This window comes from Hemibagrus wyckioides, unplaced genomic scaffold (assembly GCF_019097595.1).
Source record: "Hemibagrus wyckioides isolate EC202008001 unplaced genomic scaffold, SWU_Hwy_1.0 Contig1, whole genome shotgun sequence".
NCBI lineage: Eukaryota > Metazoa > Chordata > Actinopteri > Siluriformes > Bagridae > Hemibagrus > Hemibagrus wyckioides.
This window is the reverse complement of record NW_026690769.1, coordinates 1,124,380-1,196,468: the sequence shown is the minus strand read 5'-3', so window position 1 is coordinate 1,196,468 and position 72,089 is coordinate 1,124,380. Positions and strand designations below refer to the sequence as shown.

At 38.0% G+C, this 72,089-nt stretch overlaps 9 non-coding genes and 1 gene segment (V, D, J or C); 6 read left to right on the top strand and 4 right to left on the bottom strand.

Annotated features, from left to right (window-relative positions):
- Nucleotides 1-8,058: 8,058 nt before the first annotated feature.
- Nucleotides 8,059-9,912, bottom strand: LOC131349628 (T cell receptor alpha variable 18-like). The segment is given in 3 exon segments: nucleotides 8,059-8,088; nucleotides 9,368-9,672; nucleotides 9,846-9,912. Coding segments are annotated over 3 exon segments (402 nt in total).
- A 5,291-nt stretch (nucleotides 9,913-15,203) lies between these two features.
- Nucleotides 15,204-15,275, bottom strand: trnac-gca (transfer RNA cysteine (anticodon GCA)). The gene has a single exon. It is a non-coding gene; the product is annotated as a tRNA-Cys (tRNA).
- Nucleotides 15,276-20,722: 5,447 nt separating this feature from the next.
- Nucleotides 20,723-20,794, bottom strand: trnap-agg (transfer RNA proline (anticodon AGG)). Its single transcript has one exon. It is a non-coding gene; the product is annotated as a tRNA-Pro (tRNA).
- A 17,135-nt stretch (nucleotides 20,795-37,929) lies between these two features.
- Nucleotides 37,930-38,043, top strand: trnal-caa (transfer RNA leucine (anticodon CAA)). Its single transcript has 2 exons — nucleotides 37,930-37,967; nucleotides 37,998-38,043. It is a non-coding gene; the product is annotated as a tRNA-Leu (tRNA).
- A 740-nt stretch (nucleotides 38,044-38,783) lies between these two features.
- On the top strand, nucleotides 38,784-38,856 carry trnav-aac (transfer RNA valine (anticodon AAC)). The gene has a single exon. It is a non-coding gene; the product is annotated as a tRNA-Val (tRNA).
- Nucleotides 38,857-39,517: 661 nt separating this feature from the next.
- Nucleotides 39,518-39,589, bottom strand: trnag-ucc (transfer RNA glycine (anticodon UCC)). The gene has a single exon. It is a non-coding gene; the product is annotated as a tRNA-Gly (tRNA).
- Nucleotides 39,590-39,710: 121 nt separating this feature from the next.
- trnav-cac (transfer RNA valine (anticodon CAC)) lies at nucleotides 39,711-39,783 on the top strand. The gene has a single exon. It is a non-coding gene; the product is annotated as a tRNA-Val (tRNA).
- A 254-nt stretch (nucleotides 39,784-40,037) lies between these two features.
- On the top strand, nucleotides 40,038-40,110 carry trnav-aac (transfer RNA valine (anticodon AAC)). Its single transcript has one exon. It is a non-coding gene; the product is annotated as a tRNA-Val (tRNA).
- A 25,849-nt stretch (nucleotides 40,111-65,959) lies between these two features.
- Nucleotides 65,960-66,041, top strand: trnal-uag (transfer RNA leucine (anticodon UAG)). Its single transcript has one exon. It is a non-coding gene; the product is annotated as a tRNA-Leu (tRNA).
- Nucleotides 66,042-66,656: 615 nt separating this feature from the next.
- Nucleotides 66,657-66,738, top strand: trnan-guu (transfer RNA asparagine (anticodon GUU)). Its single transcript has one exon. It is a non-coding gene; the product is annotated as a tRNA-Asn (tRNA).
- The last annotated feature ends 5,351 nt before the right edge of the window (nucleotides 66,739-72,089 follow it).

Below are 72,089 nucleotides of genomic sequence, written 5' to 3'. Positions count from 1 at the left end.
TGTGGAGAGCAGGTTTCCTGTGTAATGCTTTAACACAAACAGATTAAAGTACACACATAAAATGAAGCAACAAAACTTTAAATCACACACATTGCAGTGTTAAATTTCAGATATACTCCATCACAGCAGAAGTGACAAAGCATGTGAGGTCTAATTCTTATTTCCTGTGAAGCCGAAAACTCATTCCTTAGTTCTGGAGGTTTTTCTCATTACCTTGTTGCTGGTCTGTGTGATTGGTGTTAGATGATATATACAGTTCAAGGTGATAAATGTGGAGCCATGGAGTCTTTAGTGCACTTCTAATTTAATTATAAATTGCACTTAGGAGTAAAGGAATGTCACCAGCAGAACTGCCTTGAGTATAACAAAACTGTGTGAAGGTTTTTGTACAGTGCAGCTGGATTTCCTGTCACTGTGGGCGCCAGAGCACAGTAATATAGTGCAGAGTCTGATACAGCAGCAGAGGAGATGATCAGATCCACTTTCTTATCTTTAAGTGTAGCATTCATTCTTGGGGGACGGTTTTCACTTAGATCTCCAGTTTTGTAAATATAAAGAAGGAACTCAGGTTTAGATTTTGGATATTGCCTGTACCAGTGCAGGTAGAAGTCTGTAGCACTTGTTACATATTCACAGGACAGAGTAACATCATCACCTTCATCTACAACTTTCTGAGTGGAAAGTGGCTTTATTGAATCTGCCATGGAGTCACCTGTTATAGAGAAGAGAACATAAAGTTTTACACAATCAAGCCAGAATTACACACAGAAATCATGCTTTCTATAACACCAGACAATTAATAAACAATACATAATATCTAAACTAACAAAAGGTGTTAACTCACCTAGTGAAAGCCACAGACACATGCATATAACAGTGAACATGATGACTGGTTTTAGCTGAATGAAAAAGATCTTTCTGTACTATATTTCTGTAATATATTACCATGATAAATGTTCAGGAAGCTCCACCCCCCAGCATCACATGACAGTGTCTCCAGTGTTGATGACAGTGAAACATCCTGGCTTTACATTAAGCCTTGTTTGGGAAACTGTGCTGAAACTCTTTACATTGTAAACAAACAAAAACTGACAGCAGGAAAAAATTCTACTTTATGAAAATGTAATAATTAAAATGAGTAAATATTTTTGTTTTTTTAAATATATATATATTTTATAAGTGGTGTTTGGATATTAGGGTACTTGATTGTTGTGATAAAGTATGTTTATTGAATAGGATTACATTTCATGAGGTGGTATTTCATGAGGTGAGGAACAAACCAGCCTCTTTCCATTCTCTTATCTATTATTCTTTATTGACATTTAACTCATTGCTTAATAAAACCGCTGTGTAAAACTAGTTGACTTGATCTCATATCTGCTGATTGGTCATTTAAACATGAAACTGTGTTTATAAAGAAAGGGTGGAGTATTTACCTTATCCTATGATAAGAGAATCTGTCCAGATCCCATTTTATTCAATGCAGCTGTAATATGATATAATAATAATAAAAATATAATACTAATTTACACCAATCAGGCATAACATTATGACCAGTGACAGGTGAAGAGAATGACACTGATGATCTCATCATGGCACCTGTTAGTGGGTTGGATATGTTAATGTGTTAGAAGTTGAACAAGTTAATGTGTTAGAAGCAGGAAAAATGGGCAAGCGTAAGGCCAAATTTTGATGGCTGGACGACTGGATTAGAGCATCTCCAAAACTGCAGCTCTTGTGGGGTGTTCCCGGTCTGCATTGGTCAGTATCTATCAAAAATGGTCCAAGCAAGGAAGAGTGGTAAACCAGCGACAGTGTCATGGGCGGCCAAGGCTTATTGATGCACGTGGGGAGTGAAGGCTGGCCCGTGTGATCCGATCCAACAGATGAGCTGCTGTTACTCAAATTGCTGAAGAAGTTAATACTGATTCTGATAGAAAGGTGTCAGAATACACAGTGCATGATGGGCTTTGTTGGCAGAAAACGGAGGACCAACACAATATTATGCAGCTGGTCATAATGTTATGCCTGATCAGTGCAGTTCACACATTTGTAATGAAATTGTACGTATAGGCCTACTGTACCTATAGGCCTAGTACTGTGTATGTAGGATTAAACAACAGATAGAGTCGATATTATTTTGCAAAGAAGTATTTATAATCACAGAAGTCTACATTCTTGGGGATGTGAGCAGGGTCCTTGTATTTGGGCCACAATAAGATAACTCACTACGCCATCTTCTGGAGAAAAGAGAAAAACTTTAACAAACAAGTCTTTTTTTCTTTAAATTCACAAATTAGAACAACAAATAGTCATTTCTGAACTTCTGTACAGAGCCTCAGCTGCTTTCATTAAATTCAGAATTGGCTCTGTGGACTTTTCTGAAAAACTTTCTATCTAATGTAACTGAGTAAACTAGGGAAATACAGTATCTTTTAAAAAACAATATTTTTCCCAAATCAACAAACTGTTGTTTAGAGAGAAAAGCAGCCATCTAATTATATTTTGTCAGATTTACTTACATTCCAGAAAGATCAGAAACTTCACTGGGTTGGTTTCAGAATCTACTATAACACTGTGATGCAGTGCAGCTGTGATTCGAACTGGGCTGCGTTTCATTATGATGCATGTATGATTGTCTTCATATAGCAGTTGACAACTCAGTTGTCAATTTTGTATCAGATGTCTCCAAATGTAGCTCTGACCACTCATAGTTATTTATATTTATTACATACTGCAATGTAATATTTCACTCATCTACTACACAATTATCACATCCTAATATGAATAAACTACAGCTTTAAACCTTGTGGAACCAAGCCCCAGATCCACCCTGAAAAATCCCCAACCGTGCTATGAGACATTATATAATCACATACAAACACACTCAACCCTGTCCTGCAGCTGCAGCCTAATAAATACTCATTCATTCAGAATTTATTTTTATTAACCACTTTATCCTGGTCACACTTCCACAACTGTCTATATACACCTACATTCATTCATCTTCAGTAACTGCTTTATCCTGGTCACACTTCCACAACTGTCTATATACACCTACATTCATTCATCTTCAGTAACTGCTTTATCCTGGTCACACTTCCACAACTGTCTATATACACCTACATTCATTCATCTTCAGTAACTGCTTTATCCTGGTCACATGTCCACAACTGCCTATATACACCTACATTCATTCATCTTCAGTAACTGCTTTATCCTGGTCACACTTCCACAACTGTCTATATACACCTACATTCATTCATCTTCAGTAACTGCTTTATCCTGGTCACACTTCCACAACTGTCTATATACACCTACATTCATTCATCTTCAGTAACTGCTTTATCCTGGTCACACTTCCACAACTGTCTATATACACCTACATTCATTCATCTTCAGTAACTGCTTTATCCTGGTCAGGGTTGCAGTGGATCTGGAGCTTCTCCCAGCAACACTAGTCATAAAGCAGGAATACACCCTGGATGGGACACCAGTCCAACACAGGACACTAAGCAAAGACACATTCACACACTCATTCAGACTTGTGTCACCAGTCCACCTAAATATATGTTTGAAAGTTTAAATGACAATTCTAATAAAAAAAAATTGCTCATAAACCCTTGATCACATAACTATGGTTTAGATTATAGACATGACCCTTATATATCAAAGCTGTGTGCAGTCAAATCTTGTCATGAAACATAAACATTTTTTATCTGTATGATCAAACTCACATCTGTTTGTATGAACCTATACCTACATGCATAATAAACACATGTACAAATGAAAGAGTTAATAAATTAATAAACAAATAAAAATTGATTACAGTGTGTTATTGGTTGTTTATTAATTTAATTACACATTGCATGCACCAGTAGCAACTAAAACATGTAGATTTGTGAATTAAAGTGTAGTTGTGTTAATCCCTCATTCTTCTTCTTCTTTCAGCTTTTCCCTTCAGGGGTCTCCACAGCAAATCATCTCTCTCCACCTATCCCTATCTTCTGCATCCTCAACACTTACACCCACTAGCTTCATATACTCATTTATTACATCCATATACCTCCTCTTTGGTCTTCCTCTTTGCCTCCTTCCTGACAGCTCCATGTCCAACATTCTCCTACCAATATACTCACTGTCCCTCCTCTGGACATGTCCAAACCATCTTAATCTGGCCTCCCTAACTTTGTCCCCCAAATGTTCAACATGAGCTGTCCCTCTGATGTACTCGTTCCTGATCCTGTCCAACCGTGTCCCTCCCAAAGAGAACCTCAACATCTTCAGCTCTGCTACCTCCAGCTCTGACTCCTGTCTCTTCCTCAGTGACACTGTCTCCAAAACATACACCATGGCCGGTCTCACCAATGTCCTGTACACCTTCCCCTTGATTCTTGCTGTGATATTTTTCTATTACACAGAACTCTCAACACCTTTCTCCACCCATTCCAACCTGCCTGCTCTCGCTTCTTTACCTCTTTCCCACACTCTCCATTACTCTGGACTGTTGACCACAAGTGTTTAAACTCCTGTACCTTCTTCACGTCTTCACCCTGTAATCTTACTGTTCCCCTTCCCTCCCTGTCATTCACACACATGTACTCAGTCTTACTATGACTGACTTTCATTCCTCTTCTCTCCAGCGCAAACCTCCACCTCTCCAGGTTTTCCTCCACCTGCTCCCTGCTCTCACTAAAGATCACAATGTCATCTGCAAACATCATTGTCCAAGGAGACTCCTGTCTGACCTCCTTTGACAACTGGTCCATCACCATAGCAAACAGGAAGGGGCTCAGAGCCGATCCCTGATGCAGTCCCACTTTGAAGTCCTCTGTCTGACCTACAGCACACCTCACCACTGTCCTGCTCCTCTCATACATGTCCTGCACCACTCTGACATACTTCTCTGCTACTCCTGACTTCCTCATACAGTACCACAGCTCTTCTCTTGGCACCCTGTCATACGCTTTCTCCAAGTCTACAAACACACAGTACAACTCTCTCTGACCATCCCTATACTTCTCCATCAACATTCTCAGAGCAAAAATTGCATCTGTTGTGCTCTTTCTGGGCATGAAGCCATACTGCTGCTCACATATTTCCACTACCTTCCTTAACCTAGCTTCCACTACTCTTTCCCATAGCTTCATTGTATGGCTCATCAACTTTATCCCCCTATAGTCGCTGCAACTCTGCACATCACTCTTATTCTTAAAGATCGGCACTAATACACTTCTTCCCCATTCCTCAAGCATCTTCTCACTCTCTAAAACCCTGTTAAACAAACTAGATAAAAATTCCACTGCTGCCTCTCCTAGACACTTCCAGACCTCCACCGGGATGTCGTCAGGACCAACTGCCTTCCCACTTTTCATCCATTTCAAAGCCTTCCTGACTTCATCTTTTCTAATCTTATCTACTTTCTGTTCCACAGAGTTCACCTTTTCTACTCTATTTTCCCTCTCATTTTCCTTATTCAAAGCTCTTCAAAGTACTCCTTCCATCTCCTTTGTACACTCTCCTCACTTGCGAGCACCTTTCCATCTCTGTCCTTAATAACTCTAACTTGCTAACCACTCTCTCACCCTGTCTGACACTCTCTTCACCTCCAGAACATTCCTCACAAACTCCTTCAGGACCACACCTACCCCATTTCTCTTACTATCCACACCATAATAAAACAGCTTGAATCCTGCTCCTATACTACGAGCCTTGCTACCCTTCCACCTGGTCTCCTGTACACACAGTATATCCACCTTCCTTCTCTCCATCATATCAGCCAGCTCTCTACCTTTCCCTGTCATAGTACCAACATTCAGAGCTCCTATTCTCAGTCCTACACTCTTACATGCCCTTCCTGATGCAACCCTCTCTATTCATCCGGGCTTGGGACTAGCACATAAGTCACTGGACTTTGACCCCATGGCTAGATCAAGATAATATTTGAAACCAAAATACTATAATACAATTTTTCTTAGTCTTTTTTTATCTTTCCCAAACTGAACACTATGTAAAACAGTAGAAAAAAGCAGTACACTAATGAATGAGTTCTAGTCAACCTTGAATGAGGAACCTGTCCTAAGCACATAGTAAACAAATACTGACAGCATGTCATTTTCAATAATAAAAACAATCAACCTATTATAAATTGGACAGTAAATAGCTAAATATATACCTGCCATAAATAAGACAGTATCACTGAGGTGATACATGGATTTTTCTTTGTGATTTGACTCAATTGTTTTTTTTAATATAATTAATATAGCCATCTGCTTAATAAAGCCACTATGAAAACATTAGTTTACCTGACGGATCCAGGTACAGCCTGAGGCTTGCCGAATCGTCCACAGAAATTCATCAGCAACACTTTTCTGTTCACAGAGCAGCATTGGTGAACCCCTTATTATTAACAGTAGTGCAGATTTATTATCAGATATAATTAGGATCATCTGTTTCATGGGGTAAAAACAAAAATCTCACTAAACTAAAAAATAAATTTCCTAAACAGACTTTATACAGTTTCTGCAGATGCAGTGTCTCAAAGGGTAATAGACACATTCCCAATACCCACAGCAATTAAGTGCTGAAGTATTTTAATCAATGTCAAAAGCACACTGGGAAATCACACTAGGGGACATTCTTATTATTCGAGAAGTCTTATCTGTTCAGCAAGGCCTTGTGATTTATTGAGCTTGCTGTCAGCTCTTGACTGATCACAAATAACATGTAACACCAACACTAACAGACAGAAGGAGCACACAGCTGCCTGAGAAAGCTGACTGGCTAATATCAGTCCTGGATCAAGTGCTATTTTATAAACTGCTAAATAATGAAGAGTGAAGTCTTCAGGTCACTAGTGTTACATTAAAACTCAGTATCTTAAATTATTTAAATATGTATTGTTATTTAACTTTGGGTTACCTTCTTATTATTACATCAGGGGAATAACAGCATGAACCTTAGCAGAAATAATTCTTTTTGATTAAAGATTAACATTTATTTTTGAATTAGAACTAAGACAGAAAAGTGTATTTGAATGAAACAGGTAAACATCTCCCCCTGCTGAGGAAAAACATGCAGCTTGACTTTTTGTACAGTCTGTTTGAGTTTTGTGTCACTGTGGGCTCCATGGTGCAGTAGTACAGTGCAGAGTCTGATACTGCAGCAGGAAAGATCTCCAGATCTACTTTGTTCTCCGTTTTAAGAACTTTGGTGGATATTCGTGGGTCGTGTGCAGCTTTAGTGACACCATCTGAGTATTTAGAAGTCAGCAGAAGAAACTCTGGTTCTGACTGAGGTTTTTGTCGATACCAGTGGAGAGAGTTAGCTGAATCATCATATGTGCAGGTCAGTGTGATGTTGCTGCCTTCACTTGAAGATATGATGGTTTGTTCTGGTGTAATGCTGCTGTCAACAGCACCTGCTGTAAAACATTACAACAACATAAACATTTCTACTTTCATTACTTAAGGGTGTTAATTTCTTTAAGCTGAATTATGTTTAGGTATCAGGTCAAATTTCCAGCATTCACCTAAAGTTTGTGTATAATATAAATGACTTACCAATGTTTTTAACAACTATGAAAATAAAGAAGAGTAACATGACTGTTGTGTCTCTCTTGCAGTAGGTATAAATGGCAGGATCTCTGTGAAACTTTCTAAACTGTATCTTACCACATCTAGCTCCACCCACTTTTACTTACTCATAGTCATGTCAGTTCTGGTATCATACTGATCGAAACAAGCAATGACAAATAGAATTTATTGAATGTTGTTTACATCTTTTAAGGCTGATTTTTACTAAATATAGTGACACTGACCCTATCACCATCACCTTGATCCTGGTCAGGTGTTTACTGAAGATTAATGAATGAACTCTTTGTGGATTTTAGTTATGTAATGATACACATATTAATGCAAATTGTAATTCGTCATATTAACATATCTGTGTCACAGCCTGGGACTTATGTTCTGTTGGTTAAATGTCCCATCATCTAAATAGGTCAATAGGTCAGCTCTAATCCACATGAAGCCTCTCACCAAAATGCATATAAGATGCTCAGTCATTTGAATTGATGTGCTCCCTGTGCTAAAAAGAGAAATGAAGTAAATGAAATATGAAAACATCTTGGAACTAATATGAAGTGTTACATCCTGTGAGGTTGTGTTGTATATTCTGTCTTATATGTGTTTAGTCCTTCAGGTTGGTCCCCTCTGTACTCTAGCCCTCCTTACTGCTTCAGCTCCAGCAGTTAACACTTCTGCCAAGGCTGGGATGGAAGCCAGTAACCCCAACTTCAATGCTCACTTGGTGTGTTGTGCTTGCGTGTGTGTAGAGATTCAGTGTTGTGTTTTACTGTTCTGATTTTGACCTTTGCCTGCCTTGACTACAAGTTTGATCTGCTTCTTGTTAATCGTTGCTGCCTTGTGTATATAATCTTTCTTTGCACATGTAAATATTGAGACATTGTATGTATTCACTGGCACGAGGGCTATGACTGTCATTTTTGTTGGAGATGTTCATTTCTTTCTTTTTTCTTTTTGTTTAGGTTAGATAGCTAATCTCAGTTTGTTTCTGTTTTGTTATTTTTGGTCTTTTGGTCTGTGTTGTGACTCATTCCTGTTAACTCTGGGGCATCACATACATGTTCTGTTCTACCTCCTATATATATAACCCTGTGCTATTTCTCACACTTCATGTCCCAACTTGGTCATAAGAACTAATATTAAGATGAACATACCTAGAAGAAGCATTAACAGTAAAAGATTAAAGAGCAGCATGATAGAGATGGTAATCTGCTGAAAGATAAAGCTGAAGGAGTTTACTGTGATAGCCTGTGGAGCTCCACACTTCCTGCAGCTGACACTGTTGATCAGAATATGTCTCACCAGGGGGCAGAGTGATGCCAGGGTTTATTAGATGTAATGTTTTAGTTGTAATTACTGCATCACACTGAGCCACTGACAATGTTATTTTAACTTAGAAAATATTTTTCTTCACTAGATTATACTACACCTCTTGATTTAGACACTTCTGAATGTTGTGAATTGTTGACAACAAATCTTAGTTAGTTTTTATACATGTAAATGAATATAATTTATATATAATTTAAATGAATCATGGGAAAAACTGGCCAGCAAAGTACAATGAATATAAAACAGTACACACCAGCAACAAGTGACACAGTGCCTCTTTATTTTATTCTCTTTCTTCAGCTGCATATGTTACCACAAATGTCTTTTGTGTCTGTGGTTAACTGATAAGTTGGTAAAGGAAGTATTTTTGATATTTAACGTTGAACTTCAAATGAATTATTTCATAGGTTTTTGTACAGTCTCTCAGTGACTCTGTATCACTGTGCTACTACTCTAAGAGCACAGTGATAGAGTGCAGAATCTGAGATCTGCAGATGTTTGATAGTAAGTTCAGTAGAGTCTCGGGAAGTTTCTGCATTGAATCGAGAGCCAGAGGGGTTGTACTCTTCATAATCTCTTGACCTCGCTCCTTTAAGCAGTAAAAACTGTGGTGCGCTGTTAGGATATTGTTTGTACCAGTAAAGCCGAATGCTATTACTGCTTGATTGATATGAACATCTCAGAGTAACACTGTCTGTTTCCTTCATAACAATATTGGCATCTTCATCTTTCGACCAAATTTTATCTGTGAAACTGCCTGTTATACAGGAGAATATTAATAAAGATATAATACAGATATCAAAACATTTTAAAAATATTTTTGTGTAATACCCAGCATACCCCCAAAAATAATGTAAAACATTACATTAATTCTATAGATCATGAATTTAGTTAATTCCAATAGTAAACTGATGAATTGATGAAAATTACCTGTAACTAGAGTGAGAATCAGTGGTATGTATCTCACTATGTACAGTAAGTTGTATAGTTGATCCATTTCTGAACACAGCTCTGTGAGGATTCTGTATAATAGTGCTGTATGTGCTGAACTTTACACGTCTCTAGAAGGACACACCCAGGAAGTGATGCAGTTGGAGCATAACTTTATACAGATCATCACAACACTGGTGAACTGAGTCACCAACACAATACAACATTATTCCACTATAGCTGAATAATCACAGTTATTTTTGTTCTTTTCTCACTCATTTGCAGTCAGATAATACAATGTGAATGTACACAACAGCCATGACTGAATACATTTTCTCTATTACACACAATTCTTTTCCACACAAGTGCTCATATATTCTGTAGTATGCTTCCTCAGAGCTTCTCTTATTAAACTGTTTAAACACATAAATACATTTCAGATGTATTGGTCTGTATCTTGTTTACACATGAATATACACATACGATATGAATCACTTAAAAACATTCAAATGGAAATTAGTATGTCATGTTAATATGGACTTATTGATATTAATAACAGCTGTTATAACAGGGTGGATAAGTAGCATTGTTTTGTCAGTTCAGAGCTCTCTTATATAAATGACAGATTTATATCTACATTCACTGTTGCAAAGAAACATTTAATTTAATATGAAAATAAAGTAATGAATAATATAAATGACCTACTAACATCAGTTATAGCTATGTATGTATAATCATGTATAAGTACATACAAACCCTCTCTACCCCATAAACAATATAAGAAGCTGCTTAGTGTCCTCCAACTGCAGCCTAAAAAATGTTGGCTGATGAAAATATGTTGTCAATAAAGCACGAGTACTAGTATTATAATCAGGTCAAATATGATCATAAAACAAACAGAAAGCAAATTCCACTGAGAGTTTTCTTTTTCATCCATTTCATCTGTTTATACAATCATACTCAATCATGACTCAGTGATTTGTAAAAGGACATTGCCTTGGCTCACATGCAGCAAAGTAACATGCAGTTGTGTTTACATGCATAATGACTGTCTGAATAGATAAATAAACATTTGTTACAATAAATCATATAAACTGTAAAGAAACTACATCCCTTTATATATTCATATGTATACATGTATATACACTTGACATGGTTCATTATTTTCTAGACATCCACACAGATGTTCTGTATTAATTGTTTTATATTAGATCTAATATTTACAGTAGTGTGTGATGGATTTATAATTCCCAATGTATTTCTATCTGAAATGCTGCACAGTTTGTTTTTGTGCATATTAATGTTTTTGTATTTTTTATATAAAAACAATAACATTACTAAATGAAAAGCAATAATTTATTCATTAGTAACTTTAGTTATTTTTTAATAAACCAAAAAGTAAAAACAAAAAGGAAACAATTGTTGAAAACAGCCATGAATCTCAACATTTAAACTGTATTGGATTTAAAAAATCTATCAATTCACATGATGTACTTTCTGTCATATCAGGGGATTAAATAAAGAAAACTGAATTGAATTGAACTTTCTCCCACTGAACACTGTGCACAAGAGCAGAAAACAAATGATGCACTGATAAATAAGGCAGTTCTAGTGACTGGTCTGTTGTGGTTATACCATCTGTAGAGATAATGTTATGTGGAGAGCAGGTTTCCTGTGTAAAGCTTTAATACAAACAAATGAAAGTATACATGGCATATAAAATGAAGCGACAAAACAATGCAGTGTTAAATTACACAGATATACTCCATCACAACAGAAGTGACAAAGCATGTGAGTCTAATTCTTATATCCTGCAAAGCCTAAAACTCAGTCCTTAGTTCTGGAGATTTCCTCATTGTTACTGAGCCATCAGTAGTCTTTTCATTGCAATATATACTGAAGATGGCATGTACCAACATGACATTGAAATTCAGCCTGGTTCGCCTGTGAAACAGCAACTGCGTCGAATGGCATTTGAAAAACAGCAAAGTGCCGATGAGCAGATCCAACAGAGTCTAGATGCTGGTTTAGCCTCCCAAAGTAATAGCTGCTGGGCTTCACCCATTGTAATGGAACGAAAGAAAGATCAAACGTACCGACTATGTGTAGATTACAGGGCACTAAACGAGCGCACTGTAAAAGACGCCTATCCGCTCCCAAGAATCCAAGACACACTAGCCACACTGTCCACGGCAAAATGGTTTAGCACATTGGACCTTGCTTCCGGGTACTGGCAAGTGGAGTTGACCCCACAGGTGAGACAGGCAGCTGCGTTCTACAGCAGGAAGGAGCTGTTTGAGTGAAACATCATGCCGTTTGGCCTTTGCAATGCTCCTGCGACGTTCCAGCGATTAATGGACCGTGTCTTTGCTGGAAGGCAGTGGGAAATCTGCCTGGTATACCTAGACGACATCATCGTCCTGGGCAGGAATGTAAAGGAAATGCTCCAGCGGCTGGCACAGGTGTTCAAAAGTCTGCGCCAAGCGAACCTGAAGCTGAAACCCGCCAAATGTTGTCTCTTCTGCTGCCAGGTAGTCTACCTTGGCCACGTCATCTCAGAGCATGGTATAGCCGCCGACCCAGAGAAGGTGCAGAAAATTTGAGAATGGCCACAGCCCGTGAGTGTTCACGAAGTTCGACAATTTGTGGGTCTCGCATCCTCCTACAGGCGGTTTGTCAAAGATTTTGCTGCAGTTGCAAAGCCCCTTAACAACCTGTTGAGGAAACATGCCCGATTTCACTGGACCCCTGAGAGCCAACAGGCATTTGATGAGTTAAAGAAGCTGCTCACTACCACCCCAATCCTTGGCTACCCTATGGACAGTGGTGATCTTGTTCTGGACACAGCTGCTAGCAATTTCGGAATCAGAGCTGTGCTTTCTCAATTACAGCAAGGGGAAGAACGTGTACTAGCATATGGGAGTCGGAGTCTGACGCCAACTGAGCAGAATTACTGCACCACATGTAGAGAACTTTTAGCTGTGGTGGAGTTCACAGCACATTTTCATCAGTACCTGCTGGGCAGATCCTTCACTGTACACACAGACCATAGTAGCTTACACTGGCTCCTGAGGATGAGAGAACCAGAGGGACAATTGGCCAGATGGCTCGAGAAGCTTGGGTAGTATGACTTCAAAGTTGTTCATCGCCCGGGGCACTGTCACGAAAATGCTGATGTGCTTTCTCTGAGGGCATGCCGTTCAACTTGCCCATGTAACCTTAAGAATCCCACCTTGAGTAGCCCTCAGCTCTGTCACCAAGCGGTCCAGTGTGACCTTGATGGCAAACCTATACATGATGAACCTGCAGCCGTTACCCCAGAGTCTTGTCCAGTGGGGGTAGTACAACCTGCCATTACTGCCAGTACCCTTCCATTCTCTGGGTGGACTACCGACGAACTGCGTTCTGCTCAGACAGCCAATCCGGAAATTACTCCCATCAAGAGGTGGATGGAGGAAGGCAATGAATGACCTTCCTGGGAGAATGTGTCCCCCTATGGCCCAGCAACAAAAGCCTACTGAAGCCAGTGGCAAAGACTGTACCTGAATGAGGGCCCTGAGTTTTGTCCCCAGATAATCCTGCCACGAGTTTTCTGAGAAGATGTAATGCACCAGATGCACGAGGAGCCAGTGGGTGGACATTTCGGTGTGGAGCGAACACCGTCTTGGTTGCGGACCAGATATCGTTGGTACCAAATGCGAGATAGATGTTTCACTTTGGTGTCGCACATGCACATGGGTCTGCTGTTATGAAGCACCACTTACACTCCATAGTGACCAAGGCACCAATTTTGAATCGGAGGTCTTCCAGAGCATGTTTGAGTTGCTAGACATTGACAAAACCCGCACAACACCTTTCTGACCTCAGTCAGATGGACAGGTTGAGCGATTTAACCCTCTGGGGTCGACGGCATTGTCAACGATGCCAATCACTTTTTTTCACTTTGAAAGTGTTTTTGTAAATGAAATTATATTGTAGCAACCCAGAAAAAAACATGCACACAAACGGTAGACGGTTGTCTTTCCAAAAAGGTTATTGCCAAATAAATGTTTGTTATTAAATTAATGTTAAAAATAAAAAGCAAAAGTATGTCAAATTCTTGTCTCCACACTCACCGGAGCCCCGCCCCCGCACTTAGCGCTCCATTCACATGCAGGATTTATGTAAACGACTCTATTCAGATGGAAGTAAATGCTAATTGCTGTGTTGTTTGTGGGGAGTGATGTGCTAATGCATGCCCGTGTCTAACAGGAAAAAAGGGCTTGAATGAAGAAACAAACCAAAAAAAATCTTCCACTCTTTGTGATCTGAGTATATAATGACTGAAATAAAGCTGTCAGAAAGTCAGAAAGCGTGCACCGATGTGAACAGCTTTATTTCAGTCATAAACCGTGGCAACTTTTGCTAAGCAGACAAAATGTAAAATCAATAATAGTACCACAGAAAAACAACCTAACAATAGCACAAATATATACTCACTAAATAAACGCTAAATAAAAGTGAAAGCGCGTGCTGATGTGAGCAGCTGTATTCCAGTCATCATATACTCAGATCACCCCAAAAAAAATAGCACGATATGAACAGCTTTATTTCAGTCATAAACAGTGGAAACTTTTGCTAAGGAGACAAAATTTAAAACAAATAATATAATAGTACCCCAGAAAAACAACATAGTTACCTGTGAATGGCTTCAATGTGGTTGTGAATATGCCTTTTAGCAAACGTTCTAAAAGCATTGCATTTCAATGAAAATTTCAGAAACCATGCTTTATTTTTTGTTTCTCTCAACAAAACCTGGCCTCAGTGTACCCTGTTTTTGTAGGAGGAATCTGAATGTATAGGTGCGAACAGCTGAGACATCAATAGGAGTCCTGGGGAAACCTGGTGTCACCTGAGCCAGGTGTCAATAGGTCTTACATATTCATGAATAGTCATTGATTATTCAGGGAAACAGAGGCTCTGTTGAAAAAAGTTAGGCACATCAGTCACTTTACTCCAAATAAAAGGTCTTTCTGAGTGTTATAATTTAGCTGTTTTTCTATGGGCCCACACCCAAGACTTTCATGAACTCAGTCCTGTGTTCAAAACAATCTGCAAGGTTTGTTTATTCTCCATTTTCACTGTTTTTTTCTGCTAGAGTTCAAAATTCTATTTTCGTGTATGTGTACTTTGACATATGCTTAAAAGTCACACATGAATCTAACATACTTACATCAGCCATATTATGAAAGCCCAGTTTGTGCTCTATGTAAAGTTGAAATGTATTAGATACTACATTGGTAAAGCTTTGAAATTTACAAAAATTTAAGAAGAGCCCCGATTCACTGCAGGTTAAAGGTACTGCAAAGCAAGCCCAGCAGGGGGTACCTGGATTTGAACCAGAGACCTCTTGATCTGCAGTCAAATGCTCTACCACTGAGCTATACCCCCACAGGTAAATGCTAGCAACTGACAACAGATGTGTTCTAAATGGATGTCATTTTAATATTGGTCCAAGGGTTCATAGATTAAAAGTTTCTAGGAAAAGGATTATCTACACATGACATCATTTGTAGGCTGGGTCATTTCCAGACGACTTTTAATGTTGTAAACTGTTAACCAGTTAAGGATACCTGAATCAGTGGAGTCAGGCAGGGGTATGCGGATTCGTCCAGGGGACCTTCTGATCGGTAACACAAATCAATCACCCCTTCAATCGTTTGAAGTTTTTCAATCAAGCCAAAGCCTATTTGATCATCTTTGCTATCCAAGAGCATCCCTTCAAGGCCACAATTTACCCATCTTTGTAACCTCACCACGTTGTGTAATCTATTCCACGGATAAGTTAGGGTGTCGGAGGACGAAGGTAGGTCTTACCCTGGATTACATTGTTGTCGTTGTTAATACTTTTATTTAGTGAGTCCCTGCAAGAGCTGGTATAATGATCAAGGGAATTTTTTAAATGTGGAGACAGTCCATGTAGATGGTGGAGGTGTTTGGAATATGTTCTTGGCCATCAATGGCACAAATCAATCGTCTCTTGAAAACCAAACCCTATTTGAGCATATTTGCTGACCATCAGCATCCCTTCATGGTCACAATTTACCCATCTTCGTGAATTCCCCATTTTTTAATCCATTCTAAGAATAAGTGAGTTTGTCGGAGAGTGATGGAAAGGCCTACCCTGGATTACGATGGTGTTGGAAAGAACGCCTTCATTGAGTAGTGCGGAACAATGTGCTCAGAAGTGTGTGCGCACTCGCGGTTCATCTAGTTTGGAAAGCAGAGAAATAAAAGCTTATTTGCTATTTATTTTAGAGTTCATGTAAGTTATTCCATCCGGGAGTAAATTCTGAGGGAAGTTAAATGGCATGCATCGGCTAACTTTGTCCGTCTCATCCTTTTTTTCGAACACTGAACTAACGAACTGCTACCCTGCCACTGTGAGTTATCAGAGCAGAGGAAGTAACACAGGGTTCTTAAAAGTGTCCTACTACTGGGGTAAATATTACATTGTATTGTATATTATGTTATATTATATTATATATTTATTGTTTATTGTATATTTATTGTAAAATCAGTGTGACATTAAAGGATAAAGATCGTCCTACCGTGAGGGGCTGAGTGTTGTCAGAAGGAGCTCTTTCTCCCTGCAGGACGCGGTAACCATAGTAACCAGTGATTTCCGGATTGGACCTAAGATTTCCAGCCCAGCTACAGCTTAAAACCCGTCCATTTAAAAATGAAATAAAATAAAATAGCAGCCCCAAATGCATACTGTGATAACTAATACATTAACAAACAGAAAACCCAAAACAAATGGGTAAGTGCAAAGGGCACTATTTAGACACACACACACACACACACACACACACTGACAGACCCGCAGCACAGGCGATCTCACCCAGTGTCCAGCTCTTCAAGTCCTGCAGAAATCCGCGGAAGTTTTGATAATTTTATGATCATTCCTAAATATCATACAACATTACATTAGTAATATTGACTGTCAGATACTGAGTCAGGAAGTGGTTATGCCCAAGGCATAAGCGAACTAAGCGGCTGCTTAGGGCCCCGTAGCCACCAGGGGGCCCCCAAGAGTACATGAAATGACATCTATTTTTTTTGATATCTGTCAATGGACAATGGTTATTATACAAAATGACAATAATAAGTTATAATTAGTCATATTGGTGGCACAGAGGGGCCCCCGAAATAAAATGTTAGGATATTGTTTGTACAATTAAAGCCAAACACAATGACTGCTTGACTCATAAGAAAGTGTCTGTTTCCTTACTGACAATGTTATCATCTTCATCCTACGGACCGATTTTATCAGAGTAACATCATCACCTTCATCTACAACTTTATGAGGGAAAAGGGGCTTTATTGAATCTGCCATGGAGAAGAAAATGTAATGTATTTAAATTATTCTATTATTGTATTTATTCAATTTTATACAAATTTACTAACAATTAAAATGAGTAAATATTTTAGTTTTTATATTTTATAAGTAGTGTCTTGACTTGTGGCATTTATTTGTTTGTTGTGATAAAGCATGTTTATTAGAGTTCATATTATTCTGCAAAGAAGTATTTATAACAGAGTCTACATCTTTGGAGGATGTGAGCAGAGTCCTAGCACCTGACCCACAATAAGATAACTCACTACACCATCTTGTGGAGAAATAAGAAAGACTTGGTTTTTAAGGTAATTGAAGGTAATTTATTTATTAATGACATTAATAAATAAACTTCTGAACTATAATTAATATTATATAATGTATATATTTAGTATTTTTTGCATTTCTTTGTATAGCCTTCCCATACAGAGTTCCATAGAGTTCCTGGACTAAATCGCTGTTCCAGTTCACTTCAAATATTTTTCCATCTGATTTTATTCAGTAGGGTTAATTAAGTGTAGTGACCAAAGAACAAAACTGGAGCTATGATTGCACTGGTGTTAATTACAATCATACAGGTCTCACAAACAGAATATTGTCTATAGAGAAAAAGAGCTGCAGAGGAACAGAAACTTTTCCTCCAACAATTTTCTTCATCTATTGATCAAGAGGAGAATAAACTGTGCACCTGAGCCTTTCCTCATTAATGTTCAAGAACACGTCTGTTATAAACAATCAGCTAAAAGAACATTCTCACTCTAACTACATTTCACTGGCAATCAGAAACTGATATGTATTTATTTTATAGTTATGTTTGGTTACTTAAAGATGATTGTGATTACATTAAACAGTGTATTCTGGGTGGATGAATTGTTGTCAACAGCCTTTACTATAAATACACCAATTTATTAGAATTTATTGACAACAATTTATTATTAAGCAACTTAATTAAAATACTTGTTCTTTTGGTTTGTAACTTGCAAACTAAAGGACTTAGCAATATCAGCAATAGTGAAGAAAACCAAGTGGGCATAATAACATTGTTATCCTGAGTGTTTAGTTAGTTTGTGTTTATCTTTTGAAATAAACATCATATTTATTCATATTCATGACAACTCTGCTTTACCTCACACAGCAACTCTTTCTCATCTACTAGACAATTAGCAAATCTTAGTATGCTAAAACTACAGTAAAACCAAGCCCCAGATCCATAAGCTGCAGCTGAAACCTAATGAATGGTCATTCAATCAGAGTTTATTTTTAGTACCTACTTTATCCTGGTCACACTTCCACAACTGTCTATATACATTATATATACACACCTTCATTCATTCATTCATGCTTTGTCCTGGGCAGGTGAATCTGGAGCTTCTCCCAGCAACACTAGGGATGATGCAGGAATACACCCTGGATGATACAGCAGTCTAATGCAGGACAAAATGCACAGACACATTCACACACTCATTCAGACTTAGGGGAAATTTAGTGTCAGCAGTCCACCTTAAGTTGGAACGTTTACATCACAGTACAAATAAGAAAACAGAGGACAAGCTCAAAAGGCTAGAGTCATCATCCCTCCATCAAATAATTATGTTTAAGATTATAGGCATTACCCTTATGTGCAATCAAACCTTGTCACTAATTTTTTATTTATTTATTTTTTTTTATCTGTATGATCAAACTCACATCTGTTCAAATGAACATGCAGAATAAACATTTAATAAATGAATGTAGATGTAGATTTTTTTATTTATAGTTGTGTTAATCCCTCATTTTCTTTTCAGGCTATTAGCTCCAGCTGCAAATGTTTTCACAAATGTTGTTTGTGTCTGTGGTTAACTGATAAGTTGGTAAAGTGAGTCTCTTTCATCTTCTGTGGTTTTAGAAACTTAATATACCATGTTGATGTATTTGTAAAGCCTTTCAGTGACTCTGTATCACTGTGCTGTTACTCTAAGAGCACAATGATAGAGTGCAGAATCTGAGAGCTTTAGACCTCTGATAGTAAGTTCAGTAGAGTCTCTGCTTGTTTTCGACTCTAGTCGACGATCATCAGGAGTGCTCCCAGCACCTGCATTTGACCTTGCGCCTTTATACAGTAAAAACTGTGGTGTGCTGTTAGGATATTGTTTGTACCAGTAAAGCAAAATGTATTCACTGCTTGCCTCATATGAACATTTCAGAATAACAGTCTCTGCTTCTTTCCTGACAATGTTTGCATCTGTTGGCTCAATTTTATCTGCAAAGCTACCTGGTGTGACAAAAACATAAAGAAACATGTCAGTGAAGTATTTTTTGTAATTCCAATATTGACTTAAGGAATCAAGAAATTACTAGATTAATACAAACATGCTTATTAATTAATGCAATTATTTAACTGATTAAATATCATTGTAATAATTAATAACTGAAAATGACCTGTAACTAGAGTGAGAATCAGTGGTATGTATCTCACTATGTACAGTAAGTTGTATAGTTGATCCATTTCTGAACACAGCTCTGTGAGGATTCTGTATAATAGTGCTGTATGTGCTGAACTTTACACGTCTCTAGAAGGACACACCCAGGAAGTGATGCTGTTGTAGTGTAGAGTCATTACTATGGCTGTGTTGTATTTTAAGATTCATCATCTATACCATACTATAAGCCTTTATCTGTTTGTGTGTTTTTTTAATTATTTGTACATTTATAAATAATTATGATAATTTCCTATGATAAAAATCATAGGAAACTGGATCCAATCTCTCATAAGTAAATTTGCTGTGTCTGTTCCCAAAAGGTAATTAAATTCAGTTCACTTCATTTTCATTCATATCACTTTTAACAATAGACACTGTCTCAATGCAGCTTTACAGAAATACAGAAATTCAGAATAGAAATTACAAAGTTGAAAATTAACTTTACCCCTAATGAGCAACTCTGAGGCAACAGCGGCAAGAACAAACTCTGTGAGACGATATGAGGAAGACTCAAATGTGAACCCATCCTCATCTGGGTGATACCAGAGAGTGTGATTATGAATAAATTACCTTCTAATTGTATATTATCAAACATTAAAAGCAGCCGAGGAGATGATCAGATCCACTTGTTTAGTTTTATCATCAACTTTAGCAGACAGACGTGGTGGCATAGGGTTTTACCTTTTACCCTCCTTTCTGAAAAGGTCAATGTTAACTTACCTAATGAAAGCCACAGACACATGAATATAACAGTGATCATGATGAATGGTGTTAGTAAAATGACAATATTCTGAGGTCTTTCTGTACTCTATTATATTAATATTTCAGAGGTTCATGTCTCCACAAAGTGTGACATTCTCCATCCCGCTCCCTGTATTCCAGAGAGAGGCTCCAGGTTGGAGCTTTAATTTTCAGAGGTAATTACAGTGGGATTTGAACCTTCTTGGACCTCTGGAGAAACAAGCTTCCAAGCGAGAACCAAGCCGGCAGTGCAAGTTTCCATTAGTTTTATCCCAACCACTCTATTCCATTTAAAACCAGGGCTCGTCCGGGATTTGAACCCGGGACCTCTCGCACCCTAAGCGAGAATCATACCCCTAGACCAACGAGCCAGGTCGTCCTTGTCAGCTTGATGTGCGCCAATGGAGGTTCACTGTACTCTGTAACTGTACGACCTTCTTGCTCATATGGACTGTCAAGTCAAGTTAACAATAAAGCGAGGCTCCTGTGGGATTCAAACCTTTTTGGAATCCAGATGCTAAGTGTGAACCAAGTAAGCAGCTCTTGCCATTGGGCCAAATTATGTCATTTACAGGGTTGTTACTGTAGTCTTAGATTTCTGTTCTTGGTGAACAGGAATGAAACCCGATGTGGTCTTTAGCTGTTGTAGCTCATCTACCTCAAGAATTGATTATGGAGCACTATTTCAGTAGAGCTTATTTATTTCCGGATTGTGTGATGGAAACTGTGTTTTTATTTTCCACAATTCTTATTCTTAGTTATACATACTTTCAGGTATCCTGTAATTCTCAAAAATATATTAAACACCCTGCAAAGACACACATGATGAACACATTAAATAGCATGCTCAGTAAAATAAACAAACAAACATAAAATAAAATAAAAATAAATCAGATCAGCTGCTTGTCAAAAGAGTTGTACAATATGCACATTTTTATTCCTAGAACAGAATCAAATTCCAGCATGTGATCTTTACACTGTCATTAAGTAAATAAACCATCAAACCTGCCACTATTGTTTATGAGAACTGCACTTAATACTGCAGAGGGAGTGAACATGTGGCTTCTTCAAACACACACCTAACTTTTCTATCTGTATTTGGATTCACTTAGAATGTTTTGTCTATTCAATTCAAATAAAGTATTCATATATGGTTATATACATACATTTCTATTGGATCAATAATCAGAATGCTGATGTTATGCATAGCTTCCAGTCTTTTCTTCTTATTGTGATTCTTTAACACTTTCATGTTTGAGGTCTCTGTAGGTTTTTGGACAGTGAAGTTGACTTTCCTGTCACTGTGGGCTGCAAGGCGCAGTAGTACAGTGCAGAGTCTGATACTGAAGCAGGCGAGATCTCCAAATCCACACGCTTCAGACTCTTATGAACTTTAGCAGACAAATGAGGATGAGGAGTATCACCTGTCTGATTCCCTCCCGATTCCGTCAACAGAACGAGGAATTCTGGTGCTGCATTGGAATATTGTCCATACCACTGTAGATTGTTCATAGAAACAGTGTATTTATAATCACAGGAGAGTGTAACTGCTTGCTCCTCTTTACCATAGACAGCAGAAGATGTTGGAGTAATGCTGTCCTGTGTGCTCTCACCTGAAGAGGACATTTATTTCAGAATATTATCATTTTATATTATACAGTATACATACAGTACATGCTTACAATCTAAAACACTCACACATGGAAACATTTCTTTACTAGTTATAAAACATTTAAACATGATATATGGGGATAAATAAAATATAAGCTTACCTATGAACATGGTAAAAAACAGAAACACAGAAAACCTGTGTTTGAGAGCATGTGCACAAATACATAAGCATCTTGTATTAAGCTCAAGATTCTGCAGTAATTCAAGTGTTTCAGTCGGACTGCACTCCACACACCATGTATCTGTGCTGAAGCTTTGTTCAGGTTTAATGTTCATGGCTACTTTAACACTCCACATGGTTCTGTTGTGTCCAGGTCCAATCAGGTTCAGTTCTAGAGTATTTTCATGTCATGTACTGCCATCTGCAGGAGCTGAATTTAAATAGACATATACATTATTTACATCAAGAACCATCAATATATTTTAAAACAAAAGTATTGCTCACCACGCTGGGAATAGTTCACAGTTTCAATTCACAGATTCATTTGGAATCATTACAGCATTTCAGCATATCAGAACACAAGAATAACCCGTCTTTTTCTTTTTTATCTGTATTTCTGACATTACCCTAGACAAAAACAAGTCCTCAGATTCAGCATCCTTAAAGAGACAAATTTGCTGGTGTGCTTGTGATTATTGTCCTTTAATATGACCCAGTTTCAGCACAACATAAGCTCATGGACAGTCTTACATTTGTCTCAAGAATATTCTAATATAAAGTGGAGATCATCAATGTCCAAATGATTAAAAGTTTTCTAGAGCCTGTGGCTGCAAAACAACCGAATCCTCACCCCTCCACCACCATGACACTTGGTATGAGGTGTTTGTTGTGATAAACTCTGTTTGACCTTCACCAAACATGAAACTATGAATAATGATTAACCATCAGTCCAAAAAAATATTGTTCCCGAATTTGTTAAGATGCTGCCATGTTTTTTTGGAGAGAAAGGGCTTCTTCCTCTCACCTCCTCCATGAAAGCCATATGTGGAGGCAGGACTGAGGTGGAGCACAGGTTTGTGAATGGAAGGTGGTGCAGGGAAGAGTAAGTGCTGTTTCCACAGGTCAGGGTCATAACACTTAAGACCTGGGAAATGCAACTGTGAATGGATTTTTGCTGATCCATTTAAAATTTGGCAGACATTGTACATCCATTTAACTGAAAATACAAATGTTAATACACAATTTCCATTTTCATTTCATTTTCACTCAATCTTGATGAATTTCATTATGATCAATAAAAGGAAAGCAAATTTGACTAACACTTTCCTTATTCATCCATTTTAACTTCTTGTAACTATACAATGGAATTATGGTCTGGAGTGCTCACATTTTGTTCTGGATCTTAGTTCACATTTGGTAAAGTAACATACATTTATACACACAGGTATAATAAACACATGAAAGAATAAATAAATGTATGAATGGAAAAAAATTACAGGATATATAATTATAGGATATTGTTTGTACCAATAAAGCAGAATGTTGTCTCTGCTTCACTTATAAGAACATTTCAGAGTAACAGTGTACTGAATAAACAAAAAGTAACCATGTGCCTTTATCATGAATTAAAGTTTAAACCTAATGTCATGTATTGGAGTTGAGTTGAAAATCAACATTTTATATATATACACATATCTTGATGTATAGAAATGATCTGACCGAGGCTGTAATAGATGCAAATGAAATACTTTATTAGAGTTAGGATAGGAGGATGATGAGAGGAGGGTTAATATTGGTTGAAATGATATTAGATGAAAGACAAACACAGATAATTCATTAACACTAAACCTGGAAATGTAACGAGAAAGCAATTATTTCTAGTGAGAATGATAAAATGCTACACAGGCTACAACTGACTGTGCAATTCTGGTCCTAAAGTCCTGGGATCGTTGTGCAGACCTGTCAAGGGGAAAAAGAAGAGAGATATTTTAAAATGTGACAATTGAAATGTTACAAAATCAATTTATACTCATCTGTGGAGCGCTTGAGCAATGTAGGGACAAAATATGAACTGTAACAAAGTATGGAATGGGAACTTGTGCAATAAATTGTGTGTTTGTGTGTGTGTGTTGTGTTGGTGGGTACTGGGAAGGTGTAGAAGTAAGGGAAGGACATTGCCAAGAGCCTCTCCAAAGTCTTCACCATCTTCTTCTCGACATGCTGCCCGAGGAGATGCCTAACCGTGCTGGCTAAAGCTGGCGGGTCGGTGTAGAGCTCCAGGGGCTGAGAGAACAGTACCACAAAAAGGCCTGTAAGCTGATCCTATCAACAAATTACACAAACACAAATCCAGTGTAATGTCACTGTCTTAGAGATACAATGCTGACCATTTGTGTATCGTGGCATCAGAAGATATTTGAACACTTACAATAAGCACTGTGAAGTAGATCTTTGCTCCAGGCTCCCGAACGTCTACATCCCACTTGATGAGCGCCAGCAGGCGCTCCGAGAGTCCTCCCTGAAGCTTTAGGAAAGGGAGACGACAAGCTCTGTTAATTCCAGGGTTTAAAATATGGGAAAACAAAATGAAATAAAATAGATCCTGTTCTCAAACTACATTCAAGCATCGCTTTTAAATCTCCCGATAAGACGCTTACTGGCTGAGGCGTTAAGCCCTTCGTGAAGTATCCGCAGAGAAGCAGCTCGTAAAACACGTCCACAAGGTTGTAGTGGTAGGCCTGCAGAGAGCAGAAAAGTTACAAAAAGAAATTAACTTTACATAATGGAGTCCTAATGGAGTTCTCTATTATCAAAGTCTTTCAGATTTAAACAGCTGTCATGTTACACAGGCATTCATAAGCTTACACAGGACCCGGAGAGCTCTGCTTTGATGGAGTCCCGATGAGAAGGAGTCCTCAGGAACCGAATCGGAGCCACGGAGGCCAGCTGTACGCCAACTGCATCCTGTTAAAACGTAAAAAACAAAAAAATCTCTGTAATTCACTTATGGTGTTCTAGATGGCTACTTAATTTACACCTTAACACGAAGCAGGATGTAAGTCTAAACATGTCCTGTTCTCCAAAAAAGATGATGTACTGTACATTTCCTCCTGCCGCCCCATCATAAGTGCTTCTTCTCATCACAGTTTCATAATAACACATCTAACATTCTGTCACGTTCCTTACAGTAAAAACAGCTTGAGTAAAATAAAGGAAAGGTTTGTTTACCGGTTAAAAGGTTTGCATTACTCATTACGATATTTATCTTAAACGTCAGAGAGATGTTTCTAGTGTTTTTTTTGTTCTGCTGTAGGTACTTGTGCTCTGAGACTCTGGGACTCAGAGACTGAGGGAGATGTCTGTTGTTCTGTCTCTGCAGGAAATTGAATCGCTTTTGGGATTTTCTGGCCCAGAAAAGATCCTAGGTGATTTGCACCCCCATACCTGGAAGCTTTCAGTTTAGCCAAGAATGGCATTCAAGCCCAGATTGTCTCCCACTACCTGGACAACTGTGAACTTAACAACACCATGAAATTCGGGGGTATCAACAGTGATGCCATCCCTCTCAAGACACCTGATCTCTTCAACAATAGGGCACAGCACTGCATCAAGACCATAGGTTGAATTGCATTATCTGATTTGAAAACTGCTAGAAGGAAGTGTGACCGTAAACTTGATAGCAGGTCTGGTGGCAAGCTCTTCATGATGAAATATATAAATCCTAACTTGTGAATCCCAGTCTTCGATCCAAGGGGATTGACAGTTTCACAGTCATCACTATACAGCAGTAGCAGAACTGAAACCTCAAGAATAGTGGATACGTTTTACAAAACTCCCCATCAAAGACATCCTGAAGTGCATCACCCTCTCTCTGCTGCCATTCTATCATGGCCTTCAAAATACCAGGAATTTCAAGTAGCTTGACAAGAAGGCACTGTAGTGGAATACGCTGATAGGAATCAGGAACTGCAACTTGTCGGACAGTGCCAGTGGTGGAATCCCATTGCTGTACATAGGAAACCCCAGGCAAAAACTCCTCAACTGGCTGAATAAAGTTTCCTGATTTAGCAAAATACTGCATCTGTTTATAGTCTGTTTCCAGTTCTCTGAAAGGCTCAGCTGCAAGAGCATGAGCTCTTCTACTTTTGGGCTTTGATCAAGACCAAACTGACTAAATAACGACATAGTCTGCAATTGTAGTCTGCTCACAATATCGAAGATTAAACTAGAGGTCTGTTGTACCACAAAGTTTAAGTTAGAAAATGTCTGGGCAGATCTAGACTTCAGATTAGCTAAAAAAAAAAAGGGTCACCCATTCGATAATGTCCTCATGCTGTAGTTCATCCCATTCATCCTCAACTTCCTGTCCTAACTCCTCTTTGGCATTAAGTTAAGATCATTAAGATCATCAGGCTGGGCCAGCTGTTCGAGAGGCTCATCAAGAATCTGTTCAACTTGGTTTTCATGCTGCTCACTAGGTGTCTTCTGTAAGACCTGATGTAAGAAAAAGTTCTGCCACAACCATTTTCACTACATTGGAAATATGTTGATGAACTGTTTATATGGTGTACTGCTTGTAAATGTTTAAAGATACTCCTGACATCCCCAGGAATTTGCCTTTTACACCAAAAGCAAACATATGCCTTGGGAACGTTTAAAAAATGATCTGCTAAAATAATAGTGCAAAAAGTGGGGAAAATTAAGCCCTTTCCATCTGCAGTGACCGTAACTACTTACAAATTCTCTGAAGTATTTCATGAACTTTAGCCTTGGGCCAATTTTTGGGATTATGCAGTTGATGGTCCCCTCATCTAAAAGCAGGAAGCTTTCTTCATCTATTGCCTGATCTGAAAGACAAAACGACACAGAACGCAAAGACATCTTGTCAACATTAAAATCATGGAAGCTAGTTATAATAATAACAATAATAATAGTTATAATAATATTGTCATAACTCGGGAGAAATGCGGGAGAATTTTGATCACGGAGTAAATGGGGAGAGGGTAACGTTAATAGCTATTGTCAGCTAGAGTCAGCTAAACTATCAAGCTATATAGCTCAGACCAGGCTGAAAGTTCGAGTGTAACGTTAACACGGTAACAGTAATAAATGTTACAAACACAATGATAATTTTTTCTGTCATATGTGACTTAAGTGGGAGAAAATGTGTATACAGACCTTGTATTTAGCGTTATTTTCGCTTAAATGCATGAGGGAGATGAACCGTCAGCGGTGTTGGAGCCCAAAAGAGAAGACACGAAGTTGACACAGCTGTTGAATACACCGCTGAACTTTGGGGGAGGGGCGGTCTTGTCTGTGATGTGTCAGCAGTCACTAGCTAACCCAACCCAAACCCAGCGGCTGGGTTACACAAAAAGTACCCAATTCTCTGTAAATAACCCAGAAAAATGACCCAACAGAGGCAACCCAGCATTTGGGTAGAAAAAATAACCCAGCATTTTTTAATGTATACAGTTAATCATGCTAAAGCTGGTGAATCTGATCAAATCTGTTGCTTCAGGTCTTAGCTAGCCACTGAGCTGAAATTTTCAAATTTTCAAGCATGCAGTTATAGCTTTTTTCATAACCTTATGTTAAATGTTAATTAAAAACAAAGTACCTGCTTCAGTAAATCCAAATACATTTTTTAAATCAGGGATGTCAAAAAACATAAGTTCACATTTATTAAATTACTAAACCTTTTAAACTATCAAAACTCTATCAACTTAACAAAAGAATATTAGTTAGGAGACCTGTGACCTTACTTAGTAAATTGAGTTAAGTCAACTACTTGGGTTAAAAGTTGAGTTAACTCAAAAATGCTGTGCAGCAAGTTGCCTTAAAATTTTAAGTTGAGTCAACGTTGTATTTTTTACAGTGCAGTTGCTTTGGGAGTATAATGGTATAATGTGACCAAACTCTACTTAGCTACTTCCCATAAATTTTCCACTATAAAATCAAACATTTAAAACCAAGATTTTTTACCACAACTCTGCTCAAAACACATATCGGCTGTGATTACCTCCGACCAGATCTCAGGGTGCTGATATAACAGCATTCCCTTTTGTTTTTATATTGTTTAATATCTCACATAGTTAAAACATTTTAGACAATAAAAGCACATACTGCACTCATAAAATAAAGGACAATAAAATTCTTTACAAAGTGGTCAAAAGCAGAGCTTGCAAACACTGAACATTGTCTGTAAGTTTAGTACAGCTTTCCTAATTCAGTTCTCTTTAAAATTGTCTTCTAATAAAACTATTCTAAGACCAATTTAACATTAGGTAAACTTGACATTGTTCAAAACATCCTTATAGATATTTTTCTTTTTCAACAATTGGAAATCACTGAACTATCAATGTAGTACTGAAAAATTTCCTTTAGAGTTCTCTTAAAGACAGCTCTATTTACTCTAGCTCAACTCAGGAATGGTTTACCATGGGGGAAAAAATCACATCATAGCAATGATTTTACTATTACTGCATCAGGCGATTTTTTAGTGATTGGATTTTAGGTTTGAGTGACTTGTGGCCAAGAGACAAAATCACTCTCTGTATGAAATCAAATGTGCTCTTCAGAGCTGCAGGATACTCTAAGTTTAGATCATAAATCAGTCCAAAGAGCAGACACATTGCTTGTGGAAGATTTTCCACATCATCCACAACCATGGTACCTTCCAAAATGATAGCTGTTGTTTTGGCATCAAGATGCAGGGAGTAGGGTAGTGTTGCAGTTGCAGAGTGCTCGGGAATCACCAGTCAAAATTCCAATTGCAATTTCGGACATTTCTTCATTGTCATCACAGTCCTAAAAACAGGGCATATAGCAAAAATAAGGTCAAAGTAAGACACAAAACATCTTTTAAGAGCATATACTCACAGTAAAATGTGAAACAAAATTAATAACACTACAATATGTCTAAATGTACAGGCCTTTTCAATCAGGACACAGCAGTGGATGCAGGAACGAATACAGACATTCAAACCACTGCATGAAAAGACAATAAATCAAACGGAAGGCCAGCTATATAAATTAAAACCTATTCTAAAACTCACAATTTGATATTTGAAAAGTTATCAAAATACATAATTATGGAGGAGAATTGACTGAATTTTTAAAAAAATTTTCTTTCTTTCAATCTAATCTCCTTTCTGTATTTTATATTCATTTTACTGTACTTTCTTACCTCTTTTACTGACTTCATCTCTGTTGCATCTGTCCTTTATTCTTCCTACCTGTCTAAATTTCCAACCTCCTGTTTATTGTCCTTCTTACTATTGTTTTCTTTCTTTTCTTTATGTATTATAAAATGTCTTCTTACTGTCTTTTTTTCTTAATTTATCTTTACTTTCTTTTCTCTACCCCAGGTGTAGGCAAGTTCGGTCCTAGAGAGCAGTCCTGCAGATTTCAGCTCCAACCCTGAAAAAAAGATTTGCTTGCCTGTAGCCTTAGTAATCCTGAAAACCTTGATTAGCTTGTTCAGATGTGTTTGATTAGGGTTGGAGCTGAACTCTGCAGGATTGCGGCTCTCTAGGACCTACCCCTGCTCTACCCCTTCTGTGTTTCAGTTTCCGTACTGTTTAGATCTCAAAACTGTTTAAAGAGCAGTTTGCCTGTTGAAACTACTTACAAAACAGGTCTTGTAAAAATCGGTGGGGTCCTCTCCAAGAAGGAATGGTAATCCATAGAGAACGGCTGTTCGTCTCACGTTGATGTTGGATTTCTGCAAAGTTATGAAAATTATTATTTAATAGCGCTCATGGCACTAACACAACACAAAGCAAAGAACAACAGCAAAAGCAACAGTTGTTTTAATATAAAAAAAAATTGTGATGTGTGTGAGGAGCTTACATCATTTTTAATCTGGTGCAAAATCTTCTTAAGTTTGGATAAAATTCTGTCATCATTCACTTGCCCTCTGGTTTTTCCAAACCTGTATAAATGTCTTTGTCCAGCCGAACGCAAAGGAAGATGTTTGTAAGAATGTCAGTAACCAAACAGATCTCATCCCCCATTTACTACCATAATAGGAAAAATAAATACTATGGAAGTAAATGGGGGATGAGATCTGTTTGGTTACTGAAATTCTTACAAATACATTCTTTTGTGTTCAGCAGAACTAAAAGATTTATACAGGTTTGAAACTATCTGAGTAAATGACAGTTTTAATTTTGGGTGAACTATTTCTTTAATGATCCATAAAACCAAGAATATTTATTCACCTGACTCTGTGTGAAAAGGGCTGGCCACCTTTCCACTGTATTCTTCACTGCAGGTTCCTTCTCTATCAGTTCCTTTCTACACAAGGCAAATGTAGAATGCATGTTCTGGGCTAGTGCAGAATTAACATGACGTTTCTTCATGTCTTCCACCATCTCCTTCCTTTTAGACTCCATGCTGGCTTCATCTTCACCATCAGGGAAGTTCGGTAGAAAGTTGATTTCAAACCTCTTGGGACTTGTGATGTTTCTCTGAGGCTGCCGTCCCCTTCTTTTCCAACCATTTATGGATATCTCCAAACATCCAGCTTGATGCAGTTTTGAGTGGTAGTTACCCATTTTCCATCTGAGGCTATCATACCACCTATTCTGCCCCTTAGATGAGCTCTCCTGACACTTGTAGATATGTTTTATCTCGCATGTATTGTAGATTTCCCTGATGTAATCTGTATTCAACGTCAACAGGAAAAGTAGGGATCTCAAAATATTCTGGCCATGCAGTCCATAGACTATGAGATGAATGATCATCAGAAGCCACAGACAGGACTTCAGTGTCAGCTGTGTTAGGGGTTGTTGTCATCACAGTTCCATGTGGGCTTATCTGGCAAGTCAGCAATGTAGGTAAGATTCACAAGGGAATTGCTGAATTCTGGATCTTCATACTGAAGCTTTTCTTCAAGTTGCTCCATCAGGGAGTCAACTGTCTGTGGTTTCGCAGGAAGTATGATTTTTCTGATGTCATTTTCACAAACTATAACTCAGAGTACAGTCCTTGTCTCCATATTTATTCTCTCTACAAAGGTTAAAGAATTGGGTTGGTTTTCTTAAATTAAAGTAATAGCTTCAACCGAAAAACAGTTGTCCAATTGCATAATTCTAAACCCATCCTTTGAAAAAAATGATTTGAAAAGTTTCACTCATCCTTGTTTAAATGTACTTTAAAAAGTACACAAAATAATTAATAATTTAATGTGACATCTGCCATACAGTCCAAGCATTTAAGGCAAATAAATTGGTTTGTTGAGAAATCAACTTCAATATATAATCCATTTCACTGGATCAACCCTTCACATAGAATAGCATTTAACTGCTGCTCTCTCAGGAGTGCATGCAGGATATGACCATTTAAAGAAAATGAATTACATTTCAGTTTGTTTCTTAATAAACCCATTGATACTATTCAAACACTTGAAGTTGAATGAAATTATATGATGCTTTTGTGTCCTCCTGAAGTTTGAGAAGCAATGCTTGCTATCTTCTTACATAGTAGTCAGACATCAGCAATCAGAAATCATTTCAAAAATAAGCCTTTTTGTCTTCCAAGTAAGAATGAGAGTAAATAATTTTTCAATAATTTCAAGTCTCTTTAAGCCTGAATTATCATTCATTCAGCATATGATATAATGTTTGAGTGTAACACAGGTCCTTCCCCGAAGTTTATAAGAGTTCTGAGAGTTTGGTGATTGTCAGTGATAGCACATGACAGCAAAGTTCAAAAGAACGCAGGTGCTGAATGTACCAACATGTCAGATCTTTACACACAAACAGAACAGCACTGTTGATGACAAGAATTTTGAAAAAACTGTCTGAAATCAGACAGGCCTGGAAAAGTACCAACAGATACAACCATATCTGGATTATACTTGATTCCATCAATGCTCACAGATGATGCTGTGAGGACAGGATATCAAGGGCCACCATGAGGGGCAGAAGTCTAATAAATGCCCAATTCTCATGGGCATTACCCCCAGTGGTACCTTATGAGGCAAATGTGCCTGGGATGATCTGAGGCTGATAAACTTTGTCTGAGAATTTGTAAGGTAACTGCTTGATAGCTTGAGTCAGGGATTCAAGAGATATTAATTTCCTTGATACCAAATCATTAATGCACAAGGACATTTCAATAGGGATGACACCCTCCATAAGGTTGTGCATTATGTCAGGTGGAAAACCACCAACTGTGTGAAAATGTTCCAACCTTTCACTTAACACACAGCCACCTTTCACACCATGTTCCCGACCAGACCTCCTTCTCCTGGATTTCACTCCTCTTTGCAAAGCAGAACCGACATGGGTGCTCAACACTGAAACTCTCCTGTAGTCCTGCAAAAGAATGTGCACCCAGATTATCAGATGAAACAAAAAGCAAACTTCCTTTCAAACAGTCTCCTAACTGTTCAATATATACACCATGCTTTTCAAGAGTTTCAAGGTCCCTAACAAGTGGGTGCAAGATGTCTTTGTAACCATGATGTTAAATTGCACTAGCTCTGCATAAAAATGCTAGCTGAGTTGACTGAAGTGATGAAAGATCTTTTGAGGAAAGGTTGGCTAGAACCCAATAGAGAGCAAATATTTTATGTTTCTTTTGAGAAGTGCCAAGGGGATTGGCAAGCTCAAATTCATCAAAATAAAGACCTAGGACAATCCTGAAGGTCTCAGTGTTGAAAAAGTCATTTTCTTGATACTGAGAGAATCCATGGCCACTTCCAGAACAGCGGAGTCTCCCGGCACATGTGGCAGGGCATCCAGGCGATCACCAACTACAGAACATCACCACCTGCCTGTGACAGTGACGACTCCCTTCCAGATGCGCTGAACGACTTCTACGCACGGTTTGAGGCACAGAACAACACAACAGCGAGGAAGACCATCCCTCCTCCAAACGACCAGGTGCTCTGTCTCACCACAGCTGATGTGAAGAGAACTCTAAGCAGAGTTAACCCACGGAAGTCTGCTGGACCAGACAACATTCCTGGCAGAGTGCTGAGGGAGTGTGAGGAGCAGCTGGCATATGTCTTCACTGACATCTTCAACATCTTGCTGAGCAGCTCCATCATCCCAATGTGCCTCAAGACAACGACCATCGTCCCTGTGCCTAAGAAGTCTACGGTTTCCTGCCTCAATGACTATCATCCCGTCGCACTCACACCAATTGTGATGAAATGCTTCGAGAGGTTCGTCCTGAGGCACATCAAGTCACAGCTACCACCCTCACTGGACCCCTTGCAGTTTGCGTATCGTCCTAACCGCTCCACGGATGACACCATCACCACAACCCTCCATCTTGCCCTCACACACCTGGACTGTAAAGACTCCTACGTTCGAATGCTGTTCATAGATTTCAGTTCAGCATTCAACACAATCATCCCTCAGTGGCTGATTGAGAAGCTGAGCCTGCTGGGCCTGAACACCTCTCTCTGCAACTGGATCCTGGATTTCCTGACTGGGAGACCTCAGTCTGTCCGGATCAGGAACAGCATCTCCAGCACCACCACACTGAGCACTGGAGCTCCTCAGGTCTGTGTGCTCAGTCCACTGCTGTTCACTCTGCTGACTCACGACTGTGCAGCAATGCACAGATCCAACCACACTGTCAAGTTCGCCGATGACACAACTGTGGTGGGTCTCATCAGTAAGAGCAATGAGTCAGCTTACAGAGAGGAGGTGCAACATCTAACAGCCTGGTGCAGAGCCAATAACCTCTCCCTGAACGTTGACAAGACTAAAGAGATGGTGGTTGACTTTAGGAGAGCACAGAGTGACCATTCTTCGCTGTTCATCGATGGATCCTCGGTGGAGATCGTCAAGAGCACCAAATTCCTTGGTGTTCATCTGGCAGAGAACTTCACCTGGTCACTCAACACCAGCTCCATCACCAAGAAAGCCCAGCAGCGCCTCTACTTCCTGAGGAGGCTGAGGAAAGCCCATCTCCCTCCCCTCATCCTGACTGTGTTCTACAGAGGGACCATCGAGAGCGTCCTGAGCAGCTGCATCACTGCCTGGTTTGGGAACTGCACCGTCTCGGATCGCAAGACCCTTCAGCGGATAGTAAGGACAGCTGAGAAGATCATCGGAATCTCTCTCCCCTCTATCACGGACATTTACACCACACACTGCATCTGCAAAGCTAACTGCATTGTGGATGACCCCACACACCCCTCACACACACTCTTCACCCTCCTGCCATCTGGAAAGAGGTACCGGAGCATTCGGGCCCTCACAACCAGACTGTTGAACAGTTTCTTTCCTCAAGCCATCAGCCTCCTCAACACCCAGGACTGAACTGTAGAACAACTCTCTCTCACACACACACATAAACACACACACACACTCAAGACTGAACTGTACAAAACTCTCTGTCTCTCTCACACACATACACACACACACACTCTCTCTCTCTCTCACCTGGATGGATACACTCACACACACACATACACACACACATAATTTAAATTGTTCATTACTTGTGGCACTACCACTACCTGTCATACGCTGCTATAGTTATACTTATGTTTATTTCTATTTGCACTACCTCAACTGCTGCTGTTGAATTTATTTTGCACAATATTTTTTACATCATTTCTTTTTATCTTATTTTATTTCACTTATATTCCATTACACATGTTCTTTTCTTTCTTTTCGGCACTAAGTGTCCTGTGTTTTTGTGTTGCCTTTTGTTTGTATTTATTATTTTTGCACTGTCTTGTCTTCGATCTGTTTGCACCTAGCTGCACACTGTGCACTTTATGTGGCTAAGACAAACTTCTGTCCTAGCTCTGTGTTTTTTTTGTGTTTGATCTTTATGTTGTATGTTTCTGTAGCACCAGGTCCTGGTGAAACGTTATTTCATTTCACTATGTACTGCGTCAGCTATATGTGGTTGAAATGACAATAAAGCTTCTTGAATCTTGAATCTTGAGTGCCATCTCTGTAAGTCTTAAATTCATTAACTAATCGATCATTGCAAAGAACCCTATATAGAATGTCAGCCCAGTTTAGCATTTTCTGCAACATTTGCAGAACTGGCACATAAGAGACTGACTCTGAATCAAGCTTGTATTCAACTGGCATGGCAATCAGAAATTCACTCTGAAAATATGATGCTCCTCTGCTTATTGTGGAAAGAGGCTCACCATCTTTGGTCATTGTCAAGATGAAAGAAGTAAAATTTGATTTATATGTTGAATTATTTCCTGTGCAGCCAAATCAGAAACATGCAAAATCACCTGCATTTTGAGAGAGTGAGGCTATAATTTGAGAAAGAGTGAGGCTCCAACTGAGGACGCAATTCATCAAAGTTTTCAATCTCTATATCATTTATCTCCAAAAGTTCATCTACAGGATCAGCGCTCAAGGGCTATTCTTGTTGCACATTATCTACACTGTGTGTAGCAACATACAAGAGAACGTCAGATTTTAACTGCCTCTGATCAAATGCTCCATGCTCTCTACATTTATGGGAATTAAATGTAGAGTAGATATTGCTCTCAAAATTGCAATTGTTGTAGGGAAACTGCACAGTTCTATGATTTTTGAGATGCTGCTGCAAATGAGAAAAAAAATAGACTCTGTGCAGGGCTCCTCAAAACTGCAAAGTGGGCAGTGAAATATCAAAGGGATGTTATCACATGGACTGGATAGGCTACCATGTGCCTGATGTGAATGATGTTTTGTTAAGTGTACACTTATTGCATTAAATGATTTGAATGAGCACAGACAATCTGTGTAGAGACATGGAATTGGAGTACTTCTAGTGTAGCTTCCATGTTTTATTCTGTAGTGTTTCAACAGCTGAGCCCACTTTTCACACGAAAACAAGCAAAACCTACACTTCCACTGCATGAATTTAAGTCCCCAAAATAAGCACACACTAAATAAAAAACACAAAATATGGTACATGCTTGTTAATTAAGCTATCTTAATTCAGGCATCATGTTGTTCATTTCCATGTGAACCACACGTGCGGATCAAACGTTCTAGAAAGAATGTTCATAAAGGCCGCACAGGTTTTTACATATCATTAATGATAAACCATGAACTTACAACCGATTAAAATAGCTTAGAAATGTAATAAAACAAGTGTTCAGTAAAAGTCGATTTTTGCAACGTAGCACTGGTCGCATTTGACATAAAACTACTTCAGTGTGCCTTTTTATGTCTTTTCCTCTTTCCACACAACTAGCAAATAAAATTGTATTTAAGTTGTAAGAGACACTGATGTTTATAAACAGATCATTGTGAGCATACCTAGTCATTCTACTACATCCCTAAAACGTGCTGTTCTTTGAGTTCTTCTTCGTCAATGTCTTCTCCAAACACCTGTGTTCTGTCACATTGCGCATGCATGAGACAAAAGCGTGTTTAAGAAATTAGAAGAGTAATTCTAATTGTGATAGTAATAATAATTGTAATAGTAATTGTTTCATCCTATGCTGAAACTTAACCAAAGGCCAGTAAATATATCAAGCTCTGTTCATACAAATATGGTGGATTGTAATGTAGCAGCAGCTGATTGGCAATAAGCTTAAATCTTACTGGTTTCCAGGTTATTTTATAGCGCAAAGGGGAAAAAGACCCAGAACCTATAAATAAATAAATAAATACTCTTAAGTACTCTTAAGTTTAGTTCACACTACACAGTCTAATCAATTTAAATCAACAAATTTTCTAAAGTCAGTTAAATTTACAAGTTTTTCTTGAGTAGATTCAACAATTACTTTTTACAGTGCATGTGTTTGACTGGTCTATACCACAAAAAGAAAATACTGTATATTACTGTTAAATTCTATGGTAACCTGCTTAAGATTTTACAAGTATGTTACTGTATCGTACTGTTTGGAAAAACAGTATGTTGCTGTTAGAATTTGGATGTAATTTTACAGTCTGTCACTGCTCGAAGTCCATGTTCATAGCTTGATACTGGCTAATATGGCCCACAAAAATGAATTTTGTTATAAATCATGATCATTTCTGAAAGTAATTGAATGAAAACATTCAGGGGGAAAAACACTATCTTATCTCTATTATCCCAATAGGTGGCAAAATAAGTCAACAAACATGATTTAATATACAGTATTATATATATAATCATGATATACTGTGTAATCCCAGTTAAGTTCATTTCAGGTCCAGGTTGTAACAGTACAAAATGTGAAAAAAATATATAAGCACTTAAAAATGTATATTTCTTTGCAGTATGTATTTCAATAGATTATGCAGTATGTTGGCGATATATCCATGTGTACAATCAGAATATAGTATGTAGATGCTGATAAATGAACGGATTCAAGAGGAAATGTGTTTTTTGGTCTGGTTTTATTTCTGGCCCACTTGTTCATTTCTTTGGCATGTCCCATGTTATCTTTTCTTGGTGAAACTAGTTTCTCTGTTGTCCTGGTTTCATGGTTGTTAAATTTTTTTAGCTACTTATTTGGGTAAACAGGTTCATTACATAATTATAGATACTTTAATGTAATGAATGTGAACAGAGTCAGAAACTTTAATTTAATGAAATACTTTGCAATTGTAGATTTAAATCAATCATGAGTAACCGAAAGGAAACAGTTACATGGAGGAAACCTTTGAGATGACATGAGGAAGAAACTTTATGACTTTAACTCATTAGAGAATACAGGTTGTAGCTACTCAGGCAGTGAGGGCTTAACAGACATACATGAGACAGCGAAGGTTAAAATTCACAGTGTATTTATTTGGTGCACATAGGGAAAAAAAGAATCTTTGAGTACAAAATTCAGTGAAAATAGAAAAAGGAGCAAAATAGGGAAAACATGGTTACACAGCCATGGTTGATGGCTGAAAGGGGCTGAAAGGGGTCCAGGTATGGTGGAGCAGTGACGAGTGCAATGGCTTAGGGATGTCTTGCCTAAGTGTCAGGATGGCCGAGTGGTCTAAGGCGCCAGACTCAAGGTTCAAACCTTCCCCCTGATGTAAGGAGGATTCTGGTCTCCGAATGGAGGCGTGGGTTCGAATCCCACTTCTGACATGATCCTTTAGGGGCAGTGGTGGCTCAGGTGGTTAAGATCAGGGGTTCAAGCACCAGCACTGCCAAGTTGCCACTGTTGGGCCCTTGAGCAAGGCCCTCTCTGCTCCAGGGGTGCCCTGTGCTCTGACCCCAGCCTCCAAGGATGGGAAATGCAAAGAAAGAATTTCGCTGTGCTGTAATGTATATGTGACAAATAAAGGCATTTTCATTTCATTTCTTCGGTCTCCAACAGCTTTGCCATGCTTCACTCCTTCACACCGCTTCACTCCTTCACATGGCTGCTCCACACCGCAGCCATGTGCTCCTCTGCTATCCAAAACATTGATGGTGCTGAACCGGCACAGTCTGTTCAGGTTTTTTATCAAGAAGAAAAACCTTAAAACATGTATCTTCAATTCAGTAAAACTTTCAATATAACAGAACTGTCAAAATTTTTGTACAGTGCAGCTGGATTTATGCTTTTTATATTCTTGAGTCTACTAAACTTTCCCTAGGTTCTACCTAGCTATAACCTTGCCATTTTAAAAAACATGTCCCCACCAAGAGATGTCAGAGTGACCATTTTAGCAATTATAAAGGAAACCCAGCAAATCTGTACACTCTATAGATTACACTGAGCACCTGCTTAGATACAGAACTGCTCTGAACAGCAGCTGATCAGCGTATTTCTCTAATATCAATAATGCCAGCTGTAATAATTGATTTATTTTGAAGATGAGAGCCCGAGCTGCTTCTTTATATTTTCTGTAGTGTAGTGGTTATCACGTTTGCCTAACACGCGAAAGGCCCCCGGTTCAAAACCGGGCAGAAACAACCCAAGGCTTTTGAGCTTTGCTTCAGTATGCGTCCACTCGTCCTAATCGGCACCCTGAAGGTGACTGGAGCAGTTTCTCCACAATGTGATGCCTAGTTTGAAATGCGCTTTAGTGCTTAGAAAATGAACAAGTGTCTACTTCAAATCAAGCAGCGCGTAGGGGCTTTTGCTGCAGGCCGCAAGCCATCACTTACACCGCAATTGGAAATCGGAAAGAGCTCTCACCAAAGAACTCTGGCCAAAGCCTGTCAAATGCAACTGGTGGACTTTGCCGTTCCGTTTTGACTTTCGAGACCGGGCAGAAACAAGCCTTGAGCTTTGCTCCAGTAAGAGCCCACTTGTCCTAATCAGGACAAGACTAGAGCAGTTTCTCCACTATGTGGTGCCTAGCTTCAAATGGGCTTTAGTGCATGAACAAGTGTTTGCTTGTTCGAGTCGAGCAACAAGTAGGGCTGTTTTTTTTTTGGCCTCAGGCAGCAAGCAACCACTTAGAACAAAAGTGGAAATCACTTGTGGAAAGACCTCTCACAAGCAGAGAAGCCTTCGTCACACTCTTGCCAAAGCCTGCTAAACACAGCTGGAGGACTGTCCTGTTCCGTTTGCCTTTTCAAGGGCGGCCCTCGTACATTTGCCACGCTCCAACATGCGGTTTAAAGGTCATGCGTTGGCCGGGAATCGAACCCGGGTCAACTGCTTGGAAGGCAGCTATGCTCGCCACTATACCACCAACGCCTGTGGTTGCTTACTCATTACTCGGTTGAAGGAACGCTTAAGCCTTTGCGTTGATCGATTATTTATTTATTTACTTACTTTGCGGTTCCCCCGCCGAAAGGAAACGCTTTCCTTCGCTTCTGTTTCTGTAGTGTAGTGGTTATCACGTTCGCCTCACACGCGAAAGGTCCCCGGTTCGAAACCGGGCAGAAACATCTTTTGGTGGTCAGGGGCTTGTGCTTTGCGTCGAATAAGACTCGAGTATTGCGCTCTGTAGCACCCGTGCCTTGGGAACAAGCAGAAACTGAGATCCGGCCCCACTCCCACATAGTTTCTGTAGCGTGACTGTTTTCACGTTTTCTGCTCATTTGCGCTGGCGAACAAAAGTCTTGATATTGTCTTTTTTTTGTTTTCTATTTTGGTTTAATTGATTTATTTTGAAGATGAGAGCCCGAACAGTTTCTTTGTAGTTTCTGTAGTGTAGTGGTTATCACGTTCGCCTAACACGCGAAAGGCCCCCGGTTCGAAACCGGGCAGAAACAACCCAAGGCTTTTGAGCTTTGCTTTAGTATGCGTCCACTCGTCCTAATCGGCACCCTGAAGGCGACTGGAGCAGTTTCTCCACAATGTGATGCCTAGTTTGTGCATAGAAACAAGAGGCAGAAACAAGCCTTGAGCTTTGCTCCAGTAAGAGCCCACTTGTCCTAATCAGGACCCTGAAGGTGACATACTCACAATTTGCTACTTTTTAAAAAACATGTGTTCATTCATATCTAAGAATATTGTATTTTGCAATAATAAAAATGTTTACTCACCCAGTGAAAGCCACAGATACATGAATATAACAGTGAACATGATGACTGGTCTCAGCTGATTGAAAATATTCTTTCTTTACTCTGATATGTTAACATCATAAAGGTTCATGAAGCTCCACCCCAAAGCATCACATGACAGTGTCAGTGATGTTAGTGTTGATTCTTATTGAAACATCCTGGCTTTACATTCATTTGGAACCTGTCCTGAACATGCAGTAAACAAACAATAACAGAATGAAAGATTTTTAATAAGGAGAAATATTTATTCCATTTCATAACATTAATCAATAATTGAATTAGAAAATACTTTGTTGTGTGGATTATAAATAGTGCATCTACTTTGGGACATTTAGGGTTTTTTTTGTTTATTTTGAAGCCTGTTTGTTGTCCTGCATCTTCAATAAACAAGCTACAGTTAGTCCAGAATGCAGCCGCCAGAGTTCTTACCAGATCAAGAAAATATAATCATATAACCCCAATATTATCATCCGTGCACTGGCTACCTGTTAAGTTTAGAATTGACTATAAACTAGCTCTACTCACATACAAGGCTCTAAATGGTTTAGCTCCCACCTATCTATCCAGTCTTCTAACACATTACAATCCACCACGCTCTTTAAGATCACAAAATTCTGGACTTCTAGTAGTTCCCAGAATATCAAAGTCCACAAAAGGGGGTAGAGCGTTTTCGTATTTAGCTCCAAAACTCTGGAATAGTCTTCCTGACTGTGTTCGGGGCTCAGACACAGTCTTCCAGTTTAAATGTAGACTAAAGACTTATCTCTTTAGCCAGGCATACATCTAACACTTCCCATAACCTTGCACTCCAGTACATCTGATTAAATGCACATTCAGCTAGTACTGCTAATATTATGAACAGCAGCTACGCTAATGCTGGTCCATTGTTTCCTTTCTTCTACCCATCCCGAGGCATACAGAGACTGTGCCGGCTCCAGTGGCATCCGGAGATGGACCAGCTCCAGCCGGGTTCTGCTTGTGAGGATTGGGATATTCAAGCAGCGCCATGGACAACAACCTCCTTATTGATTCACATAACACTATACACATGCTGTATCTACATCACACAATTGTCACCCAAATGAGGATGGGTTCCCTTTTGAGTCTGGTTCCTCTCAAGGTTTCTTCCTCATACCATCTAAGGGAGTTTTTCCTTGCCACAGTCGCCTCAGTCACCTCAGGCTTGCTCACTTGGGATAACATCTAGGACTGTTTGTCTGTTTGTCTGTTCATATGTTTGTTGTTTTCTTATGTGGTTTCTCATGTAAAGCTGCTTTGAGACAATGCTCTTTGTTAAAAGCGCTATACAAATAAAATTGAATTGAATTGAATTGATTGCAACAGACTGGGATGCAAGTTCATATCAGCAAACCTTGTCAACAAGAGCCTAAGCCTTTCAAACCTTTCCTGGGTTTGGATCTTGAATCACGTCTGGTAATGGAAGCATGCGTTTTACAACCATTGCGACCGCCTGCCAGAGTGCCTCTCTTTCCCGACCTGGCAGGCCTCCCTTGACCACAGCCCCACAACCCTCCAAGTGCATGGGTAGTGTCGCCAAAAAAAAACATGGTTATTAATTAATGTAATTAATTAACTGATTAAATATGATTGTGATAGTTAAAACTATTGATAAACTGATGAAAATGAATTACCTGTAACTAGAGTGAGAATCAGTGGTATGTATCTCACTATGTACAGTAAGTTGTATAGTTGATCCATTTCTGAACACAGCTCTGTGAGGATTCTGTATAATAGTGCTGTATGTGCTGAACTTTACACGTCTCTAGAAGGACACACCCAGGAAGTGATGCAGTTTTAGTGTTATTTTGTACAGATCACTTCACACAGTGTCAGTGACAGAAATCTAGAGTCATTAATATGTCTGTGTTGTATTTCAAGATTCATCATCTATACAATACTATAAGCCTTTATCTGTTTGTGTGGTTTTTAAATTATTTGTACATTTATAAATAATTATGATAATTTGCTGTGGAAAATCATAGGAAACTGATCCAGATTTAAATAAAATCTCTCATAAGTAAATTTGCTGTGTCTATAACCAAAAGGTAATTAAATTCAGTTCAATTCAATTCAGTTCACTTCAATTTTATTTGTACATCACTTTTAACAATGGACATTGTCTCAATGCAGCTTTACAGAAATACAGAAATTCAGAATAGAAATTACAAAGCTGAAAATTAACTTTACCCCTAATGAGCAACTCTGAGGCAACAGCAGCAAGAAAAAACTCTGTGAGACGATATGAGGAAGACTCAAATGTGAACCCATCCTCATCTGGGTGATACCAGAGAGTGTGATTATGAATAAATTACCTTCTAATTGTATATTATCAAACATTAAAAGCAGCAGAGGAGATGATCAGATCCACTTGTTTAGTTTTATCATCAACTTTAGCAGACAGACGTGGTGGCATAGGGATTTACCTCCACATGGAGTGATGAAAAAAAGGAACTCAGGTTTAGATTTTGGATGTTGTTTGTACCGTTGTAGGCTGTTTACTGAACCACTGTCTTTGTTGCTGCAGGACAGAGTAACATCATCACCTTCATCTACAACCTTATGAGTGAAAAGTGGTTCTAATAAATCTGCCATGGAGTCACCTGTTATAGAGAAGAGAACATAATAATATTTTAGTTTTGAGTTATATAACTCATATTCTATATTTTCTTAACATCACACAGGCTAATTAATCATTAATTTATTATCTCCTTTCTGAAAAGATCAATGTTAACTTACCTAATGAAAGCCACAGACACATGAATATAACAGTGAACATGATGAATGGTGTTAGTAAAATGACAATATTCTGAGGTCTTTCTGTACTTTATTATATTAATATTTCAGAGGTTCATGTCTCCACAAAGTGTGACATTCTCCATCCCGCTCCCTGTATTCCAGAGTTAGGCTCCGGGTTGGAGCTTTAATTTTCAGAGGTAATTAACAGTTCTTGTTCATATGGACTGGGGTCCAAGTAAAAGGAACTCAGTTACACAAAGTCAAGTTAACAATAAAGCGAGGCTCCTGTGGGATTCAAACCTTTTTGGAATCAAGACGCTAAGTGTGAACCAAGCAAGCAGCTCTTGCCATTGGGCCAAATATATCATTAATCTCGGTGGACATGAAGATCAAAATCAATTCTTGTAGAACAAGCTTGCTTTAGTATCAGGTGGAGGTTTCAGTATAGGTCAAGTTTACAGGATTGTAGCTTCTTTGCTGGAAACTGTACTGTTGCTCCAGTATAGCTTGGTGAATATTATGAGGCTTCAAGTAGTTTCTGTGATATTTGCAGTAAGTTTAAAAATAATTCCAGTTGGTAATAAAATTGAATTAGCTGGTTGCTAAAGAAACTCAGGTGGCTGGTGGGGTATGGTTTGGTAACTGTTACAAGGTCTCATCTGTTTGATAGGGTGACACTAGGAAGCTGTAATGGAGTCCCATGTGGTTGCTATGGATTTTAAAAAATATTTTAGTATGATTTATGTCATTTACAGGGTTGTTACTGTAGTCTTAGATTTCTGTTCTTGGTGAACAGGAATGAAACCCGATGTGGTCTTTAGCTGTTGTAGCTCATCTACCTCAAGAATTGATTATGGGGCACTATTTCAGTAGAGCTTATTTATTTCCTGATTGTGTGATGGAGACTGTGTTTTTATTTTCCACAGTTCTTATTCTTAGTTATACATACTTTCAGGTATCCTGTAATTCCCAAAAATATATTAAAGATCCTGCAAAGACACACATGATGAACACATTAAATCTCATGCTGAGAAACAAACAAACAAACAAACATAAAATAAAATAAAAATAAATCAGATCAGCTGCTTGTCAAAAGAGTTGTACAATATCCACATTTTTATTCCTAGAACATAATCAAATTCCAGCATGTGATCTTTACACTGTCATTAAGTAAATAAACCATCAAACCTGCCACTATTGTTTATGAGAACTGCACTTAATACTGCAGAGGGAGTGAACATGTGGCTTCTTCAAACACACACCTAACTTTTCTATCTGTATTTGGATTCACTTAGAATGTTTTGTCTATTCACTTCAAATAAAGTATTCATATATGGTTATATACATACATTTCTATTGGATCAATAATCAGAATGCTGATGTTATGCATAGCTTCCAGTCTTTTCTTCTTATTGTGATTCTTTAACACTTTCATGTTTGAGGTCTCTGTAGGTTTTTGGACAGTGAAGTTGACTTTCCTGTCACTGTGGGCTGCAAGGCGCAGTAGTACAGTGCAGAGTCTGATACTGAAGCAGGCGAGATCTCCAAATCCACACGCTTCAGACTCTTATGAACTTTAGCAGACAAATGAGGATGAGGAGTATCACCTGTCTGATTCCCTCCCGATTCCGTCAACAGAACGAGGAATTCTGGTGCTGCATTGGAATATTGTCGATACCACTGTAGATTGTTCATAGAAACAGTGTATTTATAATCACAGGAGAGTGTAACTGCTTGCTCCTCTTTACCATAGACAGCAGAAGATGTTGGAGTAATGCTGTCCTGTGTGCTCTCACCTGAAGAGGACATTTATTTCAGAATATTATCATTTTATATTATACAGTATACATACAGTACATGCTTACAATCTAAAACACTCACACATGGAAACATTTCTTTACTAGTTATAAAACATTTAAACATGATATATGGGGATATATAAAATATAAGCTTACCTATGAACATGGTAAAAAACAGAAACATACAGAAAACCATCATGTTTTAATTTCCTCTGTTCTTCTGAAAGTTTCCTTTTTATGTTATTGTAAATGTCAAGTTTCCTTCTACTCTGTCTTCAGTGAAGCATCTAAGCATTTCTTGTGTACAAAGCCTCAACTGTAGCTTCCCTCTGTTTTAACCAATCAGAGTGCAGGATTTGCCGCATTATGTAAAATACACACACATGTTCTAAAAGAAATTAATGAGCAAAAGATTCATATATTTAGTTCCTGTATTTCCTATTTCTATGAACTTAAACCTTTTCTAATCTACAAAATATATTGTTGCAATTACAAACAATTCTTATTGTGAAATTAAATTCTTCAGCAGATTTATAGTACACCCTTAAAGTCTAAACAAAACACCAGAGGTACTGTAGTGACTGATAGGATTTTAAAAAATTCCCCATAAAATTATAACAATATAAAACCCCTAACAAGGTGGTGTTTGAGAGCATGTGCCCAAATACATAAGCATCTTGTATTAAGCTCAAGATTCTGCAGTAATTCAAGTGTTTCAGTCGGACTGCACTCCACACACCATGTATCTGTGCTGAAGCTTTGTTCAGGTTTAATGTTCATGGCTACTTTAACACTCCACATGGTTCTGTTGTGTCCAGGTCCAATCAGGTTCAGTTCTAGAGTATTTTCATGTCATGTACTGCCATCTGCAGGAGCTGAATTTAAATAGACATATACATTGTTTACATCAAGAACCATCAATATATTTAAAACAAAAGTATTGCTCACCACGCTGGGAATAGTTCACAGTTTCAATTCACAGATTCATTTGGAATCATTACAGCATTTCAGCATATCAGAACACAAGAATAACCCGTCTTTTTCTTTTTTATCTGTATTTCTGACATTAACCTAGACAAAAACAAGTCCTCAGATTCAGCATCCTTAAAGAGACAAATTTGCTGGTGTGCTTGTGATTATTGTCCTTTAATATGACCCAGTTTCAGCACAACATAAGCTCATGGACAGTCTTACATTTGTCTCAAGAATATTCTAATATAAAGTGGAGATCATCAATGTCCAAATGATTAAAAGTTTTCTAGAGCCTGTGGCTGCAAAACAACCGAATCCTCACCCCTCCACCAACATGACACTTGGTATGAGGTGTTTGTTGTGATAAACTCTGTTTGACCTTCACCAAACATGAAACTATGAATAATGATTAACCATCAGTCCAAAAAAATATTGTTCCTGAATTTGTTAAGATGCTGCCATTTTTTTGGAGAGAAAGGGTTTCTTCCTCTCACCTCCTCCATGAAAGCCATATGTGGAGGCAGGACTGAGGTGGAGCACAGGTTTGTGAATGGAAGGTGGTGCAGGGAAGAGTAAGTGCTGTTTCCACAGGTCAGGGTCGTAACACTTAAGACCTGGGAAATGCAACTGTGAATGGATTTTTGCTGATCCATTTAAAATTTGGCAGACATTGTACATCCATTTAACTGAAAATACAAATGTTAATACACAATTTCCATTTTCATTTCATTTTCACACAATCTTGATGAATTTCATTATGATCAATAAAAGGAAAGCAAATTTGACTAACACTTTCCTTATTCATCCATTTTAACTTCTTGTAACTATACAATGGAATTATGGTCTGGAGTGCTCACATTTTGTTCTGGATCTTAGTTCACATTTGGTAAAGTAACATACATTTATACACACAGGTATAATAAACACATGAAAGAATAAATAAATGTATGAATGGAAAAAAATTACAGGATATATAATTATAGGATATTGTTTGTACCAATAAAGCAGAATGTGCAATTCTGGTCCTAAAGTCCTGGGATCGTTGTGCAGACCTGTCAAGGGGAAAAAGAAGAGAGATATTTTAAAATGTGACAACTGAAATGTTACAAAATCAATTTATACTCATCTGTGGAGCGCTTGAGCAATGTAGGGACAAAATATGAACTGTAACAAAGTATGGAATGGGAACTTGTGCAATAAATTGTGTGTTTGTGTGTGTGTGTTGTGTTGGTGGGTACTGGGAAGGTGTAGAAGTAAGGGAAGGACATTGCCAAGAGCCTCTCCAAAGTCTTCACCATCTTCTTCTCGACATGCTGCCTGAGGAGATGCCTAACCGTGCTGGCTAAAGCTGGCGGGTCGGTGTAGAGCTCCAGGGGCTGAGAGAACAGTACCACAAAAAGGCCTGTAAGCTGATCCTATCAACAAATGACACAAACACAAATCCAGTGTAATGTCACTGTCTTAGAGATACAATGCTGACCATTTGTGTAACGTGGCATCAGAAGATATTTGAACACTTACAATAAGCACTGTGAAGTAGATCTTTGCTCCAGGCTCCCGAACGTCTACATCCCACTTGATGAGCGCAAGCAGGCGCTCCGAGAGTCCTCCCTGAACCTTTAGGAAAGGGAGACGACAAGCTCCGTTAATGCCAGGGTTTAAAATATGGGAAAACAAAATGAAATAAAATAGATCCTGTTCTCAAACTACATTCAAGCATCGCTTTTAAATCTCCCGATAAGACGCTTACTGGCTGAGGCGTTAAGCCCTTCGTGAAGTATCCGCAGAGAAGCAGCTCGTAAAACACGTCCACGAGGTTGTAGTGGTAGGCCTGCAGAGAGCAGAAAAGTTACAAAAAGAAATTAACTTTACATAATGGAGTCCTAATGGAGTTCTCTATTATCAAAGTCTTTCAGATTTAAACAGCTGTCATGTTACACACGCATTCATAAGCTTACATAGGACCCGGAGAGCTCTGCTTTGATGGAGTCCCGATGAGAAGGAGTCCTCAGGAACCGAATCGGAGCCACGGAGGCCAGCTGTACGCCAACTGCATCCTGTTAAAACGTAAAAAACAAAAAAATCTCTGTAATTCACTTATGGTGTTCTAGATGGCTACTTAATTTACACCTTAACACGAAGCAGGATGTAAGTCTAAACATGTCCTGTTCTCCAAAAAAGATGATGTACTGTACATTTCCTCCCGCCGCCCCATCATAAGTGCTTCTTCTCATCACAGTTTCATAATAACACATCTAACATTCTGTCACGTTCCTTACAGTAAAAACAGCTTGAGTAAAATAAAGGAAAGGTTTGTTTACCGGTTAAAAGGTTTGCATTACTCATTACGATATTTATCTTAATGATGCTACCAAGTTAATTATCCAGGCTTGCTAACAGTGTAGATAAACCAGTGTTTTTTTCACCCACACCCAGAAATAGAGGATATTTAAAAAAAAGGGAGACATAAAAATACAAAAATTTCTTTTTTAACGCCGAAACGTTAATGAACCTGTGAGTTTGTAAACTAGTTAAGCTGAGAATAAACAGACAAATATTAGCATTAGTTAGCATTATCTAGCATTAGCATTAGCTTGTGTAAATTCACCGTACACGGTGACTGATTAAAGTCTCAAAAACCTCCTGTCCCAGTCCATCATCCGAAATCTATCTAAATATTATACGGAATAATTATTAAAACCTTCACCCGAGTTCAGCAAGCTTTACACTCTATATGATATTGTGTAAATGAAATGATTAGCGAGGTTCGCTAGCTAGATAACATACATCTGTAACCAAGTCCTGTAATTCGCAGCAAACCTTTTACATTTCCCTGGACAAGCACACTCCACAACTCCTGACACTTTTCAGAGCTAAGGCATCGAAGGATGGTACCATTGGCAACCAGATGGCTAAAATATTAAAAGACTATCATGAACAAGTAAGTGGAATTCCCATTGAACATACTCAAGGGCTGTACAGGTTAAAAACATTATCAATAAATAAAATCAGTTAAATATAATAATGATGAATGTTTTCAGTTGCCAGAAAAGACAAAAACATGAAGGCATTCTAAAACAGTAGTCTATACAAACAAAATAAATAAATTACACAAAGTAGTGTTGAATAACATGCAAGTAAGTGAATGATGACAATTTTTGTGTGTGGATGAACTAATCCTTAAAATGTGCTTGTGCTGTTATTAAACTGCCTAAAGGAATTTGCCTGTTATGTGGATTAGTAAGAAAGTGCCAGGTAATAACTAGTGCTGTTACATGTTGTAGCTAGGTTTGCAGTGTTAGAATGTTGTCTCATCATTAATCATGTTAATAAATTCAAAATGTTGCTTAGTTGGGAATTAAAAGTATGGTCATTTTTTGTTTTGTCTTTAAGGATCAGGATGACATCAGTGTCATTGGAACTCTTGTCCTGGCTGGACTGCCGCTTTACTTGAAGGAAGACTCGTCAGATGTTTTCAAGACACACACGGTAAGGCTCATCAGGACTACTTTCTGAAACATTTTGATCTTTTTGTCGACATCGAAAAAAATACAGCTAGAGTAGCTGTACAGTTGATCATTTCAGTAATCTTAAAGGAAAGGTTTACTCAAATGATGATTATATAATTCATTTACTCACCCTCGTGTAATTCCATTAGATTTTTGTTAAAGGTACGTTTAAATCTTTTTCTCTCCTTTTGTCTGTCCAATTAAAGGCAATCTGTATTTTCAAGCTTCAAAAATTACTTTAATTTAGACTTTACTAAAATATTAACATGGTTCAACACACACATTAAACACATTATCTAAATATAATATCTAAATTTGATGTGCATTGTTTTCTGTATGTTTATATCATTGTCATATGTAAAGCTCATACTCCAAAGTCATGAACATGATCTGCACTATTTGCAGAGGCTTGTTATGTTGTAATTATAAGGTTTAGTTCATTCTAATGGGAACCACTGGTATTAATTTTGTTTTGCCTCTTTGTTTTTTTGTTTGTATGTCTTGATTGTCCTTGAAGATGACGTGGTGATGTCTTCAAAATCCTGGGTCAGTGCTCTGATGCTGCTTTTTGGGCTGCTTTATGCCCTTCATATCAGCTACCCCAAGAAGCTGACTTTTTTTTTTTTGGTTCCTGCAACCAAGGAAAGTTAGATTTTGCTTAGTCTTTAAATCTGTTTGTGTTCAGGTAACAGATGTAATTAAGTCCAAATAACTTTTTAGCTACACAAATGGTTTGAGGAAACCGATTGCCTTAAATGGTTTGAGTTGACTGAACTCAAATTAATCAAGACTAACTTTATCAGTTTGTGTTCTGTCAACTCAAACCATTTAAGGCCATCGATTTCCTCAAACCATTTAAGTAACTATATATATATATATACTTTACTACTTTTTTATTTATTGATTTATGCCACAGAATTACCACAAACATTGTTTGTGTCTGTGGTTTTCTGATAACAGGTTGGTAAAGGAAGGAACTTTGATGTGGTTTTAGAATCTTCATTTATATTGGTTTATACGTTTTATTATTATTGACTTAAGAAATAAAGAAATGACTGGATGAATAATAAAAAACATGGTTATTAATTAATGCAACTAATTAACTCATTAAGAATTAAAACTTTTGGTAAACTGATTAAAATGAATTACCTGTAACTAGAGTGAGAATCAGTGCATCTGACTTCACCTCTTAAACATATCTTTTGGAGTTAGAGGTCAGGGCTGTGTCTCAAAAGACACAATAACTTACAATACTTTAACCTTTCATACTAACTTTTTAAACTTTTTAACCGTGAAGTTATGACATTGAAAACTCACAGCTGAAAATGTTAAATATGAATTCCACACGTTTACTTTCTTTGTTGCTTGTTTTAATCTGCTTCTGAGAGAAATTCCGTTTCCAAGCATGTCATTTAATGTGTTTGACTTCATGCAACAGTATTAAACTCATGCAATATACTGTAGGGATTAAGTTGTAATGTTTTATTTATAAGGCCATATACATCAACGTGTTTGGAGTAATGTTCAAAGCAGATAAGTTATACCTACCTTATTATTAAAACAGATGGATGTGCATGCAATGAGTCAAGTTTCATTTTTAAGCACTTTTATGCATATGCATAAGTCGTTTTATTCATACCTTAATTTCACTATACACAAATAGGCCATTATTCTCAAAATATCACGAATTTAATCCCGTATTGCTACGAATCTCGTGATTTTTACGTTATTCTCATAGTGTTAACTTTATTCGCGAAATATTACTACTTTGTCACAATTTTATTTAGTTTGACTTTTTTTCTGGAATAACTACCAGTTAAATTTTGCATTATAATGACTTTAATCTGAAGAGGTTTTCCATTTTAATTTTTATCTTTGCCCAGGCATCTTTAAAGTTGAACAAAAACAAGTTATGTGCAAATGGCAGGACAACACCAGCGCAATTAAGTATTTACAAAGCACATAAAATACTTCGCAGCTTTACACTCACACAGTCACGGGTAAATTTATACATATTCATTTAAAATGTAAATATTATTATATATGTATTAAAGTATTAAAATATATACTTCAGAAACTGTGTTTATGTCTTTCAGAATTTATTGTGGATGTTTTCTCACAATCACTACATTACATGTGCAGTTAACAAATTTACTGGACACTTTTTAATGTAACGTGATAAATTACAAGCGTATTTAACAAGAGTATGAAGACTACATAGCAAACTTTGAGTGATTATACTGTATAATGTGCTCAGGCCAGAGGTGTACCATGTGCCACCTGGTGGAGATTCTGTGAAGTACAACACATGCATTTAAATACCAAAGCGCCGACATCTGTATACATCAATTTAATTCAATTTTCAATTCAATTTTATTTCTAAAGCACATTTCAATTCAACCTTAGTTTGCCAAAGATGCTGTACAAAAATAAAGGGAATAAAAATAAAAAGGATGAAAGCAGGAAAACACATACACATTACACACAATTAACAGCAGAAGAAAAGAGATGCGTTTTTAACATAGATTTGAATTCAGCTAACGTGGAAGCAGTTCTAATGGGTGATGGCAGGCTGTTCCACAGCTTAGGACCAGCTACTGCGAAGGCTCTGTCTCCCCTGCGTTACAGGCGAGACCATGGTATTCACAAAAGATGACCATCTTGGGATCCAAGTGACCGAGCAGGATTGTAAGTGGTGAGTAAATCGGAGAGATATCTTGGAGCTAAGTTGTTAAGAGCTTTATAGACAAATAACAGAATTTTGTAATCAATTCGATATCAGACTGGCAGCCAGTGCAGGGAGCGTAACATTGGTGTGATATGGTCTCGTTTGCAGCTACCCGTGTTTGCAGACACCAGAGCATGCAATGCATACCAGTTACTCTGATTTGGAATAAATTAGCCTGCATTAAGCTTTCAGTAAATGAACAATTATGCAGTGTCATGTGAGTTTAAATTGGGAGTGAGCAGAAACAAAGTAGCTTGAAGACAACTGTCATGTAACAAAGACTCTTTTTCACTGACTTTTTTCTTCTATAAGAATCCGTCATTGTTGTGATATGCTAATTAGGACATGCGGAAGTGTCACGTGACTTTCTGCGCTCCTCCTGTCTCATTAGCACACGAAAAACTTTTTTAAGAATTCAGTTTTATTTTATTGTACAATAACAGTTTGGTGATTTGATGTTATTATTCTTTCTTTCTGCTTTGTGTAGGTCTTTTTTGAGAACTTATACACTATATTGCCAAAAGTATTCGCTCAGCCATCCAAATAATCAGAATCAGGTGTTCCAATCACTTCCATGGCCACAGGTGTATAAAATCAAGCACCTAGGCATGCAGACTGTTTTTACAAACATTTGTGAAAGAATGGGTCGCTCTCAGGAGCTCAGTGAATTCCAGCGTGGAACTGTGATAGGATGCCACCTGTGCAACAAATCCAGTCGTGAAATTTCCTCGCTCCTAAATATTCCACAGTCAACTGTCAGCTGTATTATAAGAACGTGGAAGTGTTTGGGAACGACAGCAACTCAGCCACGAAGTGGTAGGCCACGTAAACTGACGGAGCGGGGTCAGCGGATGCTGAGGCACATAGTGCGAAGAGGTCGCCAACTTACTGCAGAGTCAATCGCTACAGACCTCCAAAATTCATGTGGCCTTCAAATTAGCTCAAGAACAGTGCGCAGAGAGCTTCATGGAATGGGTTTCCATGGCCGAGCAGCTGCATCCAAGCCATACATCACCAAGTGCAATGCAAAGCGTCGGATGCAGTGGTGTAAAGCACGCCGCCACTGGACTCTAGAGCAGTGGAGACGTGTTCTCTGGAGTGACGAATCGCGCTTCTCCATCTGGCAATCTGATGGATGAGTCTGGTTTTGGCGGTTGCCAGGAGAACGGTACTTGTCTGACTGCATTGTGCCAAGTGTAATGTTTGGTGGAGGGGGGATTATGGTGTGGGGTTGTTTTTCAGGAGCTGGGCTTGGCCCCTTAGTTCCAGTGAAAGGAACTCTGAATGCTTCAGCATACCAAGACATTTTGGACAATTCCATGCTCCCAACTTTGTGGGAACAGTTTGGAGCTGGCCCCTTCCTCTTCCAACATGACTGTGCACCAGTGACCAAAGCAAGGTCCATAAAGACATGGATGACAGAGTCTGGTGTGGATGAACTTGACTGGCCTGCACAGAGTCCTGACCTCAACCCGATAGAACACCTTTGGGATGAATTAGAGCGGAGACTGAGAGCCAGGCCTTCTCGTCCATACAACCACATCAGTGTGTGACCTCACAAATACGCTTCTGGAAGAATTGTCAAAAATTCCCATAAACACACTCCTAAACCTTGTGGACAGCCTTCCCAGAAGAGTTGAAGCTGTTATAGCTGCAAAGGGTGGACCGACGTCATATTGAACCCTATGGATTAGGAATGGGATGTCACTTAAGTTCATATGCGAGTCAAGGCAGGTGAGCGAATACTTTTGGCAATATAGTGTATTATTTTAAACCATTAAAACATTTAAAAGATAATTCTGTCTTTACTCCACACTTTTTACCAGAGTCTCTGCTTGCACTCCATTACATGACAAGAGCATATCTGATAATCTGTGGTCTCTGTGTTTGGAACAGTGTTCAGAGTTCAGATTGAATTGAATTGATGTTTCTCACACTGAACACTGTGCAAAAGATCAGAAAACTAATGATGCACTAATAAATAAGGCAGTTCTAGTCACTTGTGTAAAAATACCAGGAATTGTTCTGTAGTGGTTATACCATCTGTAGAGATAATGCTATGTGGAGAGCAGGTTTCCTGTGTAATGCTTTAACACAAACAGATTAAAGTACACACATAAAATGAAGCAACAAAACTTTAAATCACACACATTGCAGTGTTAAATTTCAGATATACTCCATCACAGCAGAAGTGACAAAGCATGTGAGGTCTAATTCTTATTTCCTGTGAAGCCTAAAACTCATTCCTTAGTTCTGGAGGTTTTTCTCATTACCTCGTTGCTGGTCTGTGTGATTGGTGTTAGATGATATATACAGTTCAAGGTGATAAATGTGGAGCCATGCCTTGTCTTTAGTGCACTTCTAATTTAATTATAAATTTCACTTAGGAGTAAAGGAATGTCACCAGCAGAACTGCCTTGAGTATAACAAAACTGTGTGAAGGTTTTTGTACAGTGCAGCTGGATTTCCTGTCACTGTGAGCGCCAGAGCACAGTAATATAGTGCAGAGTCTGATACAGCAGCAGAGGAGATGATCAGATCCACTTTCTTATCTTTAAGTGTAGCATTCATTCTTGGGGGACGGTTTTCACTTAGATCTCCAGTTTTGTAAATATAAAGAAGGAACTCAGGTTTAGATTTTGGATATTGTCTGTACCAGTGCAGGGAGAATCCTGGAGCACCTTGTTTCATATTCACAGGACAGAGTAACATCATCACCTTCATCTACAACATTCTGAGTGGAAAGTGGCTTTATTGAATCTGCCATGGAGTCACCTGTCATAGAGAAGAGAACTTAAAGTTTTACACAATCAAGCCAGAATTACACACAGAAATCATGCTTTCTATAACACCAGACAATTAATAAACAATACATAATATGTAAACTAACAAAAGGTGTTAACTCACCTAGTGAAAGCCACAGACACATGAATATAACAGTGAACATGATGACTGGTTTTAGCTGAATGAAAAAGCTCTTTCTGTACTCTAATATATTACCATGATAAATGTTCAGGAAGCTCCACCCCCCAGCATCACATGACAGTGTCTCCAGTGTTGATGACAGTGAAACATCCTGGCTTTACATTAAGCCTTGTTTGGAAACTGTGCTGAAACTGTTTACATAATAAACAAACAAAAAAAAATCTGACAGCAGGAAAAAAATTCTACTTTATAAAAATGAAAAATGTAGTAATAATTAAAATGAGCAAATATTTTTGTTTTTTAAATATATATATATATATATATATATTTAATAAGTGGTGTTTGGATATTAGGGTACTTGATTGTTGTGATAAAGCATATTTATTGAATAGAATTACATTTCATAAGGTGGTATTTCATGAGGTGTGGAACAAACCAGCCTCTTTTCTTTCTCTTATCTATTATTCTTTATTGCCATTTAACTCATTGCTTAATAAAACCGCTGTGTAAAACTAGTTGACTTCATCTCATATCTGCTGATTGGTCATTTAAACATGAAACTGTGTTTATAAAGAAAGGGTGGAGTATTTACCTTATCCTATGACAAGAGAATCTGTCCAGATCCCATTTTATTCAAAGCAGCTGTAATATGATATAATAATAATAAAAATATAATACCAATTTACACCAATCAGGCATAACATTATGACCAGTGACAGGTGAAGAGAATGACACTGATGATCTCCTCATCATGGCACCTGTTAGTGGGTTGGATATATTAGGCCCCAAGTGAACATTTTGAACAAGTTAATGTGTTAGAAGCAGGAAAAATGGGCAAGCGTTAGGAAAATTGTGATGGCTGGACGACTGGATTAGAGCATCTCCAAAACTGCAGCTCTTGTGGTGTGTTCCCAGTCTGCAGTGGTCAGTATCTATCAAAAGTGGTCCAAGCAAGGAAGAGTGGTAAACCGGCGACAGTGTCATGGGCGGCCAAGGCTTATTGATGCACGTGGGGAGCGAAGGCTGGCCCGTGTGATCCGATCCAACAGATGAGCTACTGTTACTCAAGTTGCTGAAGAAGTTAATACTGATTCTGATAGAAAGGTGTCAGAATACACAGTGCATGATGGGCTTTTTGGCAGAAAAAGGAGGACCAACACAATATTAAGCCGGTGGTTATAATGTTATACCTGATCAGTGTAGGTCACACATTTGTAATGAAATTGTACGTATAGGCCTACTGTACCTATAGGCCTAGTACTGTGTATGTAGGATTAAACAACAGATAGAGTCGATATTATTTTGCAAAGAAGTATTTATAATCACAGAAGTCTACATTCTTGGGGATGTGAGCAGGGTCCTTGTATTTGGGCCACAATAAGATAACTCACTACGCCATCTTCTGGAGAAAAGAGAAAAACTTTAACAAACAAGTCTTTTTTCTTTAAATTCACAAATTAGAACAACAAATAGTCATTTCTGAACTTCTGTACAGAGCCTCAGCTGCTTTCATTAAATTCAGAATTGGCTCTGTGGACTTTTCTGAAAAACTTTCTATCTAATGTCACTGAGTAAACTAGGGAAATACAGTATCTTTTAAAACAACAATATTTTTCCCAAATCAACAAACTGTTGTTTATAGAGTAAAGCAATTATTATTATTATTATTATTATTATTATTATTATTATTATTATTATTATTATTATTATTATTATTATTATTATTATTATTATTATTATTATTAATAATAATAATAATAATAATAATAATAATAATAATAATAATAATAATTCTTGCTTCAATTACAAAGAAACAAAACAAGGTACATACTCAAGTTACACAATATGACGATATATAGCCAGCAATAGGTTGAACAAACCATTAACAAAGCTGATTAAATATCATAATATCATCAAAAATGAATAAACAGATAAATAAATGACCTGTAACTAGAGTGAGAATCAGTGGTATGTATCTCACTATGTACAGTAAGTTGTATAGTTGATCCATTTCTGAACACAGCTCTGTGAGGATTCTGTATAATAGTGCTGTATGTGCTGAACTTTACACGTCTCTAGAAGGACACACCCAGGAAGTGATGCTGTTGTAGTGTAACTTTGTACAGATCATCACTTCACACAGTTTCAGTGACAGAAAACTAGAGTCATTAATGTAGCTGTGTTGTATTTTAAGATTTATCATCTATACAATACTATAAGCCTTTACTTGTTTTTGTGGTGTTTACATTATTTGAAAACTATAAACAATTATGATATTTTACTGTTAATCTGTAAATGTGATAAATAGGCTCATTGGCCACTACATCAAGATATTTGTATGAAAAGTAAATGCAAACTTTTTATAATAATGATCATAGAACAACAGAACCAGATTTGTAGAAAAATCTCTCTTTACACATACATTTGCCCAATAGGTAAGTATAGGAAAGCTGATTAGTGTAATTATATCTAAATAATAATTTCATGTCATTACTTTTTCACAATTACCATCATTAATTAATCTTTAAATTTATATAGCCTTTCTTCAAAGGTAAGTAATAAAATATTGGTACTCAAAATTGACATAGTTGCTAAAAATCCAAATCAATCTCTTTATATACCTGTGTGTTCACAGTTTAGGAGGAGAAGTAAATATCTATTCTACTTTGAAGGTGCTGATAGTAAGAAATAAAAGACCAAAATTATTTAATTATTGTTCATAACATACAATAAGTTAAGCGTGTGAGAGAAATGTCTGAGGTGGTGTGTCTGTGCTACATTTACAGGAATCTCTTTTGAATTTTGGAGGTTTTATTTAGATTTTTAGTTTAAAGTAGACTAATAAAAAGGAATTGAGGAACCAGTAAGAAGAGTTTTACTGAGTGTGAGTTTAAATCTGGAGACACAGCACAGAGACATTAACTTATTATTTTTGTTCCTTCAGCTAGAGTTTATAATGTGCAGTCAGTAAACACAAACCTGATATCACCTGATACTACAAATGCACTAGCCTCTGTTTTATATATATTACACTATCCTAGATTCCTCATGCAAATTATTTGGACTCTAACTACTCTAAACTTCTCCTTGATGTCCATCACTGTATGTGTTTTTATTGCCTTAACCAGAACAAAATGGCTACTGTATATGTATGTATGAATGGATGGATAAATGGATAAATGAATGAATGTTAGTGCCAAAGGGTGATATCTATTTTTTCTGTTGCTGCCATTGTTGAATAAAAAAGGATGCCAATAAACATCAATTCAATAGCATACATCAGGTAATTGTTGTGAATATGTGATATAAACAGAGAGAGACTAATGTCTAGGATCCTGCATTCTCCCCACTGTGGCCTAAGCACAGAACCAACCCAGCCACTGGTGGTTGCACAAGTCCGTGCATTTTCAAGCTGAGATTAATTGGGAGGTGTGGGATTAATTTTTGAATGGTTTAAAGTGGTTTAGAGTGTTTAAAGTGGTTTTGAATGTTTTAGAGTGTTTAGAGTGTATATGAATGCATTCTTGATTGTGTGTGTATAAAATAATCAGAGGACAGCATGGTTGGGTTGTCAGGCACCACCTTAATTTATTGGTCACCTCTATTTACAGTTTTAACAATGAAGGATTTAACACTACGAGGTTTAGGTGTGAGACTTTGTTGACAGTAGATGAGACTTGGACGGAGTTTCAATCTTGGTATGGCTGGGGTTGGAGCTGTGCCCAAGGTCCTGAGCAGAAGCGCAGCACGTCGTAGGAAGTCAAGAGTAGTAGGAGATAGAGCTAGGAATAATTGGAAGGAAACTGTGATTAAAACTACAGCAGGTGTAGAAGTGAAAGAAAACATTGTTTGCAATGAATTAAAACTAAGCAAGCAAAGACAGAGCAGTGGCCCTGAAACTTACCCATGCTGTCCTCGGAGGTCAAAATGAACTGTTTGATGAAAACAAGCTGGAAAAGTCCTATTGATAAGTGCACAGATGTCCACCATTTTTATAACTGACCTCGGAAGTCCGATTATAATGGAATGTGAAAGAGTTAAAAAGTAAGAGATAATGGTGTCCAAAAAGAACTTGATATTTCAGGAAGAAAATAGGAGTGACTTTCTCAGCAAAGAGGATTTGGTTTGAATATTATGAAAAGATAAGAGAAAAGAATTAAAAGACTATGTTTTGTGATGATTATTTCGGAGGTTGTTGGGATGTTCATTCGTGAGCAGCTCAATTCTTGTAACCAGCGCTGACTGCAAATAAAACCTTGTATCTGCATTCATCCAGTCTGGGCAGTTTGGCTTTTTTTAGTTAGAGCCTTGCTTGACTGAGCTTTCAGGTCAATGTGGAGCTGGAGACAGATAATAGCAACGGATTAATTGAGTAGTATTAAATAGAGCGTTATAGTATTGGATAAAAATATTTTCCACAGAGGGTTGCATCAAGAAGGTCATCCACTGTAAAACCTGCATCAAATCAAAATATGCAGATCAATGATCCACTGTGGCAAACCCTAACAGGATCAGCCGACAGAAGAAAAAACAGTATTATGTTTGCCTTCAGTGTAGTTAAACTGTGTGAAAGTTTTTGTACAGTGCAGCTGGATTTCCTGTCACTGTGGACCTCAGAGCACAGTAGTATAGAGCAGAGTCTGATACAGCAGCAGAGGAGATGATCAGATCCACTCGTTGCATGTTTTTATCAACATGAGCGTTCAGACGTGGTGGGATTGGGTCACTTTTATACCCACTTGTATCAATATAAAGAAGGAACTCAGGGTTAGATGTTGGATATTGTCTGTACCAGTACAGGTAGTTTCCTGAAACACCGCTGAATTTGTATTCGCAAGACAGAGTAACATTTTCACCTTCATGTACAACATTATGAGTTGAAAGTTGATTTATTGAATCTGCCATGGAGTCACCTGTCATAGAGGAAAGAGCATAATGTCAGTAACCTATGTGTGGATCAAGCCAGTGTTACATGAATCTCACATTCTGCTGTTTCACATCACCACACAGACTATTTAACCATTAATTCAACTTTTAATATTTATGCAATAAACAAGGCAATTTACTCACCTAGTGAAAGCCACATACACATAAAAATAACAGTAAACATGATGAATGGTTTTAGCTGAATGTAAATATTCTGAGGTCTTTATGTACTCTGATATGTCAACATCATAAATGTTCATGAAGCTCCACCCCACAGCATCACATGACACCAATGTTACTGACAGATTGTTGATTCTTACTGAAGCATTGCTGTTTGTGGAGAATATTTCCACATTGTATTCAAGTTCAAGCAGGACATTTATTTGATTAATTTCACAAAAGGCAGATGCAAGTGCAAATTGCAAACTACCAGAAAAGGCTATGGTTGAAGCTGTGCTACACACAACAACCACAACAAGAAGTCATTTTCATTCACAAAGTATAACAACAAATACTACTTTCCAGAAAATTACATAACATTACTCTCCTGAACTCCTGAATTTGTAAAGCTTCAGCTGCTTAACTTGAGCTTGATTCAGCTTCTAACTGTCCTCACAGTCAGGCATTTCAGAAGTGAATGTAAACATGTAAATAGCTCCATCTTGTGAGAAAAGCATGGCTCTGCTCCAGTCATGTGTAGTGCTTTTTGTACAGTGTGGTTGGGCAGCAATAGTAAAGAAAAGCAAGAAGAGGAGTAACATTGTTATCCTGAGTGTTTAGTTCAGGTCTCTAGCTTTAGAAATAATTGCCAGTGTTGTGTATTTGAAATGTGTCTCTGATGTCTAGGAGAACTACTACTATAATTGGGATTACATTTTTTTTCTTTTCATTTTATTTCTTTTGTCTGCAGTATATAACATATAACAGTATTTAATATATTCCATCAACAGTAAAATGCACTATTCTGAAAAGACCATTAATTCACATGTTTTATTGAATCTTTTCTTGTGATAATGAATTCATTGATTTTTAATCATCTTTAATTATTTCTATAATTATCACACATTGCAAATTATACACAAGCCAACATCTACATTATAAACAATATAAGCATGAAGAAAGGAAGGAAAGAATGAGAGTAAACTGGTTACAATGAATCATCAGGAGAACTGGACAGAAAAGGTCAATTCTATTTTAATTCTATATCAACAACTGACACTAAATGTTCTGTTAGCATCAGACAAAATATTCTTGATAATGTACAAATTTACTGCAGTGTTTAGTTGAGTATTCATTTTTCTTTTCAGTTGCATATGTTACCACCACTGTATTTTGTCTGTTTTTAGCTGATAAGTTGGGAAAGGGAAAAGGAGAGTAAATTCAATTCAAGATAGAACTGTAGAGAAAACCATCATGTTTTAATTTCCTCAATTCTTCTTTAAGTTTCCTTTTTATGTTATTGTAAATGTCAAGTTTCCTTCTACTCTGTCTTCAGTGAAGCATATAAGCATTTCTTGTGTACAAAGCCTCAACTGTAGCTTCCCTCTGTTTTAACCAATCAGAGTGCAGGATGTGCCACATTATGTAAAATACACACACATGTTCTAAAAGAATATAATGGTTAAAAGATTTGTATATTTATTTACTACACTTCCTATTTCTATAAAGTAAACATTTTCTAATCTACAAAATATATTGTTGCAATTACAACACTGTAAGGCTTTCTATACTTTCTATACATTAGAATTGATTATATCACATTAATAATTACTAATGAAGTGTTACTGTATTGTTACTTAATTACACTTGCATATACTTGGCTTGAAGTAATGCATTACTTCAATAATCATTTTTTAATCAAACAATTCTTCCACAGGCACTGCAGTGACTGATACAATTTTAAAAATCCCCCATAAAATTATAATAATATAAAATCCCTAATACAATTTATAAGCGTCTTGTATTAAGCTCAATGCTCTTTTAAGTATCTGTGGTAATTCAAGTGTTTCACTTAATATCAGTGCTGGATCAAGTGCTATTTTATAAGCTGCCAAATAATGAAGGGTGAAGTCTTTAGTTCACTAGTGTTACATTAAAACCCAGCAATTTAAACTATTTAAAGACATTGATATTTAACTTTGTTTTACATTTTTATTGCATCAGGAGAATAACAGCATGAACCTTAGCAGAAATAATTATTTTTGATTAAAGATTAACATTTATTTTTAAAGGATTTCTTCTCTGATTGTTCAACCAATAAGTATAAACAACATATGTAAGAGGATCATTGTTGATATTTAAAGCAAATAAACAGCGAATTTTGAGAATTAAGAAAGAAACCTGTATTTGAATGAAACAGATAAACATCTCCCCCTGCTGAGAAAAAAATCAAGCTTGACTTTTGTACAGTCTGTTTGAGTTTTGTGTCTCTGTGGGCTGCATGGCTGTAACAAACCTCCAGACACCGGGTGAGTAGGATCCATGTGCAGTTTATTAATATAATGCAAAACGACAGGCAAGGTAAACGTAATCAGGGACCGGCAGAAAGGTCAGAGAACCATAAAGACGAACTGCGATGCAAACTAATCCGAAAAACACTAGACTGACTCAGAAAACCGATGAAACAAAATGAGATCAAAACCACAACAGCAATCAGACAGAGAAACACGAGAAACAGCTTGGTACAGAGCTAGTCACAATACTCTGTAATGTGCATCCAAGACTGTCTCCATGATCAGACCAGCAGAGGAGCAGAGATTCATCACTGAGGCTCACAAGTGATAGATTTGTGTCTGAATGAACATACTGTCTCCTAATAATACATGTGTCAAAAATCTAATGTGATTTATAAATATACTCTTTATAAATCACATTAGAGACAGAATTCCTCCAAACATGGCATGTAAATTCAAAATGATCAGTAGATAATAGATTTCCATATAACAAAACTGTGTGAAAGTTTTTGTACAGTGCAGCTGGATTTCCTGTCACTGTGGGCTGCAGAGCACAGTAGTATAGAGCAGAGTCTGATACAGCAGCAGAGGAGATGATCAGATCCACTTGTTCATCTTTAACATTAGCAGTCATTCTTGGGTCAGTGTTGGAAATTAGATTTCCTTTTTGGTCAACATTAAGAAGGAACTCAGGTTTAGATTTTGGATATTGTCTGTACCAGTGCAGGTAGTCTATTCCACCACTTTTTTTATATGTGCAGGACAGAGTAACATTGTCACCTTCATCTACAGCTTCATGAGGGAGAAGTGGCTTTATTGAATCTGCCATGGAGTCACCTGTCATAGAGAAGAGAACATAATGTTTTTAACCTTTAAATAATCAACAGGAAATACTTAAGTCAGACCCACACTCTACATTTTCACACTGCATCACCACACAGACTAATATTTAATATAATATAGTTAATATTTCTGTAATAATAAAAAGTCAATGTTAACTCACCTAGTGAAAGCCACAGATACATGAATATAACAGTGAACATGATGACTGGTCTTAGCTCAGTGAAAATAGTGGAGATCTTTCTGTAATCTAATATGTTAACACCATAAAGCTTCAAAATTGCTCCACCCCACAGCATCACATGACAGTGTCATCAATGTTGTTGTCAGATTGTTGATTCTTACTGAAACATCCTGGCTTTACATTCAGCCTCATATGGGGAACCTGTCCAGAGGACATTTAAGTAAACACATACTGAAAGCAGGAATAGAAAGAAGATTGAAAGAATAATGTATTTATGTTATTTTACATATGTTAGTGTTATCTCTAAATTAGAGAAAGTTTGTGTAAACACCAGCAGGCAGATTAATGTTAGAAACACTAAGTGGAAGAGAATATGATTTATTTAAGAATGAGGAAGAAATGAGTATTTTCCCTTGGTAATTAAGGTTGAATTAATCCCTTATTTCTCAGCTCTAACAGTTAAATCTGAAAAATAAAACTTTCCTGTACTCACAATAGCATCAGAAGAAGAGAAAGAAGAATAAAGGCACATTCACATATAAGTTTCTAGTTTTTAATGTTTCTGACACAGCAGGTGCCAAAGAAATGACATTAGATGAGAATTTATTCTTATGACAGTTTAGTGTTAAGTGGACAGTTGTGTTGTTTAATCAGAATGATATCTCTGAAATTAGCTTAGGCACTAAGAGTAACCAGGGCAGGGGTTAGGATATTATATCAGCAGTATGTATGATAGAAGAACAAGTATACTCTATGTCTCAGAGAATGTGAGCAGGTTGTGTGGTGCTCTGGTTCTTGACCAACATTAAGATAAGTGACTGCGCCATCTTGTGTTCACTGAAGAGAAAAACCTTAACACCAAAAAAATTGTTTTTTAACTTACCAAATATGTGCAGAAATATAATTGAAAAAAATAATTGTTTCTCTTTCTCTCTCTCTCTCTCTCTTTCACACACACACACACACACACACACACACAGCCATTTGCTCACCCAATCTACTTAGACTAGCTTTATTTAGATATTACTTCAAACTTGTTGCAAAATATTCACTAATATTATTAAAAATTAGATGATTGTTCAGTAAGTGGCAATATACAGTATCTCACAAAAGTGAGTACACCCCTCACATTTTTGTAAATATATGGCAACCTGTAGCTCTGGTGAACTCCATGCCCAAGAGGGTTAAGGCAAAGCTGGAAAATAATGGTGGCCACACAAAATATTGACACTTTGGGCCCAATTTGGTCATTTCCACTTAGGGGTGTATTCACTTTTGTTGCCAACAGTTTAGACATTAATGGATGTGTGTTGAGTTATTTTGAGGGGACAGCAAATTTACACTGTTATACAGGCTGTACACTCACTACTTTACATTGTAGCAGAGTGTCGTTTCTTCAGTGTTGTCACATGAAAAGATTTAATAAAATATTTACAAAACTGTGAGGGGTGTACTCACTTTTGTGAGATACTGTATGTCCATGTGTCCATACAGCCCTAAAACATCAGGCATGTGTGGCTTGGGGTGCAGTCAGAATTCTAATTCATCCCAAAAGTGTTGAGTGGGTTTGAGTTCAGGGCTGTGTGCAGGTAACTCATTTTATTCCACACCAAACTTGTAATAAACATCTTCATTGAGCTGGAACATGTTTTTGTAAGAATATAAAAACATCCTATACAATTGTGCAGCAGTTTGGAGAATGCCCACATACTGGTGTGATGGTTAGGTGTCCACAAATATAGCCATATTGTACATATTCAGGACTTTGTTAGAATTAGTATTGTTGTAATAATGTTGTAATAACTGGTTGTGCATGTCAATAAAGAAACATATGTAAAAATATGTTAATATAAATACTGAACCCTTCTCAATATCTCAGTACCTCAGGTTATGGACTCTCCTTTCATACATATGCATACTTGTACCCTTTTTTAAAGGGCTACTGCAATATAAGCAGAACATTCATAAAGCTGCAACAAAATGTTCCCAGTTATATATTTGCTTGAAATCTAATTTGTGCAAAGCCAATATTAAGTTATAACTCAATTCTCAACATGTACTCAATTCACAGACAGATTAAAGTGCACAGTGGAATTGCACATTTTATTAGGTAGAATGTGTGTGTGTGTGTTCAGTGATTGTTTGCAGTCCGAATGGCCCAGGGGAAGAAGCTGTTTGTAAGTCTGGTGGTGTGAGACTTTGTTGACCTGAAGCACCTCCCAGATGGCAACAGGTCAAACAAGTGATGAGCAGGATGTGAGGAGTCTCCTGTGATGGCCTTGATTTTGCTGAGGCAGCGGGACCTCCGGGTCATCCAAGGAGGGCAGAGGGCAGCCGATGATTTTTTGAGCTGTTTTTCACCCTATGCACAGTTTGTCTGTCCTCATCTGTGCAGTCTGCGTACCACACACCCAGACAGTATGTCAGTGTGCTCTCCACAGAGGTCTATAAGTTCTTAGCCCTTGGGTAGTGTGGCCGAGTGGTCTAAGGCGCTGGATTTAGGCTCTAGTCTCTTCGGGGGTGTGGGTTCAAATCCCACCGCTGCCAGCTGAGCCTTTTCAAGGCAGTGGTTGTGGGCTCTGGCACCACAAAGGCTTTACAGGGGTTGTGGCTCCTGTGCCTTCTGCAAATGTGCTTAAGAGTTGCCATTAGCTGGCTGCCTGGCTGCAAAAAAAAAAAACGAGCTCACATGGTACCGGAGCCCCCAGACCCAGGTGCTGAAATAGCTCCCCGCTTTTGGCAACTGGCGTCAACGCCGGCTGCTCCGTTTCACACCTTGCTTTTTCAAACAGCAAGTCCAAACAACCACAGAACGCTACGCAAATCACGGTTTCCGCGTGTGTGAGCCGCATCAGTCGTGCCCTTACCATGGTTACGAGCTACCAACAAAACAACAATTCAACCAAGAATAAAAAATCGACATAAGAAGTGGTGGCCAAGAGGTCTGGGCAATGGAGTGCAAGTGCCAGGTGCACTGAGGTGTAAGGTCATGTGGGTGACCTAGGATGCCAAGAGGTTAAGGAAACAGACTGCTAATGCACGTGGGATGGGCTCCAGTTGCTTTGGGAACAGGCTTGTTTATACGCGTTGAGTTATGGTGCTCCGCTACGGAACTGTTGCGGTCTCTGTGGACATTTGGTCGTGGGTGCCACACCTGCGCCTGACGAGGTGGCCAAGAGTTTAAGGTGATGGACTGTTAATCCATTGTGCTGTGCACGCGTGGGTTTGAATCCCATCCTCGTCGCTTGTGTGCCCTTTAACCTCGTCTTTTCCACAACTCTTGCGTACGGAATGCATCGGAGTGCTAGAGCGGATCGAGAAAAGCTAACCCTGGGTCTAGGTGTTTCGCAACCGTGGGCTGTATTTCCATGTTGGTTGGACACAGATGCTGTAAGGCTGACGGGTCGCCACTGGAGATCCATGCAGATCAATGCAGTGCACAGTCCCGAAGACAGCGGCCCGGATCGTGCACCTTTATATATCTCATCAAAACCAGATGAAATATCTAATTGGTCTAGATTAACTGAGTGTGTTAAAGATATTAGAGATTGGATGACCGATAATTTCCTATTATTAAATTCTGACAAAACGGAGATATTACTTATTGGCCCAAAAACTAGTACACAGAAGCTCTCACAATTCAGCTTGCACCTAGAAGGATGCACTGTTACTACTAGCTCAACAGTGAAAGACCTGGGTGTAATATTAGACAGCAACTTATCCTTTGAAAACCATATTTACAATATCACAAAAACAGCCTTCTTCCATCTTAGAAATATTGCCAAGCTTAGGAACATTTTATCTGTATCTGATGCAGAAAAGCTAGTTCATGCATTCATGACCTCCAGACTGGACTACTGTAATGCATTACTAGGTGGTTGTCCTGCATCTTCAATAAATAAGCTACAGTTAGTCCAGAATGCAGCCGCCAGAGTTCTTACCAGATCAAGAAAATATGATCATATAACCCCATTATCATCCCTGCACAGGCTACCTGTTAAGTTTAGAATTGACTATAAACTAGCTCTACTCACATACAAGGCTCTAAATGGTTTAGCTCCCACCTATCTATCCAGTCTTCTAACACATTACAATCCACCACGTTCTTTAAGATCACAAAATTCTGGACTTCTAGTAGTTCCCAGAATATCAAAGTCCACAAAAGGAGGTAGAGCATTTCGTATTTAGCTCCAAAACTCTGGAATAGTCTTCCTGACTGTGTTCGGGACTCAGACACAGTCTCCCAGTTTAAATGTAGACTAAAGACTTATCTCTTTAGCCAGGCATACACCTAACACTTCCCATAACCTTGCACGCCAGTACATCTGATTAAATGCACATTCAGCTAGTACTGCTAATATTATGAACAGCAGCTACGCTAATGCTGTTCCATTGTTTCCTTTCTTCTACCCATCCCGAGGCATACAGAGACTGTGCCGGCTCCAGTGGCATCTGGAGATGGACCAGCTCCAGCCGGGTTCTGCTTGTGAGGATTGGGATATTCAAGCAGCGCCATGGACAACAACCTCCTTATTGATTCACATAACACTATACACATGCTGTATCTACATCACACAATTGTCACCCAAATGAGGATGGGTTCCCTTTTGAGTCTGGTTCCTCTCAAGGTTCCTTCCTCATACCATCTAAGGGAGTTTTCCTTGCCACAGTTGCCTCAGTCACCTCAGGCTTGCTCACTTGGGATAACATCTAGGACTGTTTGTCTGTTCATATGTTTGTTGTTTTCTGATGTGGTTTCTCATGTAAAGCTGCTTTGAGACAATGTTCTTTGTTAAAAGCGCTATACAAATAAAATTTAATTGAATTGAATTTATTGCAACAGACTGGGATGCGAGTTCATATCAGCAAACCTTGTCAACAAGAGCCTAAGCCTTTCAAACCTTTCCTGGGTTTGGATCTTGAATCACGTCTGGTAATGGAAGCATGCGTGATACAACCATTGCGACCGCCTGCCAGAGTGCCTCTCTTTCCCGACCTGGCAGGCCTCCCTTGACCACAGCCCCACAACCCTCCAAGTGCATGGGTAGCGTCGCCAAAAAAAACATGGATATTAATTAATGTAATTAATTAACTGATTAAATATGATTGTGATAGTTAAAACTATTGATAAACTGATGAAAATGAATTACCTGTAACTAGAGTGAGAATCAGTGGTATGTATCTCACTATGTACAGTAAGTTGTATAGTTGATCCATTTCTGAACACAGCTCTGTGAGGATTCTGTATAATAGTGCTGTATGTGCTGAACTTTACACGTCTCTAGAAGGATACACCCAGGAAGTGATGCAGTTTTAGAGTTATTTTGTACAGATCACTTCACACAGTGTCAGTGACAGAAATCTAGAGTCATTATGGCTGGTGTTGTATTTCAAGATTCATCATCTATACAATACTATAAGCCTTTATCTGTTTGTGTGGTTTTTAAATTATTTGTACATTTATAAATAATTATGATAATTTGCTGTGGAAAATCATAGGAAACTGATCCAGATTTAAACAAAATCTCTCATAAGTAAATTTGCTGTGTTTATAACCAAAAGGTAATTAAATTCAGTTCAATTCAATTCAGTTCACTTCATTTTTATGTGTACAGCACTTTTAACAATGGACATTGTCTCAAAGCAGCTTTACAGAAATTCAGAAATTCAGAATAGAAATTACAAAGTTGAAAATTAACTTTACCCCTAATGAGCAACTCTGAGGCAACAGCGGCAAGAAAAAACTCCCTGAGACGATATGAGGAAGACTCAAATGTGAACCCATCCTCATCTGGGTGATACCAGAGAGTGTGATTATGAATAAATTACCTTCTAATTGTATATTATCAAACATTAAAAGCAGCAGAGGAGATGATCAGATCCACTTGTTTAGTTTTATCATCAACTTTAGCAGACAGACGTGGTGGCATAGGGATTTACCTCCACATGGAGTGATGAAAAAAAGGAACTCAGGTTTAGATTTTGGATGTTGTTTGTACCATTGTAGGATGTTTACTGAACCACTGTCTTTGTTGCTGCAGGACAGAGTAACATCATCACCTTCATCTACAACTTTATGAGTGAAAAGTGGTTCTAATAAATCTGCCATGGAGTCACCTGTTATAGAGAAGAGAACATAATAATTTTTTAGTTTTGAGTTATATAACTCATATTCTATTTTTTCTTAACATCACACAGGCTAATTAATCATTAATTTATTATCTCCTTTCTGAAAAGATCAATGTTAACTTACCTAATGAAAGCCACAGACACATGAATATAACAGTGAACATGATGAATGGTGTTAGTAAAATGACAATATTCTGAGGTCTTTCTGTACTCTATTATATTAATATTTCAGAGGTTCATGTCTCCACAAAGTGTGACATTCTCCATCCTGCTCCCTGTATTCCAGAGAGAGGCTCCAGGTTGGAGCTTTAATTTTCAGAGGTAATTACAGTGGGATTTGAACCTTCTTGGACCTCTGGAGAAACAAACTTCCAAGCGAGAACCAAGCCAGCAGTGCAAGTTTCCATTAGTTTTATCCCAACCACTCTATTCCATGTAAAACCAGGGTTCATCCAGGATTTGAACCCAGGACCTCTCGCACCCAAAGCAAGAATCATACCCCTAGACCAACGAGCCAGGTTGTCCCGAGCTAGCTTGTTGTGTGCCAATGGAGGTTCACTGTACTCTGTAACTGTATGACCTTCCAGTTCATATGGACTGGGGTCCAAGTAAAAGGAACTCGGTTACACAAAGTCAAGTTAACAATAAAGCGAGGGCTCCTGTGGGATTTGAACCTTTTTTGGAATGCAGACGCTAAGTGTGAACCAAGCAAGCAGCTCTTGCCATTGGGCCAAATATATCATTAATCTCAGTGGACATGAAGATCAAAATCAATTCTTGTAGAACAAGCTTGCTTTAGTGTCAGGTGGAGGTTTCAGTATAGGTCAAGTTTACAGGATTGTAGCTTCTTTGCTGGAAACTGTACTGTTGCTCCAGTATAGCTTGGTGAATATTATGAGGCTTCAAGTAGTTTCTGTGATATTTGCAGTAAGGATTATGGATTTTAAAAAAATATTTTAGTATGATTTATGTCATTTACAGGGTTGTTACTGTAGTCTTAGATTTCTGTTCTTGGTGAACAGGAATGAAACCCGATGTGGTCTTTAGCTGTTGTAGCTCATCTACCTCAAGAATTGATTATGGGGCACTATTTCAGTAGAGCTTATTTATTTCCTGATTGTGTGATGGAAACTGTTTTTATTTTCCACAGTTCTTATTCTTAGTTATACATACTTTCAGGTATCCTGTAATTCTCAAAAATATATTAAACACCCTGCAAAGACACACATGATGAACACATTAAATCTCATGCTGAGAAACAAACAAACAAACATAAAATAAAAATAAATCAGATCAGCTGCTTGTCAAAAGAGTTTACAATATCCACATTTTTATTCCTAGAACAGAATCAAATTCCAGCATGTGATCTTTACACTGTCATTAAGTAAATAAACCATCAAACCTGCCACTATTGTTTATGAGAACTGCACTTAATACTGCAGAGGGAGTGAACATGTGGCTTCTTCAAACACACACCTAACTTTTCTATCTGTATTTGGATTCACTTAGAATGTTTTTTCTATTCACTTCAAATAAAGTATTCATATATGGTTATATACATACATTTCTATTGGATCAATAATCAGAATGCTGATGTTATGCATAGCTTCCAGTCTTTTCTTCTTATTGTGATTCTTTAACACTTTCATGTTTGAGGTCTCTGTAGGTTTTTGGACGGTGAAGTTGACTTTCCTGTCACTGTGGGCTGCAAGGCGCAGTAGTACAGTGCAGAGTCTGATACTGAAGCAGGCGAGATCTCCAAATCCACACGCTTCAGACTCTTATGAACTTTAGCAGACAAATGAGGATGAGGAGTATCACCTGTCTGATTCCCTCCCGATTCCGTCAACAGAACGAGGAATTCTGGTGCTGCATTGGAATATTGTCCATACCACTGTAGATTGTTCATAGAAACAGTGTATTTATAATCACAGGAGAGTGTAACTGCTTGCTCCTCTTTACCATAGACAGCAGAAGATGTTGGAGTAATGCTGTCCTGTGTGCTCTCACCTGAAGAGGACATTTATTTCAGAATATTATCATTTTATATTATACAGTATACATACAGTACATGCTTACAATCTAAAACACTCACACATGGAAACATTTCTTTACTAGTTATAAAACATTTAAACATGATATATGGGGATATATAAAATATAAGCTTACCTATGAACATGGTAAAAAACAGAAACATACATAAAACCATCATGTTTTAATTTCCTCTGTTCTTCTGAAAGTTTCCTTTTTATGTTATTGTAAATGTCAAGTTTCCTTCTACTCTGTCTTCAGTGAAGCATCTAAGCATTTCTTGTGTACAAAGCCTCAACTGTAGATTCCCTCTGTTTTAACCAATCAGAGTGCAGGATTTGCCACTTTATGTAAAATACACACACATGTTCTAAAAGAATTTAATGAGCAAAAGATTCATATATTTACTTCCTGTATTTCCTATTTCTATGAACT